Raw genomic sequence first — 70,156 nt, 5'->3', positions numbered from 1 at the left:
CATTCAGTAACAAATTTATTGCTCACCTATTATATGCTGAATACTGTACCCAATGCTGGAAATGCACTGTAAGCCAACCAGATGTGGCTACCTCCATCGAGCTTATGTTTTAAAAGGGAGGAAAGCCAAGAACCCAACAGTCACAGAACTGAAAGCCTAATTACAGGAGTGCAAAGGGCTGTGAATGAAAGGCCCAGGGAGCCATGTGATAGCACAGCAGATGAAGGGCCATGGAAGGCCACTGGATGTGATGAAAGCTCCCCAAGGGGTTCAGAGTTCACACGGGGGAAACAGATAACAGAGGGATTGACTCCAGCTAGAAACCAAGGAATGCTTCCTAGAAGTGGTGGCACTGTGCTAAGTTCTCCGTAGTCTCCTCCACCCCTGAAGCTGGGAGGCAGCGGGGGCAATGGATTTGGAGTCAGATAAATCTGACTGGGCCCTAACCAGACTATCAAGGTAGAAACCAGCTGAGCTGTGTACCTTGCGCAAGTAACTTACCCTCTCTGAGCCTCCATCCCATTCTTTAAGATGGAGATGGTAATTCCTACTTTGTGGGGCTTATGTGAGGATTCAGGATGAGGTGTGTGAGGATCCTGGCATACATGAAGTGCTCAGTTCATGTTAGCGCCTTTCGCTTTTCCAGGGCGAGGGGAAGAGCAGGAGGTTGTCACAAGTAGCCGACACCCCGCAGGCGACCGCTTGGGGTCCAGGTCTTCGGGATCCAGCTGTCACCCCTGCAGGCCCAGGCATGATTCTTCCCTGGAGTTCACACTCCCCAGAAGGGAGGCATGATTTACACAGCCATCGGGACAACTCCAAATTGGACTAAAACCTAATGACTGGAAACGAGACGAGTAATGAAATTCTACGCAGAAAATTTACAGGGGAGATTTATTAGGTGGGTTTTATTTACGATGCTGAGCACTTAGGGCTATGGGGTGGGGTGTGGCATTGGACAAATAAATTCAGTCCACACACTCCCAACCCAGATCTCACCTGCCCTGGCACTACCTCCACCCAGTCATCCTAGATTCTGGATAGGTAGGAGACCCCTGCAGCATCTCCCGTGCCCACTGAACTCACAACACCACCCCCCGCCAGGCTTTGCCTTCTTCGCCACCTCATCCCTGTATTTCCAGCCTCTCCAGACCATGCATTTCTCCCTATCTTTGGGAAGACAGCTGTATCGCCCTTGGGCTGGCTTTGCCTGGAGGCTGAACCTCAGGAACACAGAGGGCAGTGGCTGGAAAGCAGGAGCGCCAGGAATGGCCAGTCCAGTGGTTAGCATCTAATGAACCTGACCTTGGAATAAGTGTTCCCTGAGGCAGAAAAGGAAGCAGAAACCCGAAGAGAAGGATGGTGCTATTCCAGAACATCAGTGCCCTTAGGCAGGACCTTCTTGTGGTCAGAACAAGGGAGTTGCTGGTAGGAGCCTGGAAGGGAAATCCAGGCAATTCTGTGCTGCACCAGGGTCTCCAAGAAGCCAAGGACCTAGACAAGGGCTGCAAGACTGTTTTTAGCTACAGAAAGTGGAGCCCCCTCTTGCTCCCTCCCCGCAGAGCTGTCCCTCTCCCAGGACATAGGGATCGGCTACTGGCCCTCATTGCACTCTGCATGCCTCCTCCCCCATCACTCTCACTGGTCCCTTCTTTCTTCCACCTACTTCTTTTGGCTCCAATAACTCTTTGACCTATTTTTTCCTTCAGTCACCTCATTCCAAGCACACTGACTTCTTTGTTGTTGCTCAAACATTGCCCAGCAAGTTCCTGCCTCAGGACCTTTGCACTGCCTGGAATGCTCTACCCCCAGTGAACAGCATGGCTTGCTCCCTCACTTCCTTAAAAGTCACCTTCTCAGAAAAGTTGGACAGGTTCCTGACCCATCAAAATGTCAACCTCCCCCTGGACTCTTCCTATCCCCCTTCTCTGCTTTATTTTTTCTCCTTAGCCTGCATCACTAAATACTTTATATTTTATTTCCTTATCTTGTTTAGCGTATGTCTCCCCCACTAGAACATAAGCTCCAAGAGAACAAAGGTTCTGTTTTGTTTTGTTTTGTTTTTCTGTTTTGCTCGCCACTGTAATCCACAGCTCCGTGCACAGGGTCTGGCAGATGGAAGGCACTAGAACAAACTTTGCTGGCTGATGGAGCCTGGTCTCAAATAACCACACTGCCCCTTAGGGAGCAGCATACGTAGCAGTATGTACCATGTGCCAGGCACTGTGTCAAAGGCTCCCGTGATCACCTCCGTGAGGGGCTCATTCAGCAAATGACCTCAGTACTTGCTTCTGTGCCAGGTACTGGGGCACCAGATGAATCAGACCCAGGCTCTGCACTCCAGTAGCTTCCAGCGTGGGGGGCAGGAAAGACCCAGACTCGGGAAGAGTAGTTTTGTGTGTTCAATGCACAGGCCCTGGGAGACGGATGAAAAGGACGTCAGCCAGGGAAGCCTGGAGTGCCAGGGCAGCGAGAAAGATTCCAGCAGGGGGCACCCTACAAGCGGCCCTCACAGCCACGCAGAGGTAACATAGGAACCAGCAGCACAGGCCACGGGGCCAGGTGTGGGTTCCAGCTTTGTCATGTACCCACCTCAGATGTTCCTCAGCCGCTCTGTGCCTCAGTTATTTACCTCATCCGTAAAATGGAAATAACATAGTGCCTACTCTCAATTTAAACAGCATCATCAGGGCTTCCCTGGTGGCGCAGTGGTTAAGAATCCGCCTGCCAACGCAAGGGACACGGGTTCAAGCCCTGATCCAGGAAGATCCCACATGCCGCAGAGCAACTAAGCCTGTGCACCACAACTACTGAGCCTGCGCTCTAGAGTCCACGAGCCACAACTACTGAGCCCACGCGCCACATCTACTGCAGCCCGCACACGTGGAGCCCATGCTCTGCAACAAGAGAAGCCATCACACTGAGAAGCCCTCACACCACAACAAAGAGTAGCCTGCGCTCGCCACAACTAGAGAAAGCCTACACACAGCAACGAAGACCCAACACAGCCAAAAATAAATAAATAAATTTATTTATTTAAAAAAAATAAATAGGGCTTCCCTGGTGACACAGTGATTAAGAATCTGCCTGCCAATGCAGAGGACACAGGTTCAAGCCCTGGCCCAAGAAGACCCCACACGCCGCAGAGCAACTAAGCCCATGCACCACAACTACTGAGCCTGCGATCTGGAGCCCGCGGGCCACAGCTATGGGGCCCGCATGCCACAACTACTGAAGCCCGTGCGCCTAGAGCCCACGCTCCACAACAAGAGAAGCCACAATGAGAAGCCCGCGTACTGCAACAAAGAGTAGCCCCTGCTCACCGCAACTAGAGAAAACCCGCGCACAGCAACAAAGACCCAACACAGCCAAAAATTTAAAAATAAATAAATTTAAAAATAAATTTAAAAAAATAAATAAAATAAAATAAAAAGCACCATCAAAATTTATATTTACAGAATATAAATACAGAATACCCACCCTCCCTACTCAGCCATAAAAAATGAATGAAATCTTGCCATTTTCAGCAACATGGATGGACTTGGAGGGTATTATGCTGAGTGAAATAAGTCAGACAGAGAAAGACAAATACCGTATGATATCACTTATACGTGGAATCTAAAAAATACAACGAACTAGTGAATATGACAAAAAAGAAGCAGACTCACAGATACAGAGAACAAACTAGTGGTTACCAGTGGGGAGAGGGAAGGGGGACAGGGCAATATAGGGGTAGGGGATTAAGAGGTACAAACTATTATGTATTAAATAAGCTACGAGGATATACTGTACAACACAGGGAATATAGCCAATATTTTATAATAACTATAAACGAAGCATAACTTTAAAAAATTGTGAATCACTATATTGTACACCTACAACTTATATAATATTATACATCAACTATACTTCAATAAATTAAAAAAAGAAAAAATATATATAGTGCCTACTCACTGGATAGCTGTGAAGACGAAATGAAGTGAATTTGCAAAGCTCTTCACACAGACGGAGAACATAATGAATAAGCACACTGTAAACGTTAGCCATTATTATTACTGCTTTTATTTATTGTTATTGAAAATTAACAGGCAAAGGGGAAGAGAAAAGAATTCCAAGGAGCAGGCTGGGCAGTGGCTAAAGGCAGAAGTACAGGCATGTTCAAGGTTAGAGCAGAGCCTTCCATACCCATCTCAGAGCTGTGCTTAGTAAATGTCTAACAACTGGCTCTGGGGGTGGGGAACCCTGATTTGCAGCATTTGCCGATTTCTGTGGGGTAAATACTCCCACCTCATTTCAAACTACCTGTGTGATGTCACTGAATGAGAAGTTGAAAGAGAAGCACAGTTGGCACCTGCAGGCCCATATGCATGATCTCCAGCCTGCAGCTTGGCTCAGAGGATATGGCTTCTACCCACCCCGATCCTTGACAGGGTTGGCTCTGTCTGTCCCCTGTCCTTGGCCCTCAAGTTGGGCTCTAGAAGGGAAAAGGTTAGGCATGGGGTGGGGGCCAGGGAGAGACCTGCTAGGACGTGGCCTGAGGTCCATGTGTGGCCAGACCTCAGAGATCCTTGTCCCTGGGAATCTTGGGAGCCAATGTCTCACACCCACCCACACATACACACACACACCCACACATACACAAACACACACACACACACACACACACACATTTACACACCACTGAATTCTCAGCCCTGAGCCCTGGGGCCACTTGGGTATGGGTATCTCTGCCTCTAGGGAGGCCAAGGTGATTTGAGCCCTTGGTATCCTAGGTGAAGTGAGGGACAGGGCCCTTCCCAGAGGCACATGTTCCAACCTCCCACATGAATTCCCTTCAGAGGCCCTGGTCCCCTCCTGCCGGTTCAGATGGGGGAAGTTCTAGAAACCAACTTCAGAGACTTGGGGCTGGGCCAGCCCCCGCAGATCGGCTCTACTGGTGGGGAGGGGCCCTCAAAGCTCCAGGGTTTGCCACCTTGCTCCCTCCCTCCCACCCACCCTCCCCAGCAGGTTATCAGCGTGAAAACAGGAAGGCTGGCAGTGCTATTAATAATACATGAAGCTGCTCTGCCCTGATCAGGCAGGAGCACAGAGGCAGCTCCAGCCCCAGGGAGGGAGAAAGCCAGGCTGCTGGGGGCCCACCTGGCTGAGTGGCGGGCAGGAGTGGAGGGGGGCCCTCTCCTCCTTCTCCCATTTGTTTTGTGCATAGCCAACACTCAAGGCCAGGTGCCGGTACTCCCTCTAGTTTGCTGAATGTCACTTCCCTCCTTAGCTGCTGCCTGGGTCTGGCAGAAGCAGCAACCAACACAGAAAATCTTCTAGCCTGGGATGCAGGAGACCTGGCCATACAGGGCCAAGGAACAACCCAGTCTTTGGTGATCAAACAGATGTGGGTCTGAACCCCAGCCCAGGCCCACCTACTGTGTGACTTCAGACAAATCACTTTACCTCTCTGAACCTCTGATTCTTCATCTGCAAAATCAGAGACTACAAAGGAAAGAGAGGGAATAACAAAAGAACAGATGTGAAACCGCTGGCCTACAGCAGTCGTTCAATAAATGGTAGCTGGGTATTACCACTTCTACGAGTCTGAACGTGGGCAAGCTTCTTCCCTCCCCGGGCCTCAGGCTTGCCATCTATAAAATAAGGGTGTTGAACCAGGTGATCTTGAAGAGCCTTCCAAGTGCCAGTCGGATATCCATGACTACAGGGTGAGGAATCCCAGACTGGAGATGGGCTCTCAGAAGCCCCCAAGACACCCTACCCCACTGGGAGTCCCCTGCCTGGAAATGCTGTCCTGCCGCCAGAATGCACAGGCACTAAGATGCAGGGTGCCTGTGTGGTTTGGTCCTCTCTGCCTCAGTTCCCCTAGTTTTGATGTAGGGACATAATCCCATGGTGGCTCCCTGAGGAAGGGGTCAGCAGAGCGCAGGTCCAGGAGGAGAGAGGAAAGAGCAAGAGTGTCCCAGGGAGGGAGAAGGAGCCTTGACTCTGGGTCATCAATGGAGAATCACGACAGGCCCAGAGCCCAGGGGCTCTCCAATCCTTTCTACCTCACTCATGCATTCATTCATTCATTCATTCATTCCACAAATACTTATGGAGCCCCCTGGAGACTTTGGTAGCCGCCCTCTGTTTGGTTCCCCTTCTGCCTCCTGTTTCTCCCTCTGAGGTTCCTTTACCAGCTCCTTTTCCCCACCCAGCCCTCTAAATGAAGGGTCCCCAGTTCTGTTCTTGGTACTTTCCTCCTCTCATGCTACACACTCCCCTGGGCCTTCTCCCATTCCCACAGATTTATCTGTCTCTACGCCAATAACCCCAAACCTCTTTCCCTGGAGTGAATTGCCCTTGAGCTCCAGAGCCATGGATTCAACTGCCCCCAGGGCATCTCCAGGTTGAAGCCTCACAGGCACCTCAAACTCAACCAGGCCCAAGTCCAACTCACCACCTGCCCAGGCCCTCCGTGATCTGGTCCCTCTGACTGTTCCACTTCCACCTCCTCTGAGCCCTACAGTTTCCAGGGTTCTTCTCTCTCCCTTCTGCTGTCTTCTCAAACGTAAGTTCTATGAGGCTGTGTTAGGCAGAGAGTGTCTCTGCCCGAGCCCTGGGAAGACCACACTCCTACTACCCCATAGTTATCCTGTTCCCCTCCACCTCCATCCGAGGGCCTTCCTTGGACTGGGGAGTCTGGGTGCACGGGGGAAGGAGGGACCAACTGGCAGCTGAGTGCCTGTGCATGGAAGTCTCCAGGACTCAGAAAATCAGAGATGCCAGAAAAACGAAGTCTGCTGCCTCTCCACAGCCAGATCCCCTCTCCCCAAGGAGACGCCTGTGTTTCCCTTGTGATGGGACCAAAAGGAAGAAAAGAGGCTGCAGACAGTACCTGCAGTGGGCAGAGCGTGGGCCTCAGCCCTGAGCTATTCCCTGCTCTGTCCCTGCCTAGCTGTGTGGCCTTGAGCACAATTTCATCTTTCTGGATCTCAGTTTTGTCAGCTGTAAATTTCAATCACTTGACCAATATTCATCGACCATCTAGTCTACTCCAGGCCCCGTTCTAAGCACAGGAATGTTTTGGTAAGTAAGACAGACCAAGTCTGTCAAACCAAGTCAGACCAAGCTTTATGAAGCTTACATTCAAACTGGAGAAACAAACAATCAAAATGTAAACAATCAAATAGGTACTATAATGCTGCACAAGGATAAATGCTCTGCCCAAGACATTAGAGAAGAACTGGGAGGCAGATGTTTTAGCCAGGGTAGACAGAAAAGGCCAGTCTGGGAGGAGAAGTTTGAGAAGAAATCTAAATCAAACGAGGGAATGAGCGTGTGAAGAGGTGGGGAAATCACTCCTAGCAGAGGGAACAGCAAGTGCAAAGGTCCTGAGGTAGGAATGAGCTTAACAAGTTTAAGGAATTACAGGGTGGCTGGTATGGCCAGTGCGGCTGGAACAAGGGAACAAGGGAGAGGATGGCAGAAGGGAAGATCTGCAAGAAAGCAAGAGGGTAGGTCATGCAGGGCCTTGAAAGCCATCATAAGGCTTTCAGCCTGCATGAGATGGGAGCATTTAAAGGGTTGTGAGCAGAGGAGGGACATGATCCAATGAAGATTTTAAAAGATCTCTCTGGCTGCTGTGGAAGAATGGACTGTGCCGCAGCATTGTCCAATGGAAATATGACGGAAGGCACGTATAAAATTTTAACGTTTCTAATGGCCACATAAAAAGTAAAGAAACAGGTGAAATTAATTTTAATAACACCTTTTACTTCATCCAATACATTATCAATATGACATCTATGTTGAAAATTTATTAGAGATGCTTTACGTTCTCTTTTTCATACCAAGTCTTCAAAATGCAGTGTGTATTTTCTGCTTGCAGCTCACCTCATTCCGGACGAGTCGCATTTTAAGTGCCCACTAGCTGCGTGTGGTTACGGTATTGGGCAGCCCCGCTCTGGCGGGGCAGGAGTGAAAACAGCAAGCAGGTAAGAGGCATTGCCAGGTGCGGAACAGCAGGACCGAGAGTTGGGTGGAGATGAAGAAGAGGAAGAAAACAAGGATGTGGGGGAGGGGAGCTGAGCTGAGCCCAGGTGGTGCCCAACGGTTGGAGGTCAGATTCCCTGGAAATGCTCTGAGACTATGAGATCTGCATAAAGGAGGTTTAAGGGAGAAGACTCTTAGGACAACAGCAAGAGAAGGAAGCGGCACTGGGCAAAGGGAGAAACGGATGTGCAATGCAGTCACAGCCAGTCTCACACGGAGCACCGGAGCTGGAACGGCCCTTCCAAGGGTCCCAAGTTGCGGCAAGGGGACCTGGCCTTTGCCCACCCCCGCCAACTGATCAGCCATCGGAGGCAGGCTGCCCCCAGGGAGGGGGCTAACTTTGGACAAGGTGCCCCCCTTCCACCAAAGGCAGTTCCCAGAAGTGGATTCATCTGGAAGCCATCAGCAGCCCACACTCCTACACCACAGCCAGGCAGCCGGGGGACAGGAGAAAGGGGACCACTTCTTCCTCCCGGGGAAGAGGACCAATAATGCACGGTAGCAGGAGGGTCCAGCACAGGCCAGCCACGTCCATCGAGAGCCTCTGAGCAGAGCTGGGGAAGCCTCAGTCACTGGAGGGACTCAGGCCCAGCTGGGGGCTCCGTCTCCAAGCCCCTCACTCTGTGGGACCCATCTCACAGCCAGTCCTCAGGTTCCAGTTCCAGCTTTGTGGCTCCCCTCCCCCTGCTGCTCCCCACAACGGGGCACATCCCTGCCCCCATCCTTCGGAGGACTCCAAGCCCATCTCAGCCAGGCTATTGTGAGGCTTGAATGAGCTTAAGCAAGTGGAAAAGTTTTGTTCACTGTGGGGTGCTAGCCACATAGGAGGGGGTTGTTATTAAGCTCCACACTTCCTGCCTCTGGAAGAGCTAATCCCCCTGGGCCCACCGCTTTCTCCTCTTGCCCTGGACTCCCTCCCCCCACCCTCTTCTTCAGGGCCTTTGAATCTTTCTTCTCTCACCCGATTCTGTCTTTCTGAGTCTCAGTCTCTCTCTCCCTCTCCCTCTCTCTGAAGCCCCATCTCTATAACCCTCTGCCTCTCCGTGTCTTTGTCTTGATTTGGGTCTTTGTCTACGGCCCCTCCTCCTGCAGTTTCACCTCCTACCAGGGCAGCTCAGAGCTGCCCCACAGGTCTGGCCTGGGCCGGGAGGAGGGCAGGATGGGAGGGCAGGGAGAGTGGCCTGGACTCTCAGGACCCAAAGCAGCAGCTCAGTTCAGTGCTCGCCCACCCACTCCTCTGAGCCCTCACGAGGCTCCTCCACTTGCCAGCGTGGCAGACAGCCCCTGACCCGGTTCCCGCCTCGGGTCCCAGCCTGCTTGTTTATTACAGCAGTGTGGAGAGGCTCCGTAGCCACACAACTTTACCGCTCCAAAAGCTTGGTGCTGGCAAGGGGCCATGAGCCCCTGCAGCAGCACAGGCAGGCTGCCAGGAGGTGAGTCCCTTCCCCTGCAGCAGCATGGCATCCTCCAGGCTGGGTCACAGTGAGGGTCACAGGCCCAGCCCAGCAGGGGTGGGAGCAGCATGCAAGATTCCCCACGACCCTGGTCCCCCAGGGTGCCCAAGCCAGGCAGCTGCTAACAGCCCCACAGCCAAGACAGAGCCCTTCCTCTTGTCTCTACAGGGGGATTGGGGCCCCGAGTTCTCAAGGAACTTCTGTAAGAACCCGGTAGGGAGAGGAAATACATAAACAGAAGGGTCACAAAAGTATAAACACTGACCAGCTCTCCAACATACGCACTCAGTAAGCATAACTGAACTAGTGGCTGTGTTAGGCATTCAGTCAGTGGATGGATGGATGGATGGATGGATGGATGAAGTGGGTGGCTGAATGGATGGGTGACGGATGGATGGGGCGGGGGTGGATGGATAGGTGGATGGATGGGTAGGTGGATGGATGGATAGATGGATGGGTGGATGGGAAAACAGACGGAGTCATGATTTCCAGGTTAGCATAGCCCATCAGAACAAGATCTTCCTTTTCCTTTGTCCCATCCAGAAAACCTTCTTTACCAGGTTTCCTTATTCACCAAAGACTGAAGCACCAGACTCCTCCCTTGGCCTCTGCATTTTGAGCAACTTTTCTATTTCTTCTTCTCCGTACCTTTTCCTGCAGGAGAGGCTGAGGAGCCCAGGTCACAGGCACAGGTGGGTGGTCAGGAACTGAGAAACCCACCCTGGCTGAGGCCTGTGTGCTCACCATCTTAAGGAAAGGACAGAGGGAGCCAGGCCAGGCCAGGTGAGCACCGCCCTCCATCAGAGTTAGTTAAGCACAGGGAGTGTTTCAGGACAGTCCCATCAGAAAACAAGTGTGGAAGGGGAAAATCTACAGCTTTCATTTGGGGAAAAACAATCAATTGAAACACCTGCCCTGACAGCGAGATTAATTTCGCTTTTCCAAAAGTGTGTTGTGAGCAACCATACTTCCAGGAGATGCTTCCCAAAGGAAGAGCCCTGGGGAAAACTAAGTATGGGAAACACTATATGTTAAATGTATCTTATGATCATTCACAACACATATTAGCATAGTAAAAGCTTGTAATGGGGCTTCCCTGGTGGCGCAGTGGATGAGAGTCCGCCTGCCGATGCAGGAGACACGGGTTCGTGCCCCGGTCCGGGAAGATCCCACATGCCGCGGAGCAGCTGGGCCCGTGAGCCATGGCCGATGAGCCTGCGCGTCCGCAGCCTGTGCTCCGCAACGGGAGAGGCCACAACAGCGAGAGGCCCGCATACCGCAAAAAAAAAAAGTTTGTAGTAAAGAAAAAAAAAAGAGAAAGACAAATACCATATGATATCACTTAGATGTGGAATATAAAACATGGCACAAATGAACCTATCTATGAAACAGAGACAAACTCACAGACATAGAGCCATAATGGAAAAGAATAGAAAAAAGAACGTATATGTGTGTATAACTGAGTCACTTTGCTGACACCAGAAATGAACACAACATTGTAAATCAACTATATTTCAATAAATAAATAAAGATATATCTTTAGGGAAAAAAAAGAAAACAAGTACGGAACTTTCTTTTCTCCCTTCCAAGAGCCTCGGCTCCGAGTCGCACCTTGGCTCCCTGAGCAGAGTCCAGAAGGCAGGGCTTAGCTATGCAGGGAGCTGCTGCGGGGCCAGGAGCTAAGCGGTGGAGGGTATACAGAGAAGATGTGACTGGGAGCCCCGGGGAGAGAAAGTTCTGAGGCAGGCCTGGTTGAATGGGATTAATGTGGGCACCCCACCCTCTACTGGGTGGCTTCCAGGAGGCTCAGGGCCTGATCCTGGGCAGGGCCCAGGCAGGACATGTAAGACTCCAGAGCCGTGATTTTCTCAGGACCACCCTGCCTCACCCATTGTGGGGATCCTGCCCTTTCTGAGTGGCAGACGCTCGTGACTGTGGTGACTGGGAGATGGGAAGAAGCTGAAGGAATAAGAGGAAGCCCAACTGTCTCCCCAGGATTCCTTGTGTTGTTGTAAAAATTAAATGAAATAATATATTAAAGTACTTAGAAATATAGTAGGCGCTCAATAAGTGTTAGCCATCAGCACTTAGGATAGTGCCTTGCACAAAGTGGGCACTAAATAGTTGTTGAATTAATATACGAATGAATGAATGAATCCTGCCCCCACTTAGCTCCTCTACCTCAAACACCAGAAGATACAAGTTAATTCTGTCTCCGTAACTACTGAGGAAGATGTACACATTAAGCCCATTCTAACCCGAGGGCCTTTGCACTTGCTATTCCCCCTGCCAGGAGTGATTTCCCTCATATCCTCACATGAGGGTTCCCTCCCTCACTTGATTCATCTCTGCCACTGAAAATGAGAACGGGCCCTGACCACTGCCTGCTAATAGAGCTCCCAAAGTTGTCTCTCCTTTCCCAGTCAAGGACCCTCACCAAGTACGTACAGACACACACACACAAATCCAGGCAATTCTAACTAGACAACTTCAGTGTCCCCACCCTACCCAGAGTTAGGCCTAGAGTAGACAGGGGCTCTGGCCTGGCAGGTGGCCCCTCCCATATGCTGATGGCCATTAGTGCCCATGCATGACAAGGGCTCACCCAACCCACAGAGGAGGTCATGCTCTGTCCCCAACCACTACCCTCCCAACCAACCTTGGCAAGAACCACGGTGCCATGCAAACAGTAGAGTCTACTGGACCGTGATTTAAGATCCTAGCTCTAAAAAAAAAAAAAAAAAAATTTTTATTGAGCACTTACTGTGTGCCAGCCACTGTGCTACCCTCCCTACACACTTGAGCTCAACTAACCCTCACAACAATTAAGCAAGGTAGGTGTGATCCTTATTTTATACCTGGCTGAAGCAGAATAAACTGGCTAAGTGCTCAGGCTGTAGAATGAAACAGAGCTGGGTTCAAATCTGAGCTCCTCCACTCACAGTGTGACCTTGGGCAAGTCACTGCAGCTCTCTGAGTCTCTGCTTCCTCCTCTGTAATGAGGAGATAAGACAGCCACTGCCTTTGATCCTGCTGACAATCAAAGGAGATAATGGATAAAAGTGCCTGCAACCTTCAATCAAGGTCGGGGCCCTGCCCCTCCTGCCTTATCTCACCGGCTTCCCTGCCAAGGTTTGCAGGCTGGGACTGGTCTTCCCGATGGTGCCAGGCACAGGGCTGGGCACAGCTGGCACACACAGACTACTCCTACTAATTAGCAGATTCTCCCAAGGCCTTGATTGCAGAGAGCACTCCCTGTCCCAGAGCATCCAAGCAGGGGATCCCCACCCTGGGCAGCGCCAGGGGGAACACCTCTGGAGGGAGGGCCCTTCCTGCCTCCGAGCCTCCTTGTTTTAGAAGCCCTCACCAGGCTAGACCGGGTGTCCTAATCTGAACCCCAGATCCTGTCCTTGGGCTCCTAGGGCCTGAGTTCCTACCTAGAAAGCCTGACTGGCACCCTGGCTTGTCTAGAGACCCACAAGTCACGCACCCCAGTGCCTGACCCTGCCCCAGCCCCTTAGCTGTACCCTGCCTTATGCGGACAAAGAGCCTCCACTCATACCAGCTGCCCAAATCACCCATTCCAGAATCCCAAGCTCCAGTCTGCCCACTCAACCCCCCAGCTGCCATCCACCTCTCCACAGCTGTCACTGTCACCCCATCCAGCAGCCCCCCACACATGCACACTCAGAGCCTGCAGCCGGTCCACACTAACCGTGCCCTCTGCAGGGCCCTGAAGCCTGGCAGAAAAATCACCGAGGCGCTTTGACATTAATCAAAGACATTCATAAATAAATATGTGTAAATCATATGCAAACCAAGGTAGGAATTTACATCTTTCACTGCTGAGTCAGCATCTCCAGGCACCAGGGATGCTGCCTGCAGCTCAGGAGGTTTGGCACAAAAGCCCTCCCCTCTAGCGGTCCACTGAATGATCCTAGATGTCTCATCTGAGATTCTCGAACTTTCAAGCTGGAAGCATCAACCCCTGTTTATTGATTGCCTAGTACATGCCAGGCATTATACATACTATGGGCATTCAGTGAGATAACATGCAAAGTACTTAGAATGGTACCTGGCACCTACCTAGCAAGCACCCAATATACGTGGGCTATTATCATTCATCTCTCTCAGTTTCTTCATTTGTAAAATGAGAATCAGAGTTGCACCTAATTCATAGTGTTTTGGTGAGGATGCAACGTGGAAACCCAGGTAGAAGCACTTCGCACAATTCTTGCACACGGTAAGCGCTCAATAGATCTTAGCCATTTTATTAAATAGTGCGTGCTCGTGCAAACAGGTTCTGGAAAGATATAGCCAATAGGAGTAGTTAAGAGAGGGGAGGAAGAGAGATGAACAGAGGACTTCCACTTTCTGCTTCAGATATTTATGAGGCAAAGAATTTGACAAATGAGCTTGTATGGCTTTCAGCAGCAGCAAGAGCAAGAAAGCTACTTCTATGTGGTGGAATAAAAGCCACCAAGGCAGAGACCATGCCCTGGGAGCCTCCACTTCTCAGCCACCTCCTCACCGTTCTGCACCCCTCCCTACTCAGCCTCTGTCCCCAGATGCTCTCCTCAGAACCTGGCCAGGGAGAGCAGTTTGCTCTGGGCACGGTGTTTATATTAACAACACCTTATGTGACTTTTCCTCTCTGGCAGGACCAGTAAGTCCAGGAACTCTGAAACTTCTCCAACAAGCTAGGCCAGGTCTCCATTCTCCCACCTGCCCTCAGGGAGTGGGCCTGGACCCAGGTAAAGGTCTTCTTTCTTAGATGTGGTCCCATCCCCGGAGCCCACAGAGAGGCCATTAGGTCTGGAGTCATCACTGCTCTCCGAGCATCACTTCTCTTTCCTGCTCCTGTCAGGAGCATATGCAACAAATCTTTGGATCCTATATGTCTTCATCCTGGTTGCAGACAGAGAATGAAATGAGATGGAAATGAGATGACAGAGGTACAGCCACGTGATCATCCAACAGTCCTTTCTTACTGGTACCACCATAGACCAGGAATTGGGCTGGGTGCTGGGGAGACAAAGATGAACCAGAGCCAGCTACCCCCAGGAGCGCACAGTCCCATGGCAGAGACAGATATACAAAGGGCAATGACAGTGCAGGCCCACAAATGCTAACACGGAGGTGGTCTTCACAATACATTGTGGAAGCAGGGCAGAGGTCGTGGCTTAGTCTAGAGAAGGAGTAAAAAAAAATCCCCAGAGTGGGTAACCCTTGAACTAGGACTTGAAGGATGTGATGGGAGGATGGGGGTGGAGGGGTGCGGGAGAGAAAGACATTCCAAAGAGAGGGAGCCGAGTGCACAAAGGTAGGGAATCATTTGGTCCCAGTGTGTTTGTGGGAAAGAAGCTCCGTGCTGCTGGTTCAGAGCAGAGGCAGGGGCAGGACCAGAGGGGGCTTTGGGCCTGATAATATATACAATTGGGAGCAAGGGAAGGCTTCTCAGGAGGCAAGTGACACGTCCGAGTTGTGTCTTGGGGGAGCACTCTGATTTGATTCAACGAAGGGACGGGAGGAAGGAAGAACGGTCCTAGACCAGTCTTAGATTTTATAACCTATCCACTCCCTTATTCTTTTAACTTCGCTTTCCTGGAGTCCCTGGGATGTAGGCTTTGGCTGTCCCTTGAGGTGTCCAGAGCAAGCAGGCCAATGGGCCTACAGAAGGAGGTAAACTGAGGCACTCTACAGACGAGCCCTTCCCTGGTAGAAATGAGAGCAGGGACACGAGTCTGGCATATACTCTGTTCTCAGCCACAAACCAAAGCTGAGACTCGAGGGTGATTTTATCTGCCATGACAAGTCCACCCCCAGGCTCAGACAGGTATTGTTCTGGGCTCAGCAGACATCCCCAGGTCAGCCAGATGTCCAGAGCTCAAACAGACATCGCCCCCAGGCCAGGAAGATGTTGCACCAGGCCCAGACAGATGCCATGCCAGGTTCAGACACATGTCCTGGGCCCAGACAAAAGCTGTCCTGGGGCCAGATAATGTTCTGGGCTCAGCCAGGTGTCCCAGCCTCAAACAGATGTTGTCTCCAGCCCAGACAGATGCTACCCTAAGCTCAGACAGATGTCTGACACCAGAGATATATAAAGATGCTAAGAGGTCCCTGGGAAAAGATAATTCCTAAATCCTCCTTTGCCACTTCCGCCCTCCACCTGCTACTCTCAAGAAAGCCGAGGAATGCCAGCATTGAGCCCAGCCAACTCTCTCCTGACCCTCCCAACTTGTAACAGCCAAAGACCTATATCATTCTGTCTTTCCCTCGACTCCAGGCTAGCCTGCTGCACAGAGGGGAGGGGGAGGCACATACAGTTGGGGGATGAATGAGGTACATGAACAGAAGTACAGGGCATCTGCGCCATCTGTGGCATGGTAGGTAGTGGTGCCCAGGCTACCCAAGCTGACTCTGTATGGAGAAAGGGGACTGCGGGGATCAAAGCTGATGCAAAGACCAGGTCCACTTAGTCTTACCTCAAACCCCACCCTCTGGAACTGGAGGGGAGAAGTCCTGTGACCTCATCTGCATACTCATGTACTTGACCGATACCCCAGGAATGTCATTACTGGGTCATTTGAAAATAATTGTTGCTCCAAAGCTGGGCTGCACTAAACTAGGGAGAAAGACAGGGGTTAGGAGGCTGGCCTGGTGTGGACATTAAGTGGGAGTGAATCCCATTCATCAGCTTGGTCCTAGCTGGAAGAATGACCTTCTTTCCCCAAGAGCCGCCATAGGGGCGCCATGGACCAGAAAGGAAAAAGAGCTTTCCCATCACCGCCACACAGCTCCCATCAGAAACTAGAGTTGTGTGTACTGCAGCTTTGCAGAAGTTGGGGTTCAGAACCCTGGGTTTTCCCGGTCCATGGGTGGAGGAGGGACAGCCACTAGACCTGGGGTGGCAGAGTGAGAGGCGTTACGGTGAGAGCCTGGCCTCCCCATCTCCCCATCTGCCATAAGGGGCCTCATGCTAGTCTCTTCCAGAGGGGAGTTCCAAGAGACAGCAGCTCATGAATATGTAAATAATCCATGAGCCATGCCCCCGCCCACAGGTGAAGTTGGGACCTCCCTCCAGCTCTGCCTACTCCCCCTCCAGAGCTTCCTGGAGGCTGAGGAAGGTGAGGTGTGGTCTTTAAAACCACTCTTAAAGGGAAGCGCTGTCTGCTACGATTACAAACACTAATGCACACATATTAACCAAGCACAAGCACCCAAACACAAGCGCTGAAATCCTTATGGGCATCTGTAAAGTACAGGAACAGGAATTCACGCAAGCAAGCTACAAGCACACCAAGCCCCCAACACACTGTTGAAAACACTGATGCACACAAACACAAGGGAACTCCCCTCCCTCCCTTCCCCCCTACCTGAGCTGTCTACCCCCCACCCCTCGGTCGGGCCAGAGTCAACACTAGGCCCAGGAAGGCACCTCCCTCGTCTAACAATGGTGACAAGAACTTAAATCATCACTGCTGCTCCCACCCCACCCTGTGGTGTTGAATTTTGCAGCCATCCAGATAAAAAGTGTGTTTAAAAAAAAAAAGAGAGAGAGAAACTCAAATCCAGCCCCAGCCTTTCAGAGTGATTAATCCCCGCTAATGATTTACCGATTTGCAGAGAGCGTGTTCTGCATAACAGGACTGTGGGCATTAGCACCAGCTCAGAGGCTGCCAATCTGCTAAAAATGAAAGTAAATTTCAAGAGCAATTGACCACCCCTAATCTGAATATTGTACTGATGCACTGGGAGGATCCCCACACCACACAGGCCTAGGGGGCCAAGGCAGGCGCAAAAATACAAGGAAAGGTTCATCCCTAAGAGATATTCCACCTTTCATCCTTCCTTCCCTCCCCCAAGTCTGAGAGATAGGGAACCTTAAATTAAATGAGGCTGCTTCTTTCTCCTCTGCCAAAGGCAGTCATGCCTCTCCTACCTCTCTGCTCTTCTATGCTAGGCTCTTTTGAGCACTGGAAGGACAAAAGAGGTAGGACACCTAGAATGACTGAGCTTAGAGGGAGAGAGGTGGGGGACTGAGAGCTCAGAATAGTGATCACATCCCTTGTGGGAGAGCTCTCTGGATGGTGGTGAGCACTTTGAATCTGTCTAGCTGGTACCAACCTGCACAGAGGGAGTGGATGCGCCTACCCGGGCTGGAATCTGCAGCAGCCAGGACCCTGACAGACTCTTCCAGTCAAAAACACGTTCCAGCCCAGAACAAGCAGGTTATGGGTGTGGTCACTCCTGACACCGCTCAGCAAGAACTGGCTGGGGGAACAGGCAGGTTCTGTTCCTACTCACACAGCCTCTTACTCACCCCTAGCAGCCAGGGAGGAAAACCAAGCCATGCTTCCCCTTTCCGAGTTTCCATCAGGGCAGTGATCTCATCCCGCCTTCACAAGAACCCAGCAGAGACCATCCTGCCCAGCTTACAGATGAGAACACTGAGGCTCACAGAGGTCAGGAGGCTGAGACTGGTCCAGTGTCATCCAGCAGGCCTGAGTCTGAGTCAAGATGGAAGCCAGGACCCTTGACACTCTGAAAACACAGGATCTGGGGCATAAGAAGACTGGCAGAAGGGAAAGGAAGTGGGCTGAGTGCTGCCCACATCCCGCCCCCCTTCCAGCCCAGCCTGCCTCAAACAAAGACTTCAAGCCCACGCACACAGGAGGGCATCCTAGGACACAAGCTCCTCTAGCAGCCCTCCCCACGGGCCCGATCTCTCCTCTCTTTAGCTCCGCTCAGCACTCCTAACTTGCGAGGAATCCAGGTGGAGTGTCTTGGAGCCCGTCTTCCCGCAACACTGAAAAAGCCTTGGGTCTGTGGCTGCATCTCCTCTCAGTGCTGCCCTGGACTCCAAGGACCCACTGCCCCACACACAAGACACAGCAGCAGGGGCCCAGAGTCCAAAGCGGGAAAGCAGCCGGAACCAGCTGCCTCCCCTTCCTCCCAAATCTCGTTCAGTGCGCCACTGTGTAGGCTCGCCTGTCTGGGATGTGCGTCTGGAATGTGATGGCGATGGCGAGTGTGGTCAGACTCTAGAGGCTGCATCTGAACTTCTCAGGCGGGAGTGTGAATGTAGATGGCAGGGGTTTGTGTCTGTGACTTGAGACTTTGCACAGAGAATGTGGGGCTTGTGTAGCTGCAGTTCAGCCCCACAGAGCCTCCCCCTAGCAGCCCCTCCAGCTCAGAGATCCCCCACAGCGAGGGCCCCATCTGCCGGAGGCTCGGTGACCTGTGTCAAATGAGCAGGCGCTCGGTCACACTCCAGAGCCTGGAGGAGGTCTTGCCACTCTGGGAAAGCCTGGGCAGCTCCTGGCCTGGGGGCAGTCTGGGCAGGGGCCCCTGCTGGGGAGGGAGGCCGGGGAGCCTCTGAGACTGGCGGCGGCCTGGCTGGGAGCTGTCCTCCGCAGACAAGGAGAGTGAAAAAAAATATATGACAAGAAAGGGCTTTCCTGCTTCCTTCGAATGAGTGGGGCCACTGACTCGCATGGACTAAACTCAGGGCTGGGTACAGCCCCTTCCTCTGCTTTCTGATCCGCTGTGCAGATGGCTTAGTTCCTACAGGACGTAGGTGTCTGTGTGATGCGTGGGGTGGGCCTCTTTGTATCTGTGCACTGGGTGGGAGAGTGTGTGCTCATGTTTGTGAACACACGAGGGTGTGCCCATCTGTGTGAACTGGCGTGCCAGCTGAGAGCCTCCATGCTTGTCACCCGAAGGGCCCGCAGGTCCCCTCTATGTCTATGTTGCTGAAGGAATGCCTACTTGAGCCGACTACAGCCTCTGCATGGGTTCTGCGAATGTTCCTGTTGAGACACATGCCTGTATTTATCATTGTGTGTTGATTTGTGTGACTCTGAATATCCAACCTAATGCTGGGAAGCCATGTGTTCCTATTATGAATCTGAATGTTTGTCTCCAGGCTAAATTTCATGTGTGTATCTGCGGGCTATGCATTTGTGTGTGTGTGTGTGAATGCACATCTGTTCATATGCCTAAACCATTCTGTGTCTGCATTGGTCAGCTGGCTGGCTGACTTCCGTGTTCTGGGTTTTCTCTGTGGTCTGTGACGGTAGGGCTCCTGGAGAGAGGAGATGCTCTGTAACAGGTGTCTCTGCCAATGGCCATGTCATAGCCCCCAGTGTCCCACCCAGAATCTCTAGGGGCAAGAGCAAAGGAGATGTCGAGACTTCCTAGGGGAAACTTAACTCTCAAATATAAGAAAATTGTCACTCAAGACCAAACCCATATTATTGTAGGAGATCTAAAACTTCCAAAGCAGAGAAAGGAAAGTTATCCTTTCCTAGTTCACACTGTTGTTCACCCCAGAGCAGCATCTCATATTAAAAGGGGGCGTCTAAATTGCATGCTTTGTTTCATCCTTGCGGCTTCAGAGCAAACCTGAGAAGCAGGCATTACTGTCCTCATTTTAAGATAAAGAAACTGAGGCTCCAACAGGCAAAGCAAAGGGCAAGGGTACTGAAGGGGGGTAATGGGATTGGGACTGAGATTTGCTAGCTGACAAGCTGGCAACCTAGGAGCCTGGCTTTGCCGCAGCCACCCCTCAATTCAGCACAGACCTGGGGAACTCAGCTTCAAGAGTGCCAGCTGACCAGACAGCTCTCTCTGTGAGCTCTCTCTGCTGTGACGGCCAAAGCCGCTGCCTCCACACCCTTCCCATCCCACAGCCACAGGGAGGATGACGGGGAGTGGGACCTCCACACATTCTCGGCCCTCGGACGAGCCTCAGTTCCCTCAGCTGTGCAATGGGAGAACAATCCCAGCGCTCACTCTCGGGGCTGAGAGCGGCAGGGAACGTGATGAATGAAAAGCATTTGGTAAAGCACCCATTGCTCGTGATGACCGTTCCAAACACCACCTGTCCACTGTCCAGACATTTCCCTTCCTCTGACAGAAACTGAGACAGGTTCATAGACTCACAGACCATCAGAGCTGGAAGGGAGTTTACCAGAGAGGTCACCTGACCCAAACCTCCAGAACCCCGCTCTACAGATGAGCAAGCTGAGATTGAGTTAGAGAGGGGGAGTAACCTGTTCTTTCACTGGGCACTAACAATAGAAACAACGAGAGTGAAAAGTCCTTTCTGAGCCCTTGTCACTCACGTTGTCTTGTACCACCCTCTAACTTACCTTAGTGAGACAGGTGTGCTACTTATGGTACTGTTATTCCCAATTTACAGGTAGAAGAACCAAGCCCTAGAAGACTGGGCCAGAGTTATTCTTGCCCAGGAAGACAGTAGCAGGTCCAGGTTGGAAGCCCAAGCTTCAATGTCACGCAGGTCTGGTTAGGGCTGGCGTGAGAGGGGACTTCACTACAGGATTCCCAGCCGTGGTCCTACCTCCTGAGCCTGGGAGAGAGACCAGGAAGGCGAGTGGACCAGGAAGTCCTGGGCTGCCTCCAGGTGACCACTTCCTGGGCCAGAGTCCAGGAAAGCCCAGGATCCCGAGCTAGGTTCAGACACAGGGCTCCATCACAGCTCTTGCAGCGGGAGTGGTACCTAAGGACTCTGCTCAGGACAGCGGCCAGTGGCCACCCCATCCCTTGGGGGTTAGCCAGAGGCTGGTCCTGGGGCGTTTAGGGCCTGGACGAGCACAGTCTGCGCCCAAGGATGACCCTTGTCACTGTCGACTCTGCCCCAGTCACCCCCACTGCGGCTGCCCCCTGAGCCCCCCCATCACCCTTCTTCACACACTGAGGCTTTATTCCACAGTCCTGACTTGCCAGTAGGGCCCTAGCTGGGCCCCCAGCTCGGTCCTCCAATCTGGGACCCCCGGGGCCCTGGAATCTATGAATCCATTGGAGGCAAGATCAGGGATAGAAAAGAGGTGAACTGGCAGCTGGAGGACTCCCCGAGAGCCAAGCCTCAGCGTGGGGAAGACGTGGAGGCTACAGCTCATTCCACTCATCCTCCAGCCAGCGTGGCACAGAAGAGCTGATGCTGGGGTCCAAGTCCACTCAGGATCCTTCAGGGAGTCCTCAAAGACCTGGGGGATGAGTAGGTAAGCCACTGCATGCCGCACCTTTCCAACAAGACCTCTTCAGTCCCAGTTCCCTTTTCAGCAGCCCCAGGCAAGTGGGTTCAACTCCAGCCCAGGGCTCCCTGCAAGGCTGGACAGCTCCCAGCCTGCACGCCGGATTTCTGAGGCACCAGCGCCCTTCCCCATGTCCACGCCACTCCTCACCTAGAGCAAGTTTCCCCGGGGCGTGACCCCGCCATGACCCAGGCCAATGAGCCGGGCAGGCAGGAAGGAGAAGGAGCGAGGCGGCGGCGTGGGTCAGATACCCGTGGGCCCAGTGTGTCCACCATTCCTGTCGGCGGTGCTTTCCCGGAGCCACGGTCTCCACCTCGAGATCCTCTCACTCAGGAACCTTGGAATCGGCCTGGTTACAGGAGCTCCCGTCTCCCCACAGCATCGCTGCCGCCGGCCGTTCCGGCCCCGAGTCACCCGCGAGGTACTCACCTGGGCCGCGGCGCCCGGGAGGAGAGCCCGTGAGAGGCGTGAAGTCGGGGCCAGTCCGACTCTGTCCGCGCCCGACGGTCTCTCAGGGCGGCGGAGGTCGACGGAGTTGCGCTGGGCGGACTAGAGGGTGAAGAGGGAAAACGAGACGGGCCAGGGAGGAGCGCAGAGGAGAGCTCCGTGCCCGCTGGAAGTCGCGGGAGGCGAGGCGGGCGAGGTGAGCAGCCGCGCCGCAACCGAGCCGGGGACCCGCGCCGCCTGCCGCTCGCAGCCGCCGAGACCCGCGGGAATCCCGGCCCGCCGGCAGCGGCACGGCGGAAGGAGGAGAGCGGGGCTGAGCTGCTTCTCGGAACCCGAGCGCCTCCCGGAGCCCGCCATCCCCGCCACCGCCTCTGGCCACACGGGCGGGTGACCGGCGAGAATTCTGCTAGCTTGGAGCGTGGGACCCGCCGGGCTCGGAGTCTCCAGCGCCGGGGGAAAGTGGGGCCCACGCAGCCAGGACGAGAGGGGGTGCGGTCCCAGTGCCACCCCCGCGCCACTCCCCACGTGGCGGCCGCGCCCCCGGGGCGTGAGCGTATACGCGGAAGGTAGGGGGGCTGTGAATGAAGCCCCAGCGGCCAATCAGCATGGTCGGCGCGCGGGACCCCAGGAGTGAGGCCCAATGGCGAGCTCCGGGCGGCCGGGCCGAGAGGCAGGCGGGCAGGGGGGGCGGGGGCCGGGACCGGGGGGCGGGAGGCGGCTCCGCTGGCAGCCAATGGGCGGCGGGTGGGGTGGGGCTCCGGAGCGCTGAGCTGGTCGGGCTTTAAGCCGGCGGAGCGCGGCGGCGGGGCCCGCAGACGGAGCGGAGCGGCGGCGGCGGCGCGGCGCGGGGCGCGGGGCGGCATGGCCACCACCGCGCAGTACTTGCCGCGGGGCCCCGGCGGCGGAGCCGGGGGCACGGGACCGCTTATGCATCCGGATGCCGCGGCGGCAGCGGCAGCGGCGGCGGCAGCCGAGCGGCTGCACGCGGGGGCCGCGTACCGCGAAGTGCAGAAGCTGATGCACCACGAGTGGCTGGGCGCGGGCGCGGGCCACCCCGTGGGCCTAGCGCACCCGCAGTGGCTACCCACGGGAGGAGGCGGCGGCGGCGACTGGGCAGGCGGCCCGCACCTGGAACACGGCAAGGCGGGCGGCGGCAGCGCCGGCCGAGCCGACGACGGTGGCGGCGGCGGCGGTTTCCACGCGCGCCTGGTGCACCAGGGGGCGGCCCACGCGGGCGCGGCATGGGCGCAGGGCGGCACGGCACACCACTTGGGCCCGGCCATGTCGCCGTCGCCGGGGGCCGGCGGGGGCCACCAGCCCCAACCGCTCGGGCTGTACGCGCAGGCGGCCTACCCGGGGGGCGGCGGCAGCGGCCTGGCCGGAATGCTGGCGGCGGGCGGCGGCGGCGCGGGGCCGGGCCTGCACCACGCGCTGCACGAGGACGGCCACGAGGCTCAGCTGGAGCCGTCGCCTCCGCCGCACCTGGGCGCCCACGGACACGCACACGGACACGCACACGCCAGCGGCCTGCACGCGGCAGCGGCGCACCTGCACCCGGGCGCGGGCGGCGGTGGCTCGTCGGTGGGCGAGCACTCGGACGAGGACGCGCCCAGCTCGGACGACCTGGAGCAGTTCGCCAAGCAGTTCAAGCAGCGGCGCATCAAGCTGGGCTTCACGCAGGCCGACGTGGGGCTGGCGCTGGGCACGCTGTACGGTAACGTGTTCTCGCAGACCACCATCTGCCGCTTCGAGGCCCTGCAGCTGAGCTTCAAGAACATGTGCAAGCTCAAGCCGCTGCTCAACAAGTGGCTGGAGGAGACCGACTCGTCCAGCGGCAGCCCCACCAACATGGACAAGATCGCGGCGCAGGGCCGCAAGCGCAAGAAGCGCACGTCCATCGAGGTGGGGGTCAAAGGCGCGCTCGAGAGCCACTTTCTCAAGTGCCCCAAGCCCTCGGCGCATGAGATCACAGGCTTGGCCGACAGCCTGCAGCTGGAGAAGGAGGTGGTGCGCGTCTGGTTCTGCAACCGGCGGCAGAAGGAGAAGCGCATGACCCCGGCAGCCGGCGCCGGCCACCCGCCCATGGACGACGTGTACGCGCCCGGCGAGCTGGGGCCGGGCGGGGGCGGTGCGTCGCCGCCCTCGGCGCCCCCGCCGGCCGCGCTGCACCACCACCACCACACACTGCCCGGCTCCGTGCAGTGACCCCGCGGGCCGGGCCCCCCGCCGGTGCGCGGCGAGGCGCCGCGCGGCCTGAACTCTTTTTGTTCGGTTGCTTTGGATTTTACAAAAAGCCCAGAAACTTTCGAATAAAACCAAACACCCGGACGACCCTCTCCTGCGAGCGGCGAAGACGGCCGATAGGCTGCGTCGTCCGAGCCCCGAGAGAGAGGAGCGATGATCCGGAACGCGCCAACTCACCCCGGGCATCCTGCCCGCCGCCTGCTCCCTGCCCCCAACCCCTCGACGACCCCCGCCCCTGCCCCCCCGGGCTGTTCGGGGCCGGATCCCGGCAGCGGCCTCCCCACAGCGACAGGTAACGCGGTACGGGGTTAGGGATTACCCGGGAGAGAGGACGGAGAGAGGAGAGTTCCCCATCTCTCTCCCCGGCGCGGATTCCCGAGCCTGAGTGTCGAGGGTGGGGGACTGTCACTTTATTCGCTCCACGCCTCTTCTCTCTCATAAGGATGCGCCCCATCCCCCTTACCTTTCCTCCGGGCTTGGTTTTTTACAGTTTTTATTTATTCACGGAGCCTCTCGGCTCCTGGGGTCCTTCTAACTCCGCCCGCGCCCTTAATTTAAATCGCTGTATACTGTATTTATCGGGGCCCCGGAGGGGAGGCCGCGAGAGCCGCGTCTGTGTATAAAAGCAGGAAATAGCCAAAGCTTTAATCTAGCCTAATTTATTTTTTCCCCTTACCTTCCCCTACCCTACCCCAAAAAAGCAAAATAAAACAAAAAACAGACAAAAAAGAAAAACTAACAACAAAAAAAAATTCGAGTGTTCATTTTTCGTTTCGTTTTATCCGAGCTCCGGCTCGGTTCCCGGCCACGCTGGAGGGGTCTGCGCTCCCACGCACACGCAGATGGGAAGGGGCTTCTGCCCGGCTGTAGACCGACCACCGCACAGCAGGGCCCCCACTCCCCGCGGGGCCCTGACCTCCCGGCCACAAACAAACGAAACTTGGAAAAGTTGGAGATATTTTTTAACCAGCTGTAGAAATAAGCCGTTCCCTGAGAACCTTCTGCCTGAGTCCCTGCAGCTTCCGTCCGCTCCCTTTCAGCCCCCTGGGATGCGGGATGCTGGCGGAGGCCTGCAGAGAAATTCCCCAAATTTGGGGTGAAGTGGGAACCATGTAAATATGTGAGATATGTACACACTGGCGGGGAGAAAGAAACATTTTGTGCTTGGTTTTTATTTTTGGTTTTCCGGGTTGCCCTCCCTCCCCATACTAAAGGATTTTGTACACCCACTAATCCGAAAAAGATATTTTAATATGATTTCCAGATTTCTGATCCATCTCTATTTATTTTCTGGATGTGTTTGGAGCTTCCCCCTTCTCCATTTCTGGTTCTGTTTGTTACCGTTTGAATTTAAATTTTGTTATTTTATTTTTATTATTTTTTGGAACAATGTTTTGGTGCATTCTCTTTGTATCTTTATTGCAAAAAAATAATAATAATGTAGACTGGGAAGTTCCCTTTATATTTATGTTATAGTAAATATTTTATTACTCACATAAACATGTACCCCAGGGCTGTGTCCTGTCCTCTTTACTGCTAGGGCTGGGTTGGTTTGTGGGTGATGGGATTGGATACCCCGACTCACCTCCCCCAAAGTTCTGGCCTCACTCTCTTGGAGGAAGGTGACCACACAGACCTTCTTCCAGGCCAGTATCGGTGCTGCTTGTTACTTGGGCAATGGTTGAGCCCCTGCCTCAGATGAGTGAGGTTAGGGAAGATGAAGCTACCTCATGTCCCCCACCCCACCCCATAAACAGACTATCCTGGGACCAGACCAGGGCCTAAGACACTGCAGACACCACACCGAATTTGGATCGGCCATTCCTCAGGCACAACTCAACTGCTCTTCTGGGCCAAGGAAGAAGCCTGCCTCTCTCGACCTGGACCACCAGCCGGGCATCTCTGTATTCCCCACCTCTGACTTTGCACTCCCCAGGTGGGATCCAGGCCAACTTCATCATTCTGGGTCTTGGGGCAGTTGGAAGCCGAGTCAGGCCCCACCAGCCCACCCCAGCTGGCTTTCCACCTGCAAACAAACAGTACCCAAACCTGCCTGGATCCACTGGGAGTTCTAACAGATTAGACAGGGGTCCTGGGGGAGTTGAATGGCCTGGGCAGGGACCCCCGCTAGTTTGCGTGGGCAAAGCTGGTCCTACTTCTATGCAAACAAATGACCTGCCCCAACTTCTCTTGGGGAGGAGTGCGGGCAAGAAGAGCTGTGCCACCAGAAAGCCCAGGCATCGCCTCTCCAGGGATGGGTCCCCAAGGGAACCCCTGCTCCCCAGGGAGTGATGCTCCTGCCTATAGGAGGCCTCCCGGGCTGTGCAGTCATGACCTGGGGAGGGAAGCGGACATTCTCAGACATCCGCCTGTCAAGCCTTAAACACAGCCTGCCCCCCTCCCCAGAGTCAGGATGGTGGAGGCAGCTCCGGGTTTCAGGGCCAAAGCCACAGACTACCTGTGTCCCAGTCAAGCTCTTTCTCCTTTAGAGCAACTCCTCTTAAAAATACTAATCAAACGGCTCTTCCTGTTTCCTCCGTAGATGCAGTTCTTTTCCCTTCTCAGGAGAAACCACATGAGGTTTCTGTCACTCTTCGTGGAGACAAAGCTTGAAGGCACAAGCTGGGGAGAAAGTTGTGTCCCTAGTGAGGGTATGTGTGTGGCCCCCTCCCACCAGGGAAGTTGTCCAAGCCCAGGCCTGTGAGAGGCCTTGGCTCCAGCCGACAATATCTTGGGCGCCCAGAGAGGTGCTCCCAGACCCCCAAGTTGGCTGTCTCAGGCGGGCTGGGGCCTCAGGATGACTTGTTCGATGCTGAAGGTTCCAGGTGACACCCTGGGCTCTGCCCCTCAATCTCAGGAGAGAGTTGTCTCTGCAGAGGCCACCAACCAGAGGCCACCATGGTTTTCAAAGGCTCAGCCTCTCGCAGCTCCTTTTTTTTTTTTTTTTTCCTCCCTCCTTAAGTCCAGCCTAGTTAGTGATTAGCCCTGCAGTTGGCACCCGTGTCCCAGGCATTCCATTCCCCAAACCGGCAGGCCACGGAGCCTCCCCAGGCTTCTTACAAAGGAGGCTGGAAACTTTACCTGCCAGTTGGGTGACACCACGACCGACCGGGAGCCGCTGGTCACCCCACCTAGGCCTCTCATTTCCTGCTCCACTAACTACGGAACTTCGAAGTAGTCCCACACTTCCCCACACTCCCTCCTTGTTTCGTCCTTCCTGGATTTGTCCCAGCCTCGGGGCCCTGAAATGGAAGCGAATGTAGCTCAGAGCTCCCTGCCGCCTGAGCCGCAGCAGGATTGGAGGTTGGAAAGGGCGGCCAGGAAGACGGGGGGCCCTTCCCCGGCCTCTGCCTGCAGCTGACACCCATGGATTGATTGATTGATTTCCTAATTGTCTGCTTAACCCCGTCTAAGAGGGTGGATTTATTATTTAAGCAAGTCAACTCAAAAACAGCAAAACAATGTGGCCCCCAAGATCTAGCAGCAGCTGAGGAGTAGAACAAAAAGATGAAAAAAAAGTGGGAAAGGGGACGGAAGAAAATATTCCACTTGGCGAGTATTTTGCCTAATGAGACACCAGCCTGGGACAGCTACCCGGTAACCCAAGCCTTGGTCACAGAAGGCCCCTGGGAGCTCCTTCCCCTAGTCGCCAGCCTGGGATGATGGTAGGAACCACAACACATCTTACTGTATGAGAAAGAAACCGTAGGAAATATGGAGAAATATCTTTCCCTGGAGTCTTACTCCCTGGATAAAGTAAGAGTTTAGGAATGGCGGTCGGCTGTGAGCTTGACGGCGGCTTCTTCCCTCCCATGTGTATGTGGATCCACCTGCTCACTCCTGAGAGCTTGAAACTTCCTTTCGTTCAAGAGAGCCAGCTGTCCCTAGCATTGACCTCCCACGAAGCCCAAGCCTTCCCTAACAGATTTGGGATTTTCTCATCCCATCTCCCTCCCCTTCTCACTGGAACAAAATTATTTTCTAAGATCACGCAACCACAGATTCTGGTAGCTAGAGAGAGCATCCCTCTCCCCGTGTGAGCCCCTCTGTGTCGGTGTACAAACGTGTGCGTGTGCCACTGTGCCTGCAATCCATAGCTGCTCCCAGACATAGGAGGGGTGAAAGAAAGTCCGTGCTACGTTGCCGATGCTTTGAGCTGGGACAGCATTTGCAGGGTGGGGGGTGGCTAAAATGGGAAGAAGGAAGGTGGCCGCTGTGGTCGCCTGTGATCATCAAGGCGCACCTGGATGGTGCCCGGCCCTGAACTTCAAGGACGCCTGTATTCCCCCCCACCACGTGCCCCAGGAAGTTGCACTGGCATCAATGTTGCGTAGCTTAGGACCTGTGCAATCATCCCTTGACCCCAAGACTCAACTGGTGTCCACAGGACTAGCTGACCCCCACCACAACTGCCCACTTAGGGCTCTTTAGAATTGAGCCTCCTCTGGAGAGGCTCTGGGCCGACAACGTGGAAGGTCAAGCCTCTAGTGACACACCCAGGCCCAGGCTTTCCCCAGCAGGCCTGGAGCTCCTGAAAAGAGACCCACCTGAGCAGGGGGAGGAACGAGAGGAGGCTGGTTACTTGGTCTGGCGGCTGCCCCCGAGCTTAGGGAAGGGGATTCACCTGGAGCCTCTGGCTTAGTGACTCGAAGCCAGAGGAGCTGTCAATCCTGTCCCTGCTCCGCATGTGTGAGGGCCTTGGAGTTAGTGTTTGGCCCTCCATTCTGGGCTCCCCTTGCCGCGTGGGAGGCCTCCGTGTGGGAGGACTGCCCTCTATTGGTCCCTGAGCTGGGACATGGCGGCAGTCACCAGGGCCACCTCACAGCTGAGCATACCCCCAAATCAGCATCAAGCTGGCTGCTCTACAGAGGGTGCCGGGTAGAGCAGAGGCAACTTTCACCTCCAATGGAAGCGGTCCTGTTTCACACGCACAGGCTTGCCCGTGACCCCTCCTTCCCCATCTACTGCCCCGCCTGCTTCCACAGCCATTCTTGGAAATTCTCCATCACAGCTACCTCCTCTGTCTCTGCCCCACTCACACCTATCGCTACCACTCCTCCTCTCAACCAGCTAAAACCCTGATGCACACTCTGCCAGCTTGCTCACTCACATGTGCTGACACTCCCGGGCACACCCGTGCCACCGTCTGGCCAGCTTCGCGGCCTTTGACACCGAGCTCTCCAGAGTCTCTGGGTACCTGCACCTGTGCTATTTGATTTGCCACACGCAGCATCGTTTCCATCCCTTGGCGGGGTCCCCTCCTCTCAGGATTTTCAAGCACTCACCCCACTTTCCAAACACATCCCTGCCCATCATTGTTCCCAGCTCCTCCCAGATCTCGCCTGCTCCCTTCAGATAATTAAAGTTAGGCTGTGTGTTTGTATGTATGTGTGATCTTATTTTTTAAACACACACCCCCACACATACATATGCGTGTATATATACAAACACACACAGCAATTAGAACTATCCATTCCTGCCATCGTCCCTCCTGTGCTAAAAACATGTCCCCACGTCGCCACACCATGAACCCAGCATCATGTAGTCACGGGCTCCTGATCTCTCTCTCTCTCTCTCTCTCTCTCTCTCTCTCTCTCTCACACACACACAGACACACACACACACACACACTTTCACACACCCACCCCCAGCTCCCTCCCTGGTGTTTCTCCAGGGGCATGACCTACCTCCCACCCACCTCCAGGGCACCTGAATGGGCTCCCCTCAGAACCAAGAACCAGGAGGATTCTGCCTCAACGGCCCCCCACGCGCACACCCGCAGTGGACATGTCTCTGGCTGAGCCTGACCAGGGTGGGTCTGGGTATTATTAGGCTGCAGAGACAGCGCGGAGGCATATGGTCTCGTACACAAGAAATAATGTTCATGTTAAATCAGACCTCATGCATAATGCATGGTGCCTCATCTCACATTATTTTGGGTGTTCGTCAAAATCAGTGTTCTTTCTTGTGAGGGCTCCTGAAAGGAAGGGGAAAGGGCGTTTGCTAATTGCACCCGCAGCCTGGACCAGGGAGCCAAATGTGCCCTGGGAGCCTCCCTCTGGCCCCACAAGTGGGTCTCATCCCTCTGTCCCCTCTGTCTTTCCACATGGAAGGAGGGGCTGACTTGGGTTTGGAGCAGGCGTGAGGCCCCATGTTATTTTTATTTCTTTTCTCTCGGCTCTCTTGTCCCCGGAGGGTTCTGGGGAATAGCAGTGGCTTGTCGTCCGCACACCCGATTCATTTGCCGTTTTATGAACTCCCCTTTGATTCATTGCCTCCCTAAGTCAATGATTCACTCCTGATGGCTTTTCAGAAATCCTTCTTCAAAGGCTCCAGATTATTCAGCTCTTAGCAGGAGCAGACTGTGACCCTGCACTGCTATGGCCCTCCCTGCTTACGGTTGGAAATTGTCACTATCCTTGCCTTTCCCCAGGGCTGGCCAGCCTGGAGAGGAGGAAGTGCTCCCTCCATGCAGAAGCTGCTAGAGTTGACCTCAGCAGCTCATGGACAGACCTGGCCCTCTGCCAAAGCCCCTTCCTGCCACTGTGGGTTACCTGCCTTTTCCCATTGTAATCAAAATCCCTGGGGATGCTCTCCATGTCTCAGGAGAGGCAGAGAGCAGAATAGTGAAGCAGAGGGGCTGTGGGACCAGATAGATCTGGGTACAAATCCTGGCTCCACCTCTTATCAGCTGTGTGACTTTAGGCCAGCTCCTTACCCTTTCTGTGCCTCAGTTTTCTGATACGGTGACAATGGCAGCCCCTACATCATAGAACTATTTTGAGGATTAAGGGACATGAGGTACACAAGAGTGCTCAGCATAAGTAGGTGATGGATGACTGAAAGCTGTTTTACTGTGGGGCCTGGGTAGGGCATTGTACAAAAGCAAGGGAACAGGGAAGAAAACCAAAAGGTAATGAACTTTTGCACGGATCCCACTCCGCCCAAGGCACTCTGACATAATACTTATCTGTGCACTGACTTTGTACTTTATTTTCTTTACCTCACATTAACTATTCCTATTTTGCAGATGAGGAAACTGCTACCCAGAGAGTCTGAGTGACCTAACCAAGGCAGCAAGACTAGTTAATTATAAAGCCTGGAATAAAACCCATTTTATCTGACACAAAGGTCCATGTTATTTTTATACTCCCTGCTGGGGTGAACAGCAGTGTCCAGTGCTTGGGGCAGGCGCCCAAAGCGGAGGGGCTTCTGGAACTCAGGATTGGGCCAGGGAGAGAAGTAGGGACCAAGGGTATTAGAGCTAATTAGATCTGCCCCCTTCTCCACCACCGTGCAATCAGGTAAATCCCATGAGGCTCAGGGAAGCTGGATGAATCACCAAGGTCAGGAAGCCTTCCTGATGTGTCGATTCAGAGCACTGTGCACTGAGAAGCTACATATAGTGGCTAAGAATGCGGACCCTGGCATCTGCCCAGGCTTCCATCCTGGCCTCACCACCTCCTACCCATGGGACCTTGGGCAAGCTACCTATGCTTTCCATACCGCAGTCTCCTCATCTGTCAAAAGAAGACAATGACAGTACCTGCCCGGTAGGATTGCTGTGAGGATTAGATGAGAGATGATATACATAAACACTTAGAAGAGAGACTGGCATAGTGTAAGTGCACATTAAATATTAGCTATAAAATCAACTTTATATGTACAATATATATTATTGTATAATTGCTGGGGCTGACGCAGTGCAGAAAAATAATGCCTAGTGCTTTTTCTACCCCCAGAATTATTTTTCTTCATTCTCAAAACCATTCTGGGAAGAAAAGTTCAAGCTCTCCATTCCCAGTCCACAGATGAGGAAACGGAGGCCCAAGGATCTTGAGGGACTTGCCCAAAATGACACACAAAATTAGGCAGGTGCAATCTCCTAGTCTGTTCCCCACATCTGACTCTTTGTGGCAACCCCATGCCCCCAGTAATGTGCTCTGAGCCTCTTCTAAGTACTAAGGCTCTGTGCTGGGTTCTGGGGAGACAGCACCCAGAGGGTCAGGGAAGGCCCCACAGACAATGGTACCATTAAGCTAGGTCATGAAGAATGCATGAGGGGTTGCCTCTGGGCCTCCTAGCTCAGGGCCTGATCCCAAGGAGATAAAACCACTCAGCCCCGATGCCCTCAGACCCCACTAGTTCCCCCTTCCTGAGCCTTCATGCCTCTTCCTGCCCTGCTCAGGACCCTTCCACACACCCACTTTGATCCCAACACAGAAGATTCAACTCAACTCAGGGTCAAGGCCCCTAGACCCCGCGAAGCCACCCACCATGACACTAATCTAACTATAGATTCCTTCACGTCCCAACTCCTGCTTATACTGCAACCCTGCCCAGAGGCTGACCACCAAACCATGCCACAGGGCATCCCAGCCTAAAAGGCAGGGGCCAGGTACCTGGCTCCAGGCCTCACTCTACTGTTTATCTTTAGTATGACCCAAGTTGGGTCATTTGCCATCTCTGGACCTCAATATATGAAATGGGCATTCCCTCGTTTACCTACATCCATCCTATATCCATCCATTCGTCCATTCACCAACCACCCATGCACCCATGCAACCATCCATTCACCCGTCTACCCACCCATCCTCTCATCCATTCATCCATGTACCTCTTCAACCACCCACCCATGCAATTACCCAACCACTCACAATCCATCCACTCATAAAATCATACAATTCAACAGGCCCTATGTTGAGAAGCAGGAACAGACCAGTCCCCCTGTCTTTAAAACGCTCCTGGGTTACCCTCTTCCCTTTCCTACCTCTCAGTCATGTAGAGTAGGCATGTGAGAGCCCAAGGGAGATCATTGTTTGGGAGGAAACGATGAAATCTGCTGTTACATCTATGAATCTTTTGTGTCAGAGCACTGGGAACCTCCATGCCCCACTCCTTTCTTCAGGGCCCTACAGAAGATGTAGTCAGTATAGCCTCTGCATGGCCCAAGGACTCCCCTCAGCTCTAAATTCTCATTCCAGGGATGCCAGGTATTGACCTAAACTAGAGAAATTTCAAAGCAAGTGAGGGAGAGAAAGGCGCTTGTGGATATAACTTCTGCCAAGGCTGAAGATCACCACTGGAGCTCAGTTTTTCTACCAGAAATGGCAGCAGTATCTCCAGAGAGATATGGGGAAATGTTCTGGACCCAGGCCTGTCCCCACCTAGCTGTGTGTCCTTGGGTAAGTCCCTGCTATTCTCTGGACCCCGATTTCCTGACCAGTGCAGTATGGGGGGTGGTCTACGGGTCCTCCCAGCTCTGAGGTGGTCCCTCTCCATCCTCACTTCCCTTCCAGCCTGGGTGGGCCTGCCCCTCTGACAATGGGGCCTCTCTGACCAGCCCACACATGAGGAGGAGTACGAGATGACGTGGCTGGTGTCCACAGCCCTGAGTCCTCTGGCTGTCCAACCCCGCCCTCTCCTGACACAAACAACCCTCAGTCACCTCCCCCTCCCACCCCCCAGAATCTGGGCATAGCTGGGGCTTGCTATGCCCTGGTCACCCCATGAATCACCCCTCTATGGTCCCCGGGGGAGTGGTCCAGGGAGCATCCTACGCCCCATGCGGGGTGAGGGCCAGAACTGCGGCCCTCAAGCAGGCAGTGTCCACAGGAACAATGGAGGCCTGTAGCTGGCAGCCGGAATGCAGCCATTGTCCTGCCCTGGCCCCCAACCCCAAGGCCTCAGGTCCCCAGGCCGGGCAGGCTGGCGTGGGTCGGTGCATCAGGCACTCGTGTGCTGCTTCTCCTCTTTGGGCAGGCGAGCGGGTGGGCTGCTAGGCCAGAGCCCACCTCCACACCCCAGCTCACAAAGGATCCCATGCACAGGGGGAGGAGAAGCGAGACAGGACCCAAGGAAGCCAAGCCGTCCTCGGACCCACCCATCCCTAGGGTACCTGGAGCAGACTCAGAGAAGGGGCCTCGCAGCTCCAAGACCCAAGCTATACATCACAGTGGGGAGGGGGACCACATTAGAATAATGCAGGATTAGAGTGGGGTTGCTATAGCGACATATTAGGGCAATACATCTAGGGAGCCCGGCCCCTTGGTGATGTATGGCTCTGCTCAGCTGAGGGGAGCAGGGGGAGGGGACATTCCCGCCCCTCCTAGGGGAAAGCAGACACCAAACATGCTCTTCATTGGGGGAGAACATCTGCCTTGGACTCCAAAAATAGGCTTCTCAGACTCCTGTCAAGACTGAGAGAGAGGCCCCGCCAATCCAATCTCCAACAACCCCACTGGGGTCCAGGCTCAACTCAGCTTCAACTCATCCCAACTCCAGCCTCTGCCTCAGCCTCTGTCTCAGCCTCTGTGCCCCACGCCAACCTCAGCCCCAGCCTCCATCCCAGGCCCTCCAGGCTCTCTCCTTTCTGCTTCAGTGCTAAGGACCATTCCCATACTAGCTCCCCAGCATCCGGTGGGGTCAGTAGGACTATATAAGGGTGGGGGAGGGGCAAAGGAGGAGGGAGGGAGGGAGGAGCGCCCAGAAATACCCATCAACCAAACCATCAAAAGTGTTAATTTGAGAGAAGCCTGGAGAAGAAGGCTGAGGGCACCCATGCTGTCCCCTTCTCACCCACAGGCCTCCCCAAGGCAGCATTGGGGCACCCCACTCCCACCTTATCCCAGATCTGGGAATTTAACTTCGTTCTGTATATACTCCCAGGGCCACCGCTGGGCTATTAGGGTGGACGAGCCCTAGAGTGAAACTTGGACGAGGCTCCCAACAAAGGAGACCATGCTGAAGTATTCTCATGTGATATTTGTAATGTTGTGCGACGAAGTCAGACCGTGAGATCCCTTTCCAAGTGTTATACCAAGTTATTTGTACTGCTTGCCTCATCTCAGAGCACCCCCCCCACGCTCAACCCTCTGGGGACTTCGGGAAAAGATTCTCTTGAAATAACCTGCTTGGCAATATCCACCTTGATGAGAAGAGGCAGGACAGATAACCGCCTTCAAGAATCACAGGAGCGAGGGAGGGATAAATTAGGAGGTTGGGATTAACACAGACACACTACTGTACATAAAATAGATAATCAACAAGGACCTGCTGTATAGCACAGGGAACTCTACTCAATAATCTGTAATCACCTATATGGGAAAAGAATCTGAAAAAGAATAGATATATGAATATATGTATAACTAAATGACTTTGTTGCACACCTGAAACTAACACAACATTGTAAATCAACTATACTCCAAAATAAAATTTGAAATTTTTTTAGAAAAGAAAATGCTTTAGGACCTTTCCTAGCTTCTCAAAAAAAACAAAAACAAAAACAAAAAAAAACAGTCATAAGTGCGAGTATAACCCTATCCCCCATCTCTCTGTATCTTGACTTTCCATCTGTGTTCACATGACTGCGTATTACTCTCATTTTGTGTGTGCCTCCTCACTGAACGGTATTTTTTGTTAATTCAATCGATTACAATAATTACACAACGCCCCCCAAATTCTTCCTTTTTCCTTTGGAAAGTAACGCTCTGGCCCTGTGCCGGGGAGCGGGGGCGGGGGGGCCGCGGGTGTCTCCAGCCCCAACTGGAAGGTGCTGACCTCGACATCCCCAGCTCCCACCAGAGGAGGGCATATGTCATAAGACGAGGCAGGGTAGGAGGCGTTGCCTTCTGTGTGCACAGTCATGCGCCACCTGTGCCCATGAACACATGTGGGTAAATACACACACACACACACACACACACACGCATACACTTTGGCCCTACCCTGGTGTTATCTCTGCAATGGAAGAAACTTCATCCATTATTAGAAAGAACCCACGAAGGGGGTTTCTTGTCTCACTGTCCTTCGTCCTCTGGGAGCCTCCTTGCTCACACTCACATAGACATACATGCTCACACGCCATATACGCACACACAGAGCAGTGCGAAGAGGAAGGGAAGAGAAAGGCCAAAAGAAGAAGGTAGGTGAAGACAGTGCATGTGCCCAGAGGGCAGCTCCTGGGATGGGGGCGGCAGGGTGCCTGGGGTGCACTGAGTGGGAGGGAAGCTTCATGGCTTCCTCTCTTCCCCAGCCAGCGACCAAAGGTCAGCCCAGGCGGCTCAGCCACATGCGGTCCACCCACCCACATCGGGTCATGTGAGACCAGGACCAAAGCCTCATCAACACGCCATTGTCCTCCAGAGCCCAGCCTTGTGCTGGAGGGAGCAAGCCCCCTCCAGCCCAAGAGCAGTCAGTGCCCCTCCAGAACCTGTGGTCCCCTCCTGAGGGGACCCTCTCAGCCCCCACCTTAAGGACAGCTGCCTGATGCTCAGGCTAATGCTATCCTCTTTGGGACCTTTCGTCCCCTTCTGAGAAATGGGAAGGAATCAGCTTTCCACTTGCACTGAGAATGCTGGGGTGGGAGTAGTCAGTGAGCAGGGGGAGGAAAGGCCCTCTTTCTCATATGCCCTCCGAGGGCTGCATATACCACCCCATGCCACCCCCCTCCCCGCCCATTCCCCACATACTGTGGAGGGGAGAGAGAGTAAAGCAGAGAGGGCCCAAGAGTTGCCCTGAAGGTCATCTTGCACGTCAGCACAGGGATGGGCCCCAGAGCCCCTTGCGCCCTGGCTCCTAGCCTGGACCACAACACAGGCTCCATTGACTCCTGGGCACCCTCTTTCCCAAGATGCACGCAAGCTGTGGGCTCGTGGTTCCGGCCCACGGGCCCCTGAGTCCCACAAGGCTCAATGGGGCCTAGCCCCACAGGACTCACCCAGGAAAAGAGGCCAGAGCTGGCTGGCTGGACGGTGTGGGTGGAGGCCGCTGCCAAGGGGCTGGCAGGAGAGAGGGAGACGGCAGGGATGGACACTGCACCTACCCAGAATCTCCTCGATCCAGGCTATTGGCCCTCAGGGCCAACCCCTAGGCCCTGCCCTACCCAGTCCGGAGTGGAGTCAAAGATCCCCAGTGCCTCCTCTACCCACCCCTAATCCCTGCTGACTCCTTGCAAAAACAGGGACCTCTGCCCCAACGCTGAGACTAAACGTAGGGCAAATCCACCCTGGCCCACCCTCTGTCTCCCATAAGGGAAGTCAGGTGGAGAAGGATGGTTGTGTCTGCAGGAGGGGGATCAGAGGAAAGCTGGGCTCCTGTAAGGGGAGGGCTGCCCCAGCAGGATGACAGAGAGATGATTAAACCCACAGAGAAGATTGATAAGAGAGCTAAACAGCTGCAGCTCTGCAAGGTGGGCTGGGGACAAATCTCATCTTGTCCTGGCGGCACTCTAGGGGGGCTGGGCCAGCCTGGCTGAGCTCGTGACCTACACATGCTCACCCGGCAGAGGCTGGGGCGGGGGAGGGCTGCTCCCACCTTCTTCCCCCACCCCCAGGCCTCTGATGGTGACTTCCAGAGCCCAGCCCTCACTCCTGCCGGCCCGGAGCTCGGCCCCCCCTCCACACCCCCCTGTACTTAGGCAGCGCATCCCTTCTCATAGGTGCCCCCTTCACCCACAGCATCTCTGCCACAGCTCTCACTCTCGTTATTATTAGATGTGATTTACAGCGGAAACGCTGAGTCAGACAAACCAAGACTCCCCAGGCAGAGGCAGTGGGAGAGGAGAGTCCAGGGGAGGTGGCCCTCTTGAGGCAGCGTTCTCGGAAGAACGTGAGGAGATGGGGGTCCGGGATGAGCTGGAGGGTCATCTCTCCTGTTTCTCCTGTTTGTTCCAGGCCCCGGATCCTCACCTGGGTCTCTTGGACATTCAGACCCCTTTTCGGATCCCCACCCAGGTTTTCAGCCTCTGACCTTCCTCAACAAGTTGGAAGAGAATAACCCAGGGATTCAGAAGTCTTGACATCAAGGTGGTTCTGCTGGGCCATTTCCTCATACCAGGGCTCGCGGTCCAAAGATGGAGAGAGGCAGGAAAAGTGCATTGCTGGGGTCCCATCCCCCCACTCTGCAGCAGAAAACACAGTCACTGCGCGCTCGTGTGGGCGTCCGAAGGCACCAGGACACGTGGGGCACAGTTCCTGCTCCCACCTTGCGCTGAAGAGCTCTGGCGGGCAGGTCCGTCTCTGCTCCCTAGGTCTCTGACTCCCTGGCAGGGAGGAACTGGGCATTGTTGCCAAAAATAAACGTTCGCTCTCCCGCTCCCTGGCTCCCGGCTCCCACTCATTAGGATGCGTGGCGTTTGGCTGCGGTCCCACACCTTGCAGCTCATTATAAATATGCAGTCGCTGCTGGCGCTACCCCAATCATCTCTGCAATCAGAGCTTTTAATTAGGTTAATTAAATTGTATCAAATCTCGCAGGGACGCAGTTCACTGATGCTGATGAGGCAGCCAAAACAGACCCCAGCTCCTCTGCTAATGAAGGCCGCTGCCTGCCTGCGTGGCGAGGGAGCCCGAGCGCATAATAAACAGGCGCACCCTGTGGGAGGAGCTGCTGCCCAGGCCCTGAGCTCTGGGGACCTGGCAGGGAGGGGGGTCTGCCTCCAGCCCACCAGGCTCCAGCTGCAGCAGAGACTCCCGCCCCGGGTGACCTTCGCCTTCACTATAGAACTAACCGGGGCAGCTTCTGGAGCCCAGACAGGTGGGCAGGGTCAGGGCTCTGAGCACCTGCCACCCTTACACGGCAAACTTAGGTGTGCCCCCAAGGTTCACTGGCTCCATCTGGGGTTTCCACTTTCCCTCTCCCGCAGCATGGCCCGACCAGGCCAGGACCCCATCCCCTACACACACACACACACACACACACACACACACACACACACAGCCAGACTGAGACTACAAGGCTCATCCAGCCACTGCTGGTCTAGTCTCCATCTGCCATAGAGGCCATCTGCCCCTGTCGGGGTGGGCGTGGTCTATAATGCTACCAGGCAGTAGCAGGAGGTGGTGGCACCCCTCAGTCTCCACGTGCCAGATGGACCCTGCATCTCCCCACCTACCACTCCACCTCAAGAGCCCTCTCTGAGGGAGGGACACTTGCCCTCTGACCCCCGGGATCAAATTAGCTAGAGATGCAAGACGGTCCCTCATTCCCTAGCCCCTGCCCGTCCTGAGACGGCTGTCCCAGTCCCCTGGCAATCCACAGCTGGCCACGGGGGGCCACAGGCTCCAGAGCTAGAGAGGGCCCTGCAAAGCTCCTCCCGTCTTTACGCAGGAAGGGAAGTGCTGCCACCTCCAAAGGGACTGTCCCCAACGCTCTGCTCAGCCTGGCTCCAACCCCCTCCTCTCAACCCCTCTGTCACTGGCCTCAGTGTCGCTAAGCAGCTGAGGAGAGAAGATGGGGAAATTTTCAGTGCTCTCGGGACATGTTGTTTCTGCTGTAGAAGCTGGTTTTTTGGCTTGGAAAGGTTTTTTTTTTCCACCCAGTAATGTGAAAACATGAAACCTGAAACCAACCCCCCGACATTTGCCACCGCAGAGAGAAGACTTCGGGGGAACTAGGAGAGAGCTGTAAATGAGTCAGGCTGATTCAGGGCAGGGGGGGCTGCCCAGCTGCCTCCGGGGCACCAGAGTTTCATTAACACTTATGGTCTGGGCTTGACCGTCAGGTGACACACGACAGGAGGAGAGGAAAGGACTTCCTTCCCACCCTCAACCCCAAACACAGCAGTCCCCAGATAAACTCCTCTTGCCGAGAAACAGCTAGGTCCTTGGCTCTGACTTGCACCAGCCACTACTACCACCCTCGCAGCACCACTGCCCCGACACCAGCCAGTCTGCTCCCCTTGCACAAGAAAGGAAACGGCCATGGCCATTACCAGGGCCATCGAGGGATGCAGCCAAGACTGGGTAGGGAGAACTAGAAACCAACTCCAGTTAGGAGAGATACAGATTAGACAGCACTTCCCCAAAGTAATGATGGATTCAGGAATAAGGAACAGGGAGATTCCTTACAGGGAGTCTGAAGAAGCAGGAGAGATTTTTTTCCCCTTGACTGGAGAAGTTAGGGAAGGAGGGCAAGCAGAAGCATGAACTGGGCAGCCTCCGGAACCTCCTAACTCTGCTCGCTGGACTTGGGAAAGGAGGCTCTGCCTCTCGGCGTTGCGTAGCTGCTCTGGGCTCCTTCCCTACACTTTCTGCTGAGACAGACCCAAGGGAGCTGGGCGGGAGCCCTGCCAGCAGGGAGGCCCCATGACCTGGCTGGCAAAAGAGAGCGCACCCTCTGACCCCAGGAAGTAGCTGCACAAGAAACCTGCTGACACAGCCCCAGGATGGCATCTCAGGTCCCCCATCTCCTCTGCTCACCTGGGGCTTCGGCCCACCCTTCCCCAACACGCCGTGCACGAGGCGGCTCTGTGAACCGACGCTGGGAGAACTTGAGGCGGAAGGGAGGCCGGCACCATTCACCCACTCGCCTGTCTCAAGTCCCAACAGGCCCCAGCCTCACCGGCCTCCACAGGTAGGCAGGGCGAGTCTGCATCTGCTGGCTGCCTCCCCTGCTGGAGGCCGTGCAGCTCTTAATTGTTCGCTGCCCCACAGACAGCAGCGTGGCGAGACAGCAAGCCATCAACAGACACTCAGAACTGCACGTGGGGAGACCCCACCATGTCTCAGTGGAACCACCCTCTGGACGACTTGGGACTCCAACACAGGCTTCCTCCACGGTCCTCACTAGAAACGTGAAGGGAAAGCCCTTTCCTGCCCAGTCCTTTGGGGGCCACACTTATCTCATGCTAGGGGAGCAGGGATGGAGAAAATCTTTTTTCACAAGAGTTCTACCATGTGGCATTAAATCCAATAAACAAATGCATACGAAGCACCTGTGGAGTACTGGGCACTTTCAACAGCAGCACCCTGAGCGCTCACCCCAGCGAAGGGGCAGCAGCTCCACCTACTGGGCCCTTTCCCACCCTGTCGCCAGCAATCAGTTCAGTAAAAGATTTTACTCAAAAATAAGGGCTTCCCTGGTGGCACAGTGGCTAAGAATCTGCCCGCCAATGCAGGGGACACAGGTTCGAGCCCTGGTCCGGGAAGATCCCACATGCTGCGGAGCAGCTAAGCCCACGTGCCGCCAACTACCGAGCCTGCACCCTAGAGCCAGCAAGCCACAGCTACTGAACCCCGTGCTCCGCAACAAGACAAGCCACCGCAATGAGAAGCCCGCGCACCACAACGAAGAGTAGCCCCCGCTCACTGCAACTAGAGAAAGCCCATGCTCGGCAACAAAGACCCAACGCAGCCAAAAATAAATAATAAAATTAATTAATTAAAAACTATATATACAGTAAGGCCTAACACTCCCCTGCTTCAATCAGAAGGGCCCTAACAGGTGGCAGTGGCCTAAGCCAGGCTGGTTGTCTCTCTGCTGGAGAGACCTGGGGCTTCCATGTCACCCGTGGAGCTGCTGCCTTGGACACTTGGATTGTACAAACCTGAACGACACGTGTCCTGCCAAGAAAAATGTTCTCCACCTCTGCAAGCCGCCACATTCCCCCAGCACAGCCACAGCAGGGCGCCACCAAGAGCCCAAAGCAGCCCTGGCCCTGGAGGGGTGGATGCGGAAGAAACAACAGTCTCTTTCCCAAGCAAGGAGCCAGAAGTCTGAGGTTCCAATGGGCACTAAAACGTCAAAGCCCTTGGCCTATTTTCAGGACCCACGAGGCTGGAGCCTCTTAGGTTAAACACAGGGGCAGCCAATCTCTTCCCTTCTCCCTCCTCGGGCCTCGGAGACAGCCTTCGGTTTAAGAGCAGCTCAGGACCCTTAGCTTTATTCCCTTACAGTGAGTGCTCTGATCACTTCTACCCTGGAACTTTGTACTCAGAGAAGATGGACCTTCCTGCTCCATTTGGCCTGTACGCCTACAATAGCATTTGAGGACTTGTGGGTGTGTAATCTGCGTACGTGAAACCCCAGTGGTGTGTTCGTGCACACACCTGTGTTTATGAAGCCTTGTGCATCTACTCCCCTGAGAGCCTAGAAAGTGTGTGCACCTTTGTGTGGGCGTGCGCTTCACCAGAAGGCCTGTAGGTATACCTCCACCCTCCTCCCACCTTCCTCCCCGGCGGGGGCAAGGCAGCCACAGCAGCAGCAGCACGCAAGCTGTTCTGTCCCAGGAACAGACTGCTGCTGGCTCTGTTTGCTCCTCTGTCCAACGCCCACGGGATGAGTCCCTTTCCTGACTCAGGTCTCAAGTCTCCAGACGCCTCTGTCATAAGACCATCAGCATTTACTTAGCACAGCACCTTCCCAGACTGGGAAGCACTACCTTCCTGAAGGCAAAAGCTGCTAGCTTCTAGTCCCCTGGCCCTTCTTCCTGCTTTCCAGGGCTCCCAGATCTGAATCCCACTGAGCACACCCTTAGGGAACAGGCTTTCATTTCAGGCTTTGCATAAGAACATAATAGTCACAGGAATTTATTAAGCTCTAGTAACTTTTCTTTTTAAATACCTGCAGAAGGGTGCTCTCCCCCCTCCAGGGGGTGAGGTGTAAGCGAGCCTCCCAGAATCCTGCTCCTCACACATCTGCTGTAAGCACGCTCAGCCCTGTCCTGACTGGCCTCGGCCTACCATCCCTGTGTGGGCAAGTAAGGGAAGGGTGAGACTCTGGGAGGTCCATGTGTCTGCCGCACACACGCTGGGATATCTATTTCTAGGGTGAAGGCCTGTACCAAGCCATTTATAGCCTTGGAATCAAGAGCTGGCCAGGAGGGCAGGAACAGAGAGCCAGGTCTGTTCTGATCTGAGCTTCATCAATAAAGAAGAGGTGCCCCTGTGAGCTCTTAATTCCAAGGGTTTCTATCTGCAGCTGTAAAGTGTAAAAGAAAAAAAGTCCTTCCTGGCTAACTTATGCAGCCACCGGAATATCCAATAAATTAAGAATGAATGGGGGTAAAATTAGGCTATCCACTGGTTAAAACATTATGCAAACATTAGAAATATTTACTTTAATTTTTACTATGAGCATATATTACTTTTAAAAATTTAATGATGTAACAAAATGGAAAAGAGCTAATGATTTAACAGTAAGTGAAAAAAGTAGGCCATAAAGGTGTTTAATTACAACTACAAAACACAAAGACCAGTGCCAACCTCTACAAAGTGGAGGAACTCAACCAGAATGCTCTTGATAGTCGTTCACCTCCATTTCCCTAACCTCCCAGCATAGTTAAGCATGCAACAGCTATCTGTCGTTCTTGAATAAGTACTGGGATTAGAGATGAACTCACGTGTTTTCCAAATTTGCTATATCAAAGATTATGTAACTTTTATAATGAAAAAACATGAAAGTATATAAAAATAAGACTGATTTCAGGGAATTCCTTGGTGGTCCAGTGACTGGGACCTGGCGCTTTCACTGCCTTGGGCCTGGGTTTGATCCCTGGTCGGGGACCTGGGACCCTGCAGGCTTCGCGCAGCGGCCAAAAAAAAGACTGATTTCAACAATTCAACAACCCACAAACAATTTAGACGGGGGAAGGGGCGTTAACACTGTTCACATCAAATGTCTGATCTATAATAAATTATGGTTATAAACAGGAAAACCAAGTCACTTAGAAGAGTGCAATCTGAAGTTACTGGAAAAAAAACATAAACTCTTCCACGTGGAATGACAGGCTTATCTTTAACACTTCAACGTTTTCGACGACTCTCAAATTTGTAAATAGCTGGGGAGTTGACTGTTTCTTTCTTCACCTTCACCTTCTGAGTTTTATCCTACAAAAGAGTAAAAAGTTACCAGTAAATAGTAGGAGAGGTCTGTGTAAAACAGCAAGTTTAATAAACTACCTATTAGAAAGCCCCTAATTCAGCCCTTCTCAATGTTCAAGAGAGACAAAGCCCTTTGTCCTAAGGCATCCCCAACGCGATGAGTCAAGTTCTCCCCTGGGCATCTATAATGAGGCTGGCTGTGCAGAAGTTCTTGTGAAAATTGAGAAGAAAGGTACTTAACTCATTATCTTGTAGGGCTTCTTCTCTTACGGAACCCCAGTTGAGAAAGGCAGACCAAAATGATCCGCAAAGCTGAAAATCTTGACATTTAGAGGAATGATAATATGAAAGGGGCATCTTATATTCCTTAGCTCTGCTATTTAACTACACAATGTTGTCTATTTTTAAACACCAGTGAGTGACACGCACTGTTTTATTAACCTGTTTAAATGTTACAGATAGCTGCTCATAAGCTATAAAGTTCATATGCCACCCGATCCTACCCTTTGCTGTTCCAAAGCACTGACTAATAAGCAAGCCCCTTATTACCTTCTTAATCAAGGAACATTTCAACACTGTCAGAGTAACAGACACTGGCTCAAACCACTGCCCCTGAGGAGCAGACATTTTCACTGGGGTTGGTTTACACACAGCTGAAATCCAGTCTCAGTTTAGAACTTTACAAGGATAAAAATAAAATAAAATAAAATGAAGGCCTAAGGCTCTCTCTTCTCACCAGAAGATCTTTGCGAGTCTGAATTTTCTGTGCAATAACAAACAATTTCTTCTCGCGCTCAATCCGCTGTGTCAGGCAGTTATACTGCTTTTGCCTCTCTTTCGCTATTTGCTGCAGAAGAAACACACATTTTCAGTAAAACAATTAACAGGGTAAAAATGAGTAAGAAACTGTTTCTTAATCCACTTGGGCCCAAACGCATAAATGGTTTCATCAATTCCCTCCTCACCCCAGAATCAACGTAACAAGAGACTCTGAAGTTGGCCATTTTAGGAACACCACATTCCAGAGCTCCATGGAAACTTGGAGCCTTGCCCATGGACACAAGGCTCACCTGGAGCAGAATCAGGACTGCGCCTCGAGTCTCACAGATCCCAGGAATCTTTCCACTACTACACTGAGCTGTCTAAGCGTCCCGGTTACCTAACGTGCAGGAGTGAACCAGTGCTGGAAACCCTACACAATGAGTAGAGAAGCAGAGAAGGGCCACCGGGCAGTGTGCTGGTGTCAGAACCGCGGAACTCAGAGAGCAGAAGGGCTCTGTCAGTGGAAGCTGACCTGAAAATTCTCACTACTGATGACCCTCGAAGACCAATGGTCCTTCAATGTGGGGGGATCACAGACCTCTGAGAAACTGATGAAAGCTTTGGATTCTTTCTTGACATAAATGTATATATGTATTCGTACAAATTCATAAAAACGTATATACCCAGTCACACAAAATTTCAAGGTGGGAAGAAGGTGTTCATAGACTTCCTAAAGCCCATTCATGGACTGCTCACCCCCTCCAAGTTACAGACTAAAAATTCCCTTGCAAGCCACCCACCAGCAGTCTCTTAATAAAAATAATTTTGCTTTAAACAAGACAGTCAAAAGAAACAACACCACTAGACAAAAAGGGCAATCCAAACCTTCCCAACTTCTCAAAAGGTAAGATGGTGAACTATTCTACACAGGACTTCGGAACACCAATCTCTTTAGGGACTACTGCAATACTTGAGAAGTGTCGGCGACACAGCTAATTGAAAATACAACTACATGACAAAGAGGGTTATCACTAGAACACCAGTCAGCCGGCTCCCTGGCTGGAAGTGTTATCTACACGGAGGGGAATATTACTGGGCCTTGGATTTAAACAATTCACCAGTTCTAGCGTAGTCTCACAGCAGTGGTTTCAGACAGCTTTTGTTTTCACTTTATTGCACAGACTGTTGATTTATGGGATTACCCAATATAATCAAACTAATTAGGGGTATTTATATTACTAAAGCAAGTTTAGCTGCCTCTGAGCTGGAGAAGCTGCTGTGAAATTAAACAAAGCTGCTGCAGTGTAAATGATTCAAATCCAAACAGAACAGCTGTCTGCTTGAAACACACTGACAGCATTTTTTTAAATGAATCAGTCAGAAGTGAGAGTGCAACTCCAGAAGACTTGGAGAAAAAGCATGTCTTCTCACAAACCCAGTTACAGTGATGGAAAGCACCGTAAGGACAAGTCAATACAAAAGTTGGGGTACAAATGCAGAACATGAAAGACCTTTTGATATGCATATTCACTGTTAAAGGTTTAATATCAAAGTATACCAAATCCCTTCATCTTCAGTGTCCCCTCCTTTCTCTGCCTTTTAAAAGTGTTGGCACCTGTTACAAGCATTGAAAGCACAAAGCCCAGGGTCAGAGGTAGGATTCAAATGCAGACCTAGGGAATTCCCTGGTGGTCCAATGGTTAGGACTCGGTGCTTTGCCGGGGCCCGGGTTCAATCCGTGGTCAGGAAACTAAGATCCCGCAAGCCTCGCAGCATGGCCAAAAACAAAAAAAACAAAAAAACCCCAAAACAAATGCAGACCTAAAGGCCAGAAAGTAAGCTCCTGACCACTACGCTACACGTCCTCTAATCTTAGAAACTAAGGAACCCTTCTCCACTTCCGCTCCCATCACCAACTCCTCCTTCCACTTCTCTAAGAGAACTTAGTAAGTTTTCCAAAAATAATCATCTTAAATGCAGTAGGGAGAAAAAAAAAAGAACCTAGATTCCCATAAACTCAGACCTGAAGAAAAATGGAGAAAATTACCTTAAGTCGAGTCTGATTGTTAACTCCTTTCACTTTCTCCTTCTGCAAGGTCTCTATCGTAGGTCTGTTAAAGACTCTGTCGACTAGTTCTGGAGCTGTTCGCAGGTGAGTTGCAATATCGAACTGTTCGACTAAAAGTCAAGACAATCCTTAAGGCGCTGTCTCTGACACCAAACAACACAGACCAATATGCTAGACTGTCCCAGAAACTTTCAAACATTTCATACCTTCCTTTTTGGTGTCAAAAAAAAACACATGCTTCTTCTGTTGCTTCCCCTGGAAATCCAGCAGATGGAGCTCTGATTTTAGTCTTTCAATTTTCTAGGATACAGAATATGGTCTCATTTTATATTGGGTTCTTCTAGGGTATCAGAAATGAATTTGCACAAGTTTAGACCATTCCACATCATTATCACCAGCCAGCAAAGAATCTGCTTCATTCTTTTAAAAGAAAGGACCACTAACATTTATCAAGCACCAACCACATGTCAGGTAGGGGGCTAGCTAGGCACTACACAAAACTCATTTAATCCTTACAACAATCCTATGAGATAGAAATGTGGAAACAGCCCCAGGGAAGTTAATCTGCCCATAATCATGGGGCTGATGAATGGCAGAGCCAGAGTTTAAACCTAAGTCTGTCTCAAACTTGACCTCTTTCCACTCCACCATGCTGACTATACTTTTAAACCATTATCATAATTAAGTGTACTTTAAGATTGGAAATGCCAGAAGAAATCAACTTACAACTCGAGATCAATGGATTTCTATTTCTCTTCTTAACCAACAAAAACATATCAGAATAAAGAGTTTTAGTTGTTACCTTAGCTTCTGCAACCCTTTTCATTTCTACATATTTGACATCCTGAGTTCTCATTAGTTTCAGCTGTTCTGGAGTTACTTCTTCCTTAGTCTCCTTAATAACATGAACTCCATCCTAAAATCCAAATTTAAAAGATACGTTTCCTATTAGATTAAAATCATTAATAAGTTGTTGGCATAGTTCGTGGCTGGAACAAAGACAACCAAAGGCAACATACAACAGCAACATAATGCACCAGGCCCCCAAGACACACATTCAATTCAGCACCTCCAATCACCCTCTCAGAATAGCTCCAGGCATCAGACAACTGCAAACGCATGCTGCTCATGAAGGGGCAGCTTTGCCTTTTGCATAATGACCAGGAGCACCTGACCAACTGGAGAAGAGCTAAATAAAAGCCCAGGGTCCTAGCTATCTATCTCCTCCCTCATCCTTATTTTCCTTGTTGAGTTGGAGCTCAAAACACCAACTGAGGGACTGCCCTGGCAGTCCAGTGGTTAAGACTCTGTGCTTCCACTGCAGGGGGCATCGGTTCAATCCCTGATTAGGGTACTAAGATCCCACATGCCATACGGCATTGCAGGGGAAAAGAAAAAAACCAACTGATCCATTAGGCACCCACCTGGAGTTTAACCCGAGTCATTTTATAGTAGAATTCATCTGGATTTTTTTCAAGAGCCTTCTTCCGGAGATCTCTAAGGTATTTTTGCTTTTTCTGGTAGTCACTGAAAAGCAGGTTAAACAATGTTCATGGCAAAAAAGAAAAAAAAAAACCACAACAAGCAAACTTTACAAGCATCTAATGATACATAAAAAATGAAACTCAAAAAAGCCAAAAGGAGTGACTACATTCGACCCACACTCCAATGTCACACTCCAGTGTCAGATGTTGAGCTCATCTCTTTGTGGGTCCTCTCCTATCCCTGTTCTACCTGGAATTAACAGTCCCCATTTCACATAAGTTTTACTGCCATCTACATCATTACAGGGAGAGACCCAACAAAGCACAGATTACAACTCCTCACACGGGGTTCTGATGCAAGCTTGGGCACCGAGTGATCAAATAAGATTCAGAAACTACACGTTGTAGTATAGCATAGTGACTAGAATCATGGACTCTGGAGCCAGACTGTCTGGGTTCAAATCTTGGCTCCACCACTTCTGGCTGAGTAATCTTGGATAAATTAGTTAACCATTCTGTATCCCAACTTAATCTGTGAAATGGGTGTGATAATAATAGTATCCCCAAAGACTGCTGGAATAAATGCATGTAAAAATGGTAACTCTCTTAGAACACTGCCTGGCCTAATGACAGCACTCAGTTATTATTATTTGCCTGAAAAACTCTGGAACCCAGAGCAATCCACTTAATCCACCACCAGCTGCTCCGGGGGCATAAAAAGGACCTCAGCTGACATGCATGGCTAACAAATAATTATAAAATGTTTTGTAAATAAAGTGCTAAGGAAGAAGAATAGAGATGATTGTTTTATAAAATGTTTTCGAAGTTCATTATCACCCACACTCAGTCCCATGAATCCATCTTTCACATGTCTTCATTCCACACCACACATGGTGATGTAAGAGACTCAACAACTGGAATGTTAGATTCTATCTTGAACTTCAAGAAAAGGGAGAGAAAAAAGATTCAGCTTTTAGCTCAAACACCAAGGCAGAAGCAAACCAAAGCCACTCTGAGAAAACGATCTGGAGCAACATAATAAAAAAAATTCTCAATGCAACTACAGTTAAATAAATAACGCTCTGCCTAAACAAAGAGCGAAGTTTAGGGTCGCAGAAAAGTATCTGACAGGCTGCCAGAGCTTTGGCCATTTTATCAATGGCAGGAAATATCCCCGGCTGGACACTCAGGCAATTCAGCTGTAGTACAGGGAGGCTGTAAGCTTTTCTGGCAGCACGGCTCCCAGAAAGACTGTACTCACTCTGCACGAAGTTTGTAATCTTTCTTTTTCTCCAGCAGGCCCAGATGTTTTCGAAAGCTGGGCTAGAAGACAAAAGGGAAAAAAAAGTGCTTAGTTTCCTCAGCAAACACATACCCGAATCAACAGTACACCTGACAGGAACAAGAATCTCTGGAGCGTTCAGTAAATCCACGTCCTGGCAGCCAATGTGCTATCCTGTTCCCTCCCCTCCCCCAAATGGGCACTGCCCAAGGATGAGAGGCCAATGCAGGCGCCAGAGAGGTCACAAGTGCTGCCGTAGTAGGCTTCTTGGCCTATTAAGGACAGAGAAAGGCAACAATGACTCGGCACTAAGAAAGCAGTTGCCAGTTGTACTAAAATTACTACAGACTTAATCCAAGGGTTTATAAAATACTATGAAGGGAAAACATAGTAACAGGGAAGCAACTGTGGTTAAGAGAGCTAAATTTAGAGTCTGAAGAACTGGGTTCAAATCCAAGCTTTACCTCTTAACAGTCTGTGACTCTGGGCACTTCACTTAACATCTCTGAGCTCCTGTTTCCTAGCTATAAAATAAGAACAATAAGATCTACCTCTCAAGACTATCCTGAGGATTTAATGAGCCTCTGTAAGTGGTAGCTGCCCGCACACAGCCTGGCACATAGCTGGTGTCCAGCATATGTGTACTGTTATTATCCTAATTTCGGTACTAAGCATGAGAGAAAACCAAGTATGACAGAAAATACTTTCTCTGATACAGAACTTGGATAGCATGAAGGTACAAGGATTAAATCTTGGTATTATCTTTCTACAAGCTATCACTACTTGAGCACTTAACCTACGGCAAGGTCAGTGCTAGATGCTTTTGCCTACATCATTGTAATAGGCCACATTTATTAAGAATTACCGTTACATTTTAGAAAAATGTGAAAATATAAAATTAAAAGAAAGAAAAGAAAATCACTATAAAGAATTTGTATGGGGACTTCCTGGTGGCGCAGCGGTTAAGAATCTGCCTGCTGGGCTTCCCTGGTGGCGCAGTGGTTGAGAGTCCGCCTGCCGATGCAGGGGACACGGGTTCGTGCCCTGGTCTGGGAAGATCCCACATGCCGCGGAGCAGCTGGGCCCGTGAGCCATGGCCACTGAGCCTGCGCGTCCGGAGCCTGTGCTCCGCAACGGGAGAGGCCGCAACAGTGAGAGGCCCACGTACCGCAAAAAAAAAAAAAAGAATCCACCTGCCAATGCAGGGGACACAGGTTCGATCCCTGGTCCGGGAAGATCCCACGTGCCGCAGAGCAACTAAGCCCATGCGCCACAACTACTGAGCCTGTGCTCTAGAGCCCGCGAGCCACGACTACTGAGCCCTTGTGACTAGAGCCCGTGCTCCGCAACAAGAGAATCCACCACAATGAGAAGCCCCCGCATCGCAACTAAGAGTAGCCCTCACTCACTGCAACTAGAGAAAGCCTGCGCCCAGCAATGAAGACTCTACACTTCCAAATTTTTTTAAAATTAAAAGAATTTGTATGTACTTTTACTTTGCTTTGTAAAATCTAGGAGTTTTGACATTCCCAGAAGGTAAAAAAAAATTCCTGTTCTCTTGTTAGGATGAGTATGTAACATGAGTTAATAAAATTTTTATCAAGGTGAAAAAAAAAAAATGAAATACTGTTACAAAGCAATCTGCTATGCTCCTTACACACAATGTCATTTATCCCCAAACAATCATGGAAAGTGGATAAAGCAGGCACTACTGTTACCCCAATTTTCCAAAAAGGGAATGAGGTTTAGAGAACAACTTGCCCAAGAACATAGAACTAGTAAGTGGCAAAGCTAGAACGAGACCTATTCTATCTGGGGCCACAGTCTGATCTTCCCCACCCTCCTACACTGCATCCTCTTCCACTTTGAATATTCTCGATGTTTGAGGCAGTACATAAACTTCTCTACTGTTTAAACTTGTATAATAACTTGAGTGGAATTTTTAAAATTTATTTCTTTATTTACTTGTTGGATGCATTGGGTCTTCGTCGCTACACGCAGACTTTCTCTAGCTGCGGCGAGCGGGGGCTAGTCTTCGTTGTGGCGTGTGGGCTTCTCATTGCAGTGGCTTCTCTTGTTGTGGAGCATGGGCTCTAGGTGCGTGGGCTTCAGTAGTTGTGGCACGCAGGCTCAGTAGTTGTGGCTCGTGGGCTCTAGAGTGCAGGCTTCAGTAGTTGTGGCACACGGGCTTAGTTACTCCATGGCATGTGGGATCTTCCTGGACCAGGGCTCGAACCCATGTCCCCTGCCTTGGCAGGCGGATTCTTAACCACTGCACCACCAGGGAAGTCCTTGGGTGGGATTTTTAACAGTCTCCTCTCTCATCCTCTACCTTGCAGTGATGCAAGAAATAACTCAATATTTAAAATAATACCCAAGCCCTCTCTTGATCATTATTATTTTAATTATAGCAGACAAAGAGAAGTTGACAGAGAATAGAGAAAGAAAACTCAAGGGTCAAAAGAGCAACAAAGTGGGCTTCCCTGGCTCTCGTCAATGTGTTTACCAACCTTCCCAGCATGGCCTCCTCCTCACCTCTCCCACAAAGACCCTCTATTCCCACTCAGACATGGCCATGTCATGCTCTTTGCCTCTGTCTTGTCTACGAATCCAAATCAACTACCCACAACTGTGCCTTTGGACACACTATTCAACCTCTTTAAGCATCAGGTTCCTCATTTGTATTGATACAAATGAGGATAACATCTGCCTCACAGGAATGCTGTAGGATTATACAAGATAATCCTTGTACAGCATGTTGGGCTGTACCTAGCATACAGTCAGTGCTCAAAAAGTGACAGTTATGGGACTTGCCTTGTGGCACAGTGGTTAAGAATCCACCTGCCAATGCAAGGGACATGGGTTCAAGCTCTGGTCCGGGAAGATCCCACGTGCCGCGGAGCAACTAAGCCCGTGTGCCACAACTACTGAGCCTGCGCTCTAGAGCCAGCGAGCCACAACTACTGAAGCCTGTGCGCCTAGAGCCTGTGCTCCGAAACAAGAGACACCACCATAAAGAGAAGCCCGCGCGACACAATTAAGAGTCGCCCCCGCTCACCGCAACTAGACAAAGCCCACACTCAGCAACGAAGACCCAACACAGCCAAAAATAAATAAATTTTTTTTTTAAGTTGACAGTTATTATCATCGCCTTCCAAGTCCAACAAGTTTCACTGTGATGCTTTCTCTCATCATCTCTCCTCTTCCCACTCATGTTCCTTATTGAGCATTTTTGTTTGTTTTTTAATTTGGGTTTTTTTTCCCCCTTTCTTTCCCCCCCCCTCATTGGGCATTTTTTTATGCATCTCTTATAAAGTTGCTTCTTTATTCAACTTTTAGTAGCCTCTGGATTCAAAACACTTGGTCTGATCCCTGGCTTTGCTGATTGCCACCTACAGCTGTATGTCTTTGGGCAAATTACTTAACCTATCTGAGCCTCAGCTTCCCCATCTGCAAATATAAGAAAATAATAGTACCTACTTCCACACACTCTTGAGAGATAAATGAGATAATAAGGGTAAAGCATTTTGCACTTTGTCTGGCTCTGGCACACAGCAAGCACTTCTAGCTGTTATTATTTTTAGATAGATCCACACAGGGCTCCAAACAAGGTGGCAAATTATCGATACACTACTCCCAGCACACCACTGAGCATACAGCAAGTGCACAATAAATGTCTGATAAATGCTATTAAGCAGGAAGACTGAACTGTGGTTGGGAGGCCTTAGTTCCATCCCATCCATCAGTGACACAGCTTTAGACACATCATTCTCCTTCTCTTCCCCATCTGTAAAATGAAATTGCACCAGACATCCCTAAGGGCCTTTCTGGATCAGATATTGTGTGATTCCTGAGAACAGAATAATAAATTGATTCTGCATATATTAAATGAATTTCCACTCAATCTCTCCACAGAAACACACCCTCCACAGAAGTCCTGCAATTGTTTATTCGGTCTGAATTTGCTGTTTGTGACTGGGCAAGTCAATTCTGTTCTTTGGACCTCAGTTTCCTCATCTGTATAATGGGGTTGGAAAACACCAACATTACATGGTGAGACATAAACAAAAAGCCTACGTGGAAGATCTCCATGGATCTCAAAGCCCAGGCATGATGATGATAGCACATTAATTAACTCCAATCTCTTCGGGATCAGCCCGCATACACAGCGGACAGGGCTGAGTATCTTTAGATGTGGATTCCAGTTCCAGCGGGGACACTTATTGCCTGTGTGAACTTTGACCTCAACTTCTCCAGAGAAGATCAAGCACTTTACACACAGTATCTCATTTAACTACTTCAATGAAACCTTGCAAGATAGCTTTGATTATCTCCCAGGAATAGGGACAGCTGTGCTCTCCTAGCTAGAACGACCACCCACTCCTCCCCGAACCGCGAGGGTCCGCCCAAGCCACGCCTGCGTCGTCAGCATATATTTGCATGTATTTACAAGCAACATGTCCGCACAGAAAAGGCCAGGACCCGCAGCTGGGTTGGTGGGGGGTAGGGCCGGGGCGAGAACAGCACATGGGGCCACCGGCCAGCGTTCGTGGGGCCCGTGCGGTCCTACCTGGCTTCGCTCTCTGTGTTCCCGCTGCCGCGACTTAGCCGCTTTCCGAAAAGCCGCCGCCATGTCTGCTCAGTCCTGGAAAAGCTCAACAGACAACGCCGGGTCCGCACCGCCTCGTCCACTGACCCTACCGGATATAGGCCAAGCTGCCAGAGGTTTAGAACCGCCCCCTTCCTTTCTGCAGCCTATCCAGCGCCTGCTTTTCCGGAAATACGTCATCTAGCAAAAGGCGTCCATCCCAGGCTGCTTCTGGGAAGTGTAGTTCTCTAGGTCTAGCCTCGTGACTCTACAACAGCCAGTTCTTATTCGCCAGAGCCTGTCCACGTGTACGGTGAGTTCGCCTTCGTGATCCGCTCCGTTGGCACCTGGGAGCATCGTGGCTGGCACTGTCCTTGGGGTGAGCTGGGCCTGGAGTGTGCGCATGTGCAGTCGACTACAGCTCTGCTCCGTTTGCCGTGTTTATGCGGTGTATTTGTATACACTGCTAGGTATAAGATAGGTAACTACTTTAGAACTGACTGTATAGCACAGGAAACTCTACTCAATGCTCTGTGGTGACCTAAATGGGAAGGAAATTCAAAAAAGAAGGGATATATGTATATGTATAGCTAATTCACCTTGCTGTATAGCAGAAACTAACACAATATTGTAAAGCAACTGTACTCCAATTTAAAATAATAATAATTTTTTTAACATCTTTATTGGAGTATAATTGCTTTACAATGGTGTGTTAGTTTCTGCTTTATAACAAAGTGAATCAGTTATACATATACATATGTTCCCATATCTCTTCCCTCTTGCGTCTCCCTCCCTCCCACCCTTCCTATCCCACCCCTCCAGGCGGTCACAAAGCACCGAGCCGATATCCCTGTGCCATGCAAAAGCTAGGGGCCCTGTGAATTTTCTGGTGTACCGAAAGAGCACTCTATAGAGAGACAAGCATCCTTAAAACCATGTCTGGCTCTGCCATGTACTGGCTGTGTGACTTTTGACAGGTCGCTTTGATACCGACCAGTGTTCCTGGCTTTCCCCAATCAATAGAAATTGACTAGAGGCCAGGTAAGAAATTCAGGCAAGGCTTTATTGGGGCCCCTGCAGGTGGAGGAGGGAGCAAAAACAGGTAACAGGTTCCCTTGCTTGCTCCCGGAACTGTGGGCGTGGCAAGCTCTTTCTTTATATGGGGTGAGGGTTGGGGTGTGTCCAGGGGTCAGGCCAGAGGGGTGGCTTAGGTGTGTTCTGCCCACGCCTTTGTGGTGTTGAGTGCAGGGGGCATGCGCAGTAAGTACCCTGCTTTTGCTTCCAACACCCGTTTTTTTGCTCCTGACTCTTCAGAAGTGGCAGTTGGGATTTTTTTGGTCTTTTTGTATCTTTTGGTCCAGAATTTGCCCCAATCGCACATGCACGCAGTTACTTGGCTTTAATGAGCATCATTTCTCTCATCCATAAAACAAGGATAATAACAGCACGCACTGCTCTCCTCATAGGGCCGTCAAGGGGCTCATAGTTGAACAGAGGAGTTATATCATGGCATTAGTTGTAAAGTTCTAAGTCCCTCACACCCTCAAGATGTAGCTGACAGAATGAGTGTCAGAGGCAGTACAATGTAATGATTAGGACCATAAACCATGGAGGTGTGTTTGATCCTAACCGTTACCAGCCAAGACAAAGTTAGCTTCACAGAACCTTAGTCTCCCATGTGTAAAATGGAGGTAATAATACTATACCTACAGGATTGTTGTGAGGATTAAATGAAATAATATGTTTAAAGTCCTTAATACTGTGTTCACATATCTGCAAGTTCACTATCAATTAGAGCTATTATTGTGATTATTAGTATTACTAAACCTACCTGTAAGGATTGAGAAAGGGTTGAGCACAGCAGAACATTCCAGAGGCATTTGGCTTCTTTTCCACCACGTGAAGCTAAACTTCAGCAAGTTCTGTAACTGCACCCATTTCTCATGACAGTGCTCATCTCTCCAGCTGAAGACCTCTGGAGAAATCCTCTCCTCAGTCCCTAGAGGTGTGAGTCCAGTAGGCCAGTGGGCGTGTAAAAGCGGAAAGTAGCTGAGATCTGCTATGTGAAAAGTTTCTTCCTGCCCCTGAGTCTGAGCCTTGCCCAACTAAGGCCACATGCATTAGCAAAATTCCATCTTATTTGTTACTTAACCATTGAAAGACAAGGCCCTTCATGATCTGGCCCATGCCCACATTTCCAGCCTCATCTCAATTAAGAAGCCCAGCCATCAGACTAGGTGGCAGCCCTAGTCGCTCCTGCCACTTCCCCTGAAGAAGGCGTTGAGTGGCAGGGATACCCAGGAGAAGGCAGCTCCGCACATTGCAAGTGGGGGTGGGCCTTCAAGTCAGCCCCAGATTTGAATTGCACATCCACCACCTATCAGCTTGTGATTTAGGGCCACCTTGTCAAACTCTCTGAGCCCCGGGTACTACTCTGTAAAATAGTGATAGTAATAATAACCATCTCACGTGGCTTTTGTAAGAAATGAAGTCATGACTGCCACTTGGCATGGTGCCCTGCGTGTAGTTGGCATTTAAGCATAGATTAGTCCTCCCTCTACTCTTCCTCCCCCACGCTCTGTAGCAGTCAGTCATTTTACCCTCTGCACCCACAGACCCATTGCCAGGCTTGGGGTCACTAGGCAAGTGTTTCTGGGCAATCTGAAAGCGGGTGTCTGCTCAGCTAGGAGGCCTGCACGGGCTGTAGGCAGCCCAATGGGTAAGAGTGAGCAATACACCAGAGAAAGAAGGGAGTTATCTCACTGGGGGGAGGAGAGCTTGTGGTTACAAGCATCAGAGAGTGATTCAGCACCCAGAGGAAACCATGAGAGTCTTACCACTCATCAGTCACCCAGGGCCTCCTTTTGTAAACACTTCCAAGGTGAGAGAACAGCTCGGAGACCCTGAACAAGATAAGGAAGCGGAGTTGGGGGGGGGCCTCCAGGGTGAGGGAAGGGACAACCAGATCCCACTCACCCAAGGCCAGTCAGCCAGCGCTCAGGCTCTGCTTCCAGCCCCGGTCAGACACACCTGTTCCCTGAGAGAGGGGGGAGGACTGATGGGAAACAGGAACAGGGAGTCCATGAGGCTGATCCCTAGACCTGCCTGGGGCACGTCCACGTGGGTCAACGGAAATTAGAGCACGCAGGGAAATGCGAGCCTACTGGGGAGCTGGAAATGGGGAGGGGAAAGGATACAGCCCCTGCCCTACACCAGTCTCCCTCTCTCAGGCTGGGCCAAGTCAAAAGTCTCCTGACTTTTCTGGGCCTCCAGACTCCAAGTCCAAGAAGCAGAATCTTAACACTTGACCAGGAAAGAGAGTGTTGGAGTGGAGGGAGTGTCCCACATGTTGAATACCTACTGTGTGCTTTCATCCAATCCTCGCAAGAATGCTGTGACACAGGGAGTCCCCCACTCTGAACAGATGACGGACTGAGGCTTCAAGAGGTTAAATGACTACAGAGGCGATAGAGCCTAATGATTAAGCTCTTTTTTTGGCATAAGGTGCTTTGACATTTGACTGTCTGGATTTGAATCCAGGCTTTTCTATTGTTAGCTGTGTCACCCTTGGCAGGTTACTTACTCTCTCTGTGCCTCCATGTTCTCATCCTTAAATCAAGGATAAAAATACATATTTCACAAAGTTGTTGGAAATCAAGTGCATTAATATATGTAAAGTGCTTAGGCAGGGACTGGTGCAAAGTAAGAACTCAGGAAATATTGGCTCTGATTCAGGCAGCTCATCGGAGATTCAAGCCGTGAGTAAAACCAGAGACCCCAAATCACTTTGCTGTACAGCAGAATTAACACAACATTGTAAATCAACTGTACTTCAGTTAAAAAAAAAAAAGACCCCCCCCAACCCTACCTTTGATCCAGCACCTTCCTTACTCACTCATAACTCCTCCCTTTCTGAAGGATGCTCACCTTTGCCCTCCCCTCACCCCAGAGCAAACCCCTTCTTGCCATCTCCTCCAGCCAGGCAGTCTTCCCTGCACTCCCCTGGGCTAGGAGTCTCCTACGCCTGCAAGGCAAATTCCAGAGCAAGGCCCACCCATGGGCTGGCTGTGCCCTCCCTGGGCTCCAGATAGCATGTGCCTGTGGTCCAATCTGGGGTGTGGGAGTCCAAATGGAAGCAGTGTCCATCATTCATTCATTCATCAGATATTTATTACGTGCCAGACATTGGAGTAGGTACTGAGAATGCAGTGGTGAACCAGAAGTCCGCAGTCCCTGCCCTCATGACACTTAACCGTTTAGGCATCAGGAACAACAATAATAAGGAATTAGTTAATTTTGAAAGGAAACCTGACCTCAAGTGTGACTTGGGACCCAGAAAGGTAGGCGTGTGATTCAGAAGTGGGAGAGGAGGGTACTCAGCAGCCCCAGCCTGGGAGGGAATGAGTCTCTGCTCTGAGAGCTTGGCTGGACCCAGCCTGTGGGATGGGAGAGCCTCTGTGGGCACCTGAATCTCTACTCTAGACTCTGAGGAGGTTATTTCCAGGGTTGGTTTGCTGTCTCTTGTTTTGCTAACAGCACAGCAGAGCCTCCTCCTCCCTCCCCCACCCTTCCAGATCGAGGCTATTTATTCCTAGTGACAAGCCTGAGGATCCCAGGGGCGGTGGCCTCAAGGACCTGGAGGGGCCTTGTGTCCCTGGCAGACGCCAATCCTCCCGCCCGGGCAGGGCACAGGGAGGAAGCCAGAAGGTTGGAAACTGTAGAGGTCGGGGAGGACTTCCCTCCACCGCCCCTGCAGCGCCCCATCCTTGCACACTCCTCACACCCCTTCCTGAGAAGCTCAAAAGTCATGGGGCCAAGGATTAGGGTCTCCCCTAGGCCTCAAAGGTCAAAACTGTTCCTGGGCACTGTGGAGACCAAGGGAGGATTTCTCTGTCCCACGATGCAGCTGGAGGTGAGGAGGTGGTTACTTCTGTCTTCACCACTCAGGGTTGTGGAATAATGCCCTTTGAAGGTCAAGGCCCTATAGAAGGGGTCCTTAGACTTCACTCCTTGTTTCCAGAGAACACCTTCGTTCCCACTGACAGGGCCGCGACAGCAGGGTCAAAACCACCCCCTCCAACAGGCTGGAATAAGTCCTCTTTTACAAATTTGGGCAGAGTGTGATCCCTGGGGGTAAACTGCGAGGGGGAGGGGACACGAAAAGGGCATGAGGACCCTCTGGGTCCCCAAATGGACCTTGGTCGGCTGCCTCCTGTATCCCTTGCCTGAGACTGAATACAGCTAGCCGCTGGGGACTGGGGTGGGGGGAGGTAAGGAGAGTGGGGAAAGAGAGGGAGGACAGCAAAGGCTGCAGGGAGGGGACAGGGGCGGGGTCCTGGCCGCCCACGAAGGTTGGTAGAGCCAGGTTAGGCCCGGCGGGCCCAGGGGGCTGGGGCAGGCTCCAGCCTTAAAGGGAGGTGGGGGCGGGGTCTGGCCCCCAGCCTCCAGGACTAGGGCCGGGGGCGGGGTCCGCACCCCGCGGGCAGGGGAGGCCGGGGGCGGGGTCCGGGCGGGGCGGGCCCCCGCGCTCACTTCCTCGGGGAGGGCTTGGGGCCGCGCTCCCGCTCGCCCACACAGTCCGTGCGCCGCCGGCAGCCTCGCCGGCAGCTAGCTCGGTTTCGCTCGGCCCGGCCCGCAGGTAGGAGGCGCCGAGGGACGCGGCCCCGGCTGCCCGCCACCCCCCGCCCCACGCGAGCGCCGCGCCCCGCTCTCGCCGCCTGCCTCGAGGTGAGCTCCCCGCCGAGCCCGGCTCCCCATCCCGGCTCCCGGCCCCCGCCCTCTGGCGGGAAAGGAGAGGCGGCCAGCCGGGGGTTAAGGGCAGCCGCGGCCCCCGCCCCCTGTCCCCGCCTGGGTCCGGTCGCGGGCGCAGGGAACACGCTAGGAGGCGGTGGCGCGCGGGCGCCGAGCCCCGGGGGTCGCCCCCGGAACCGTACCGCTCCGGGCGCTGCAACGCCAGTTAGGTGGGGCAGGGGGCCAAGTTTGAAGTGGAAAAGCGAGAGTCGAGAGAGACCGGGAGGGTTCGAGAAACCGGCTTCCAGAACGCCCGGTGGAGCAAGAGACCGAGACAAGACAGGAGCGGCGAGCTTAGACAAGGAGGCTGCGGAGATACGCGAAACAGGGACAGAGACTTGGGCGTAGAGTCACCGGGAGGCAGACCCGAGGCGTAGGGTCCGACCCAGGTTTTGTGGAGCGGAGCATTTTAGGAAGAAGCATGCCGTGACCCCAGACGTGCTGTCAGCCCTTTCCAGGGCCTTGGCGGGTTCTGGGCAAATGAGGGGCCCCGAAGCTTAAGCTTCATTAACCTTGTGGTAAACCAGCCTCTGAGAGGCCTAGAAAGACATCCAGAGACTGGAGACAGACACGCTCAGGCATACAGAGATGCTAAGAGATAGAGAAGGGCGGTGGGTAGGGACCAAGACATTCCACCCTTTAGAGACCCTTGAGGTGCCAAGACTTGGGCAGACAGTGGTAGAAATCCACAGAGGCTGCCGTGGGGAGATAGCCAGTCAGAGACCCAGAGACACGGAAACATACAGACAGCTGCTGAAGTGTACAGACACAGACGTGCTGAGTGGAGCAGAGCTAGACGCCAAGAGACAGATGTCATGGAGGGGCAGTGACAGTTTTCAAGACAGACCCCGCGGGACTCAGGCCTGAAAGATTGGGAAGGGAGGATGTGGGGAAACAGAAACACTGGGCCAACTGAGCCCCCGTGAGGCAGAGGACCTGAGACATGAGACAGTAAGACTCGAAGGAGCCCTACGCACTCTCCGAGACAGCCCCAGCTTATTTTTAAACTCAAATCTTGGACGCGCTGCTTCAGCCCTGGGGGACCCGGGGTGAATGAACTGTTCCTCTTCTGTCCCCAGAGCAGCTGCTGGATCCTGCTTCCCACCCCCTTCTCCCAAACCGCTCTGACTCCCAGGCCCCATGGCGGGGGCGGGGAAGAGAGTGGAGAGTTTGGGGTGGATGCCTAGTAGCAGGGGTGAGGGTGGGGGGAGTTTGATTTCTCCCCTCAAGTCCCCTGTCAACTCCTGGAAGCTGGGGGAGGGGTCTGTTCTGATCCTGAGTCACAGCTGTGGGACCTGGCCAGGGTCCTCCTGGACGGGGGGGGGGGGGGGGGGCGAAGGGGTTGAGCGGTTGGCATGGGTACTTGGAAAGACTTCTGGGTGTCTTCCAGTCACAGGGCTGGCAGCTGGGGAGAAGAGCCAGGCTCTTGTACTAGTGATATCATCCAGCATCTCCTGTCCCGCTGCTCTTAAACGCTGACCACCCCGTCCACCACCATTTCTGGGGAAACAGGAAAGGGCTCCAGGCTGGGAGGCAAGGGACCTGAGCTCTCTGATACCTGAGTGACTTTGGGCATGCCCCTGCCCTGTCCCTGGCCTCTGTGCTCAGCTGTAAAATGAGGATGATACCCTATCCCGCCTGCCCTTTGTGCCATCTGATAGATGGTGGGTGGGTGGGAAAGCGCTTTATGAGAGGCAAAGCAGCATGCAGGTGTGTACACCTGTGTACCTGTGTTGGGGGTTTCAGAGTTATGCTCACTGGAGTCAGACTGGCCCCACTGGTCTCAGTGAGCCCCACGGCCTGGGCCTCTTCAGCTTCCCCAGCAGAACTAGGGGGTTCCCTTTTTGTTCTCTCCCTGGGCCCCCGCTGAGAATGTCAAGGTCAAGTCCCAGGCCAGCCCCCTGACCCAGGCCTGGCTGAGAAACTGTTGACTGACCCCCGTATGAGTGAGGGGCTAATAATCAAACACTAAGAGCTACCATTTACTGACTACTTAGTATCTCCCAGGTGCTTTCCAAGTATCATCACATTTAAGCCTGGCAACAACCCTAGGAGGTAGGAGGTAGTAGTAGGTGGGGAAGCAGGCTCAGGGAGCTTAAGTGACTTGCCCAAGATCACCCAGGTTTATATTTCACAGCTCAAGCCTCTACACAGCACATGCCACGGCCATTATCCAGCCATTTTGAGCTGCAGGAGGTTCACGGGGAGGGGTCAGATGTGTGTGTGGGTCAGGTGTAGGCAGGTGTGTGTGTTGGGGGCAGCGGCCGAGAGCCATCTGGCAGATTGAGCGCTCTCCCCCCGACCCCCCTACCAGCCGTGAAGGAATACAGGACTGGCTCCCTTCAGTCCCCCAGTCCTGCCAGGGAAAGGGGGAGGGGGGAGGGGCAGACCAAAGGCAGAGACAGGTGGGCCTTGATAGTGCCCTTCACTCTGTCCTCACCAGAGCCCAGCTGGACAGACTAGGGGATTCTGGGAAAGAAACAGAAGCCACGCCCATACCCTATTTGGGGTGCCCCTGTCTCAGAGTGGTGACTGCCTCCCAGTAGGCAGGCCTAGGGCTAGTCTGGACCTGGGAAGATGACAGAGCTGTTGGGGGCCAAGCCAGGAAGGAAGGAAGGGCCCAGGTCACTCATGGATGGATGCATGGCCACACTCCACCTGTGTGGCCCCCGCTGCCCAGTGGCTCACAGCCCAGGCAACCCTCAGATGTTGCGCCAGAGGAAACCCAGGCCTGAATGGCGAGGAGCGGACTGAGGTGGAGGGATACCCTCCACCCTCCAGCATAGCCCCCAGCCCAGAAGTCCCGACTCTGAAGACCCCGACTCCTGGCGGCCTCATGCCCTGGCCTGGGGTATGAACTGAGTGTCCTCCCATCGTACAGAAGGGCAGCTGTGGGTTCATGAGCCACCCCTTCAGAAGAGCCAGGCCCCCTAGGCTTGGGGCGTCTGCTGGCGCCTGGAGTCTGAACTCCAAACCAGAGCCACGCTTGTTGGCTAGAATTTCCTGCGGGGGGGGGGGGGCTGAGAAAAGGAGGGCTTCGCCTTCAGCGTGAGCCAGGCCAGGCTCTGGGGACTGCCAGTTACTGGGGTCTAATGTGGAGGAGTGTGTTGGTGGGTTCCTTTGTACTCCTGGGGCCCATCTGCAGCTGTGAGAACATCCCCTTCCTAGGGTCCAAGTGGTTCCTCTCCACCCACCCCGGGATCCCAGTCCTCAGAGAGCAGGCTTCATGATGGAGGAGACTGGGGGTGGGGAGCTCTGAATTTGGGGCTAGAGACTGGAATCAGGGGCAGCAGAAGGGACTGGGAACCCCACTTCCTCACCCTCCCTACTCCCCAAGCTCCTGCTGCAGAGGCAGCTGTGTGGATGACCTCATCCCACAAACATGCTTTGTTCCTGAGAAAATGGAAAGTGTCTGAGGTTTGGTGGGGGGCTGGGTGTCTGCAGCAACAGCGCTCAGGGCTCCCCCTTTCCTGACTGCCCACCGTAGGGAGGCCTGATTGGAGAGGAAATGTCTTCAGTGGCTCCCACTCTCTCACCCTTCACTCCCCGGCCCCAAACCCTTCAAAAAGCTGGGGAGAGGCTGTCTCTCCCAGAGGCAGGGAGAGGGAAATAATGACCCAGGGGATGGAAAGATTCTGGGGCTTTGCCAGTCGCTGCCAGGAGTGATGACCGGCAGGAGACAGCAGGAGGCACACTGCATAACCTCCAGTTCCCCTCTCCGTCCCCAAGCATCTCATTTCCCTTTTTTCCTCCCCTGTTGGCTGGCAAAACCTGACATCTGGCCATCTGTGCTGCCACAGCTGCTGCAGGTGTTGCAGGCCAAGGCTGCCCAGGCTGGTGTGACCAGAGACCCAACGGGAGGTGGAGGGGGTGAGGGCAGAGGGTCCAGCTGGGGAAGCTTGGCTGTGTCCAGCCTGCAGGATTTCCTTCCTGCTTAAACCTAGGCTGAGCCTCTGAAGTCCTTGTTGCTGGATTCTCCTGAGAGGGGAGGCCCAATGTGATTTCTCCCATCAGCCTCCTCCACCTCCACCATTCACTGGCCCAGCATCCTTCTTACATTCCGCTGTTTCCTGGCTGGGGTTTGGGGGGTGGAGTGCAAACAGCCCCATTCTCATCCCTAAGCTTCCCACTCCAGAGCTCTGGGTATACTCCTAGGGTCCCTTCCTGGGAGTCAGGAGAGGGTGAGAGTGCTGTTCATATGGGACAGGGTGGGGTGGCTCCGTGTCCTTGCTCTTACCCCCTTGGGGCCAGTAGGGACAGTGGAAGCTAAACTCAGGCTAAATGCAGGGGCAGGAAATGAGTCATTGACCCAGGAAAAGCCCCCTCCCCCCAGTTCTGCCAGGGCCAAGATAAGAAAAGAACTTCTGCTTCCTGGTTTTTTTCCTGACCCCCTCTCATCCCCAACGTTAAATACAGAAATAAACATGCAGGACTCTTTGTGTTCCCAGAAACACCCATTCCCCATCACCACCTGCTCTGACCTGGCGTTTCCTATGCCTAGTTCTTGCTTTTTTTTAAATGCAGTGGGCTAAGCCACAGCCCCTCTGGGTGACCCCTGCCCCACCTTGTGTCCCTAACAGGGCTCACTCACAGCCACCATGAGCGAGGCCTTTGACTGTGCAAAATGCAGCGAGTCCCTGTACGGGCGCAAATACATCCAGACGGACAACGGACCCTACTGTGTGCCCTGCTATGACAACACCTTCGCCAACACGTGCGCCGAGTGCCAGCAGCTTATCGGGCACGACTCGAGGGTAAGGACTGGACCACAAAGGGCAGAGAGTGGGTGGAGGCTGGCAGGAGGGGGCGAAGGTGCCAGTGCCCCTGCTGTGCTCCACACAGGAGCTGTTCTACGAAGACCGCCACTTCCACGAGGGTTGCTTCCGCTGCTGCCGCTGCCAGCGCTCCCTGGCCGACGAGCCCTTCACCTGCCAGGACAGCGAGCTGCTCTGTAACGACTGCTACTGCAGTGCCTTCTCCTCACAGTGCTCCGCCTGCGGGGAGACCGTCATGCCCGGTACGTTCCCGGGGGCTCCCAGGGGCTCGTTGTGCGTGGGACTGGCATGCCTGGCATCTGTGTAGGGTTCTTGTAAGGGACTGGCATGCCTGTCTGATACAACATGGAGGCTTGGTAAAGACCTGCACACGCAGCACGTTCCTGGAAATTTACTGTGTGCGGTATCTGTCGTGCTTATTTGCTCTTGGGAGCTTAGCACGCACAGGGACTGACAACGCATGATACACACCTGGGGGCTTAGCATGTTTGGCACACATAGGAGCTACGAGTGTGCTGAGACTGTCAGTGTTTGTTGCATTGGGGCTTGGTGTGTGCAAAGACATATAAATAAAGGGCTTAACACGTATGGCAACCTGCATGGCTAATAGAATGTGAGGATTTAGAACACGTGGAGATTGGCATGACTAGGATATGCCGGGGCTTATTATGTTCTGAATCTATCACGTCCGGGGCAGAACTCCGTGTGGGCAGGGACTTGCTTGCCTCGTATATGGGGTCTTTGTGTGTGTGCTCACACTATCACATCTGGTATATAAGCGCTTAGCATATACTGAGTCATCGTGCCTGTGACCTGGAGGCCTGGCGTATGCTGAGATCGTCATATTCTGGTACATGTGGGGACTTCACCTATGCCAAACCCTCAGGTCTAGTTTATGGGGGCCTAGCATGTGCTTAGCCAGCATATCCAGTGTTGGGGGGAGGTGGTTAGCATGTGCAATAGATGCGGTGGGGATCCTGCTGCAAATGCATGGACACCACCCTGTAGCCTGTGGAAGCAGCGGGGACCCTCCTCGGGGGGTGGCAGAGGGTGGCACTCAGGAGCTCGGGACTCAGCCTCTGAGTGGGACCCCTGTTCCCCACAGGATCCCGGAAGCTGGAGTACGGAGGCCAGACGTGGCATGAGCACTGCTTCCTGTGCAGCAGCTGTGAGCAGCCGCTGGGCTCCCGTTCCTTTGTGCCCGACAAGGGTGCTCACTACTGCGTGCCCTGCTATGAGAACAAGTTTGCTCCTCGCTGCGCCCGCTGCAGCAAGGTGGGGGCTGGGCCGGCGGGGCGGGGGTGCCGAGCTCCACTGCACACAGGGGTGGGGTGAGCAAGGCTCTGTCGTGGGGTCGGAATCCCCACTCCCCCTGCTGACAGACGCCGCCCCACAGACACTGACGCAGGGTGGCGTGACATACCGTGACCAGCCCTGGCATCGGGAATGCCTGGTCTGCACCGGCTGCCAGACGCCCCTGGCAGGGCAGCAGTTCACCTCCCGAGATGACGATCCCTACTGTGTGGCCTGTTTTGGAGAACTCTTTGCACCCAAGTGCAGCAGCTGCAAGCGCCCCATCACAGGTGGGACAAAGGGTCAAAGGACAGAGTGGGTAGAGTGTAGGCAAGGGAATGGGACCTGGTACTGGGTGAGGCCGAGGGACAGGACCGCCCACCCTCCAGATCACAGAGCTAACCTCCAGCCTCCCTCCAGGACTCGGTGAAGGCAAGTATGTGTCCTTTGAAGACCGCCACTGGCACCACAGCTGCTTCTCCTGCGCCCGATGCTCCACCTCCCTGGTGGGCCAGGGCTTCGTGCCGGACGGAGACCAAGTGCTGTGCCAGGGCTGCAGCCAGGCGGGGCCCTGAGCCAGGGCTCCTGGGCCCAGGCCCTCCCAAACCAGGGCTCCAGGACTAAGGCTCCTTTTCCAAACCACCTCTGGGACCCAGCCCCTCCCCAAACTGGGGCTACCCCTGGGCTCCAGGATTCAGCCTCCCCACTCCAACATCCCCAATCTGGTACTTCTTGACCCAGGGCCCCCAAACTTGGGCTCTTACGGAGCCTCCACCATTCAAATCCCCTCCCCAAGCCTGAGCGCCAGAACTCAGTCCTCTCCCTATGGTCCGGCTTCCCCTAAGTCAGAGCTCTGGGACCCCAGCCCCCTTCAATCTAGACTTCTCCCCTGAAGACTTTAGGTCTCCTATGGGTGCCTGAGAAGTCCTCCGAAGTGGACTGTACTCAGGCTTGACACTCCCCACCCCCATCCCACCGCTATTCCCAGGGATGGGGCTGTCTGGGCAGCACATCAGGGGTTCACTGGTTAGGGGGTCCTAGGGTACAGGGTTTTGCCCAGCCCTTGCTGTCGAGTGTTTTCTCGTTTCATTTCATTTCAGCTCCATTCTGCCCAGAGATGGGCAGAGGGGTGGGTTTGGCTCACCCCCCTTTCAGATTCTGCAATAAAGCAGTATGAGGAAGCGAAGGCCTCTGTGTGTTTGTCTGGGGGTGGAGGGGCAGGGAGGATTCCTTCGCACACCACGGGACTCGGAGGCTCTTCCCGACCTCGACCTCCTCCATGCAGGGCAGAGGAGGAAGCTGCCAGGCGGGGTGGGAAATCTCTCCCGAGAAAGGGGATCCCCGCGGCCGCTACTGTCCCTCTCAGGCTTAGCTGGCTTCCCCCCTGCTGGCAAAGGGCTTTTTCCTCCGAGTGGGGAAGGGAGGGGTTTGGGGGAGGTTCCGGACAGAAGCAGGGCGGGCCGACGGCGTTGGGTTCTCCGTCGGGTACAAATCGCCCCCCTCCCTTACCATCCCTCCCCAAACCCCGCCGAGCACCGGGTGCGGATCCCCAATCTGGGCCCAGACCCTCAGCCCCCCTTCCCCCTCTTCCCGAGGATTAGCGGAGGCGGCCCGGGATCCGCTCGCGGCCGCACGTTTTTTGCCAAAAAAGGCAAGGATGCAGCTGCACGCGCCACAGGAACATCTGGATCCGATTCCCGGCATGAATGGGTCATGGCCCCGCCTCCCCGTGATTCAAGGGCGGGGGCGGGAATGAGCGAGGGGGGCTATCCCCCAAAATGGGGAGATGGGGCGGAGCGCTGCTCCCCTCTCCCGGCGTCCGACGCCCCTGCCCCTGCTCTCTCGGCGGCCTGCGGTCTGGGCTCCGCGGTCCAGACCGTCGGAGCCCGACTCGTGCGCGCTGGCTGCGGCGCAGGCTGAGGCGCTCACGTACCGCCAGCGGCCTTCCCGGGTGGGGGCCCGCGCGCGGGGCGGGCGGACCCTCGGCGCCCTTTGCGGGAGGGGCCCTCCGGTCCGGCAGAACCGCGTGATTATATGTATCTCAAAAGAAATCCTCCCAGAAATCCTATGGGGCGGGCGTTTTTCCATTTCACGGAGGTGGAGACTCCACTCGTTAGTTCCCCAAAGTCACATAGGTGGATCCACACTGCCTCCCCGGCCCAATTCGAATCCTAAACTTTCTGAAGCCGCGGTTGACATTTTCTACAAACCTTTACGAATGCCCACCATGTGTGCTTATAATTGATGATTGTATGTCGACATTTTTTGTCTCTTTCTTCCACCAGCCTCTGAGGATTGGGCTCACGCCTGCCTTGCTCACCCCTCCACTCTCAGCTTCAGGCACTTACTACATGTTCAATAAATACCTGCTGAGGAAGAGTAGTCCAAGCATAGAAAACAGCTAGTGCAAAGGCCTGGAGGCCTGAAAAAACGTATGGTGTGCTTTGGGGAAGCAGCAAGTAATTTCATTCGGAGGAAGTGCCAAGAGACTAAAACGTCAGGCAGCGGCCAGGTCATGAAACGCCGAATGCCAAGTCAAACAGACCTCACCCTGCGGGTAAAGCAGCCCGTGGAAATGTTTAAGCAGGGGTGTGAGATGATCACTCCGCTGCAGCGTGAATAATGGATTGGAGGGGTAAGATGAGCAGACTGACTAGGAGGCTAGTGCAGTGGTTCAGGTGAGAGATAATGAGACAGGTGGCAGCAGGAATGGAAAAGACAGGACTTGGTGACTGGTTTGAAAGAATGGGGAAGGAGAAGGTTTTCGGGGAAGGAAGGCATCAGGTGAATGGTGCTTAGGTGGTCCACCCGCCAAAGAGGAAAGGGATGTGCAAGTACAACAATGTGTCATTGATTTCAGGATAAACATCTTTCAGATTTAACATCTCAGAAACCCAGACGCAGCGTCTAATCAAGTGTGACATAGTTTAGTTGACAATTTTTGTTCTTTCTTTCTTAGTCGACCGTAAAATAATGGTGGCTTTAACATTGTCTCATACTCGATGAAATACAGTAGATCCCAAACCTCTACCCACCACCCACCCTACCCCCCAAAAGATACACGCGCTGTCTCTGCAATCCAGAAAAGAAATTTCTTACCTCTTTCCTAGAGGTGCAGGAAAAACTTCTGGGGAGGAGTTGTGTCCAGGGGTCCTCTCCCTAAGGTTGAGGTCTTGCTTAAATTTTTAGACATAAATATGACCCTCACAACACCCCATGAGCAGGCAGGACAAAAGTCATTATCTCTGTTATTTTTCAAACTTTAAAAAACAAAAAGCAATTCATGCTTATTGTAGAAAAGTTGGAGAATTCCAAAAAGGGAAGGTAAATCACTAATAACCCCTTGTTTTTTTGTTTTTTTGCGGTACGCGGGCCTCTCACTGTTGTGGCCTCTCCCACTGCGGAGCACAGGCTCCGGACGCGCAGGCTCAGCTGCCATGGCTCAGGGGCCCAGCCACTCCCGGCATGTGGGATCTTCCCGGACCGGGGCATGAACCCATGTCCCCTGCATCGGCAGGCGGACTCTCAACCACTGCGCCACCAGAGAAGCCCTCCTTGTTAGATTATAACCTCCTAGTTCTTTTTTGTTAAGCAGGCATGTGCAAATATGTATTTTCATTTTTAGTTTTAAATGAAAAGTTTTTAAATTAAAAAAGTAATGCATGTATATGTTATGAAAAAATTTTTCATGCTGTACTTTGGACATATACAAAGAAAAACGTCCCTACCATACCAGATCTTCCAGTCTGTCTCCTCATAAACAACAATGGTTTACTGTTACTTGGATATCCTTCCAGAAATAATCTCTTTGTGTATTTATTTTTATATACACTGTTGTGCCTCTAGCTTTTTTCACTCTGTGTGGCCATATTTCCATTTGAGTTCATACAGATTTTTTAAACAGTTTTATAGAGGTATGAGTTACATACCATAAAATTCACCCAATTTGAGTGTACGGTTCAATTAATTTCAGCAAATTTAATAGATTTGTGCCACTATCACCACAATCCAATTTTAGAACATATCTATCACCTCCAAAAGATTTCTTGCGTCTTTTGCAGTTACTTCCGGTCTCACCTTCAGCAGCAGGCAACCGCTCATCTACTTCCTGTCTCTATAGATTTGCCATCCCGACAGACACAAATGTCGTTCTTTGTGTCTGGCTTCTTTCACTTAGCATGATGTTTTCATGGTTCATCCATACTGTAACATTCCTTTATTGCTGAATAACATTCCATCGTATGGATACACCACATTTGGTTTGTACAT

At 52.8% G+C, this 70,156-nt stretch overlaps 3 protein-coding genes across 3 annotated transcripts; 2 read left to right on the top strand and 1 right to left on the bottom strand.

Annotated features, from left to right (window-relative positions):
- The first annotated feature begins 22,785 nt into the window (after positions 1 to 22,785).
- Positions 22,786 to 24,339, top strand: POU3F1 (POU class 3 homeobox 1). Its single transcript, XM_079927456.1, has one exon. The coding sequence runs from the start codon at positions 22,862 to 22,864 to the stop codon at positions 24,203 to 24,205; it is 1,344 nt and encodes a 447-aa protein (XP_079783582.1). The 5' UTR covers positions 22,786 to 22,861; the 3' UTR covers positions 24,206 to 24,339.
- A 17,711-nt stretch (positions 24,340 to 42,050) lies between these two features.
- Positions 42,051 to 54,559, bottom strand: UTP11 (UTP11 small subunit processome component). The gene is made up of 8 exons (XM_079927445.1): positions 54,012 to 54,559; positions 49,421 to 49,482; positions 48,100 to 48,202; positions 47,478 to 47,591; positions 46,882 to 46,975; positions 46,655 to 46,785; positions 44,582 to 44,692; positions 42,051 to 43,851 (listed from the first exon to the last, which is right to left on the bottom strand). Exons 1-8 carry the CDS (start codon positions 54,072 to 54,074, stop codon positions 43,768 to 43,770), a joined length of 762 nt encoding a protein of 253 aa, XP_079783571.1. The 5' UTR covers positions 54,075 to 54,559; the 3' UTR covers positions 42,051 to 43,767.
- Positions 54,560 to 61,762: 7,203 nt separating this feature from the next.
- FHL3 (four and a half LIM domains 3) lies at positions 61,763 to 67,060 on the top strand. The gene is made up of 6 exons (XM_079941246.1): positions 61,763 to 62,670; positions 64,400 to 64,573; positions 64,662 to 64,836; positions 65,700 to 65,869; positions 65,991 to 66,177; positions 66,308 to 67,060. Exons 1-6 carry the CDS (start codon positions 62,455 to 62,457, stop codon positions 66,460 to 66,462), a joined length of 1,077 nt encoding a protein of 358 aa, XP_079797372.1. The 5' UTR covers positions 61,763 to 62,454; the 3' UTR covers positions 66,463 to 67,060.
- The last annotated feature ends 3,096 nt before the right edge of the window (positions 67,061 to 70,156 follow it).

The sequence above is a fragment of the Stenella coeruleoalba genome (assembly GCF_951394435.1).
Source record: "Stenella coeruleoalba genome assembly, chromosome: 1".
NCBI lineage: Eukaryota > Metazoa > Chordata > Mammalia > Artiodactyla > Delphinidae > Stenella > Stenella coeruleoalba.
Note: the sequence above shows the minus strand (reverse complement) of the source record. Positions and strands in the feature narration are given on the sequence as shown.

Excerpts from the sequence above, each read along its gene's own strand:
- UTP11 (XM_079927445.1), bottom strand. The coding sequence starts at position 54,074 with ATGGCGGCGGCTTTTCGGAAAGCGGCTAAGTCGCGGCAGCGGGAACAC. Across the intron at positions 48,203-49,420 it reads GATTACAAACTTCGTGCAGA|TGACTACCAGAAAAAGCAAA; the intron begins GTGAGTACAGTC and ends CCTGCTTTTCAG. Across the intron at positions 46,976-47,477 it reads AAAGGGTTGCAGAAGCTAAG|AAAATTGAAAGACTAAAATC; the intron begins GTAACAACTAAA and ends TCTGTATCCTAG.
- POU3F1 (XM_079927456.1), top strand. The coding sequence starts at position 22,862 with ATGGCCACCACCGCGCAGTACTTGCCGCGGGGCCCCGGCGGCGGAGCC.
- FHL3 (XM_079941246.1), top strand. The coding sequence starts at position 62,455 with ATGGATGCATGGCCACACTCCACCTGTGTGGCCCCCGCTGCCCAGTGG. Across the intron at positions 62,671-64,399 it reads GCCTCATGCCCTGGCCTGGG|GGCTCACTCACAGCCACCAT; the intron begins GTATGAACTGAG and ends TGTCCCTAACAG. Across the intron at positions 64,574-64,661 it reads TTATCGGGCACGACTCGAGG|GAGCTGTTCTACGAAGACCG; the intron begins GTAAGGACTGGA and ends TGCTCCACACAG.